At 38.5% G+C, this 72089-nt stretch overlaps 5 protein-coding genes and 4 non-coding genes across 9 annotated transcripts in view; 6 read left to right on the forward strand and 3 right to left on the reverse strand.

The window, feature by feature from the left end:
* Positions 1-2286: 2286 nt before the first annotated feature.
* Positions 2287-15957, forward strand: LOC126823337 (aspartate aminotransferase, cytoplasmic). The gene is made up of 9 exons (XM_050552119.2): positions 2287-2547; positions 6187-6368; positions 7408-7516; positions 9145-9257; positions 9597-9701; positions 10281-10431; positions 11265-11430; positions 12778-12920; positions 15731-15957. Exons 1-9 carry the CDS (start codon positions 2439-2441, stop codon positions 15865-15867), a joined length of 1215 nt encoding a protein of 404 aa, XP_050408076.1. The 5' UTR covers positions 2287-2438; the 3' UTR covers positions 15868-15957.
* Positions 14928-14999, reverse strand: Trnad-guc (transfer RNA aspartic acid (anticodon GUC)). Its single transcript has one exon. It is a non-coding gene; the product is annotated as a tRNA-Asp (tRNA).
* A 6715-nt stretch (positions 15958-22672) lies between the features above and the next one.
* Positions 22673-35306, forward strand: LOC130010401 (aspartate aminotransferase, cytoplasmic-like). The gene is made up of 9 exons (XM_050552115.2): positions 22673-22889; positions 26644-26825; positions 27777-27885; positions 28761-28873; positions 29164-29268; positions 29671-29821; positions 30656-30821; positions 32169-32311; positions 35087-35306. Exons 1-9 carry the CDS (start codon positions 22781-22783, stop codon positions 35221-35223), a joined length of 1215 nt encoding a protein of 404 aa, XP_050408072.1. The 5' UTR covers positions 22673-22780; the 3' UTR covers positions 35224-35306.
* On the reverse strand, positions 34284-34355 carry Trnad-guc (transfer RNA aspartic acid (anticodon GUC)). The gene has a single exon. It is a non-coding gene; the product is annotated as a tRNA-Asp (tRNA).
* A 16215-nt stretch (positions 35307-51521) lies between the features above and the next one.
* Trnad-guc (transfer RNA aspartic acid (anticodon GUC)) lies at positions 51522-51593 on the forward strand. The gene has a single exon. It is a non-coding gene; the product is annotated as a tRNA-Asp (tRNA).
* Positions 51594-55187: 3594 nt separating this feature from the next.
* On the forward strand, positions 55188-55259 carry Trnad-guc (transfer RNA aspartic acid (anticodon GUC)). Its single transcript has one exon. It is a non-coding gene; the product is annotated as a tRNA-Asp (tRNA).
* Positions 55260-56831: 1572 nt separating this feature from the next.
* On the forward strand, positions 56832-59647 carry LOC126824476 (uncharacterized). The gene is made up of 4 exons (XM_050553710.1): positions 56832-56920; positions 58130-58274; positions 58544-58689; positions 59366-59647. Exons 1-4 carry the CDS (start codon positions 56875-56877, stop codon positions 59467-59469), a joined length of 441 nt encoding a protein of 146 aa, XP_050409667.1. The 5' UTR covers positions 56832-56874; the 3' UTR covers positions 59470-59647.
* A 688-nt stretch (positions 59648-60335) lies between these two features.
* On the reverse strand, positions 60336-62690 carry LOC130013156 (tripartite motif-containing protein 2-like). The gene has a single exon (XM_056101796.1). The coding sequence runs from the start codon at positions 62688-62690 to the stop codon at positions 61434-61436; it is 1257 nt and encodes a 418-aa protein (XP_055957771.1). The 3' UTR covers positions 60336-61433.
* A 7603-nt stretch (positions 62691-70293) lies between these two features.
* LOC126823338 (uncharacterized) overlaps positions 70294-72089 on the forward strand; it is a 4384-nt gene continuing 2588 nt past the window's right edge. Inside the window, exons 1-2 of the mRNA XM_050552126.2 lie at positions 70294-70368; positions 71052-72089. The exon at positions 71052-72089 is cut by the window's right edge and continues 2588 nt beyond it. Of these exons, the coding sequence (XP_050408083.1) occupies positions 70351-70368; positions 71052-72089 (1056 nt within the window). The 5' untranslated portion in view covers positions 70294-70350. The remainder of the gene's footprint in view (positions 70369-71051) is intronic.

Below are 72089 nucleotides of genomic sequence, written 5' to 3' on the forward strand. Positions count from 1 at the left end.
TGCACCGTTTCTCATTGAGAAATGAAAGGACATTTTGAACAGACAGCAACGCTACTGCCTGCTCTAATTTCGAATTCCAACCATCAAAGGTTCTTTTACGTGCACCTCGGTTTTTGGTCCCATTCCAAAGACTATATACGTTGTCCTCTGTAATACTATCTTTAACTAATTCTTGGATTCACAGATTGTAGATAAGTCATATCTCATGCACTCAAATTGAATGAGTGATAGGTTTATATATAAAAACGCTGACAGTTTGGTAAAAACACTGGTTATGTTCTTTACATTGTCAAAATATCCATCAAATACTATCTTGTTTATGAAATGTGTTTGGTAGACCAAATAAGGTAATGTTCTCCACCCGGTTTTCGGGCTATGGGGGGTGTTTATTCCATATTTGGGAAGGAAATTAACACGTCTACGGTGTAAAGGAATTAGGGGGTTATAGAATAGAGGGTGTTGGACGAAATTCATTAGAGCTCACCCGGTCTGTCAGTGCAGCCATCAAAAGCTATATACACTTTATTAAGAACGAGGTACATTAATGCCTAGCTGCTTACATAATAAATTTGTATATACTCTTCAAAAAAGTAGGGTATATTGAAATGCAAATACCTATGCAGGTTGTGATATGATAAATAGTCAAGAACACTTGACATGCTTTGAGAGTATGTTCACAGATAAAGAACTTATCGCTTACGGCCTCGATGTTTAAACCTGTTTTATATATTTATAACACGGCTTTTATGAGTTTTAAATATATAACTTAACCTGTAGTTAACCTGTAATTTCGATCACACCAAAGTAGACCAGTAGTACTACACCCTTTCCTGACTTTCCTTCTATATCACTGACAAGGGGGAACCACGCCGGAATATCCCGATGAACTTTCTACGCCAATACAGTAAATGAACACGGGCATTCTGAACGTCAGAGACACGCTACCTGCCATCTAACATTTAATTTTCTTACCTGAGTTACGTACGTTAACACGGGATTTCCAAATTAGCGAGCCAACGTCGTACTCATCGAGCCACCGTGGCTCGTCTGTAACACCGCATTTCTATTGTCAGTTTGTATCTCACGGTCAGTGCTAAATGATAAGGCCACCTCAATTTTTCATCATAGGTCACGAGATGTAAACAGGGCTAGCGCTACTCCTAACCCTAACCCTGGACCTAGTCCCAATGCTTATCCTAACCCTAAAAGATTATTTTTTTTTTGCAAGCCTCATTAAAAAAGTTCTTTTTATTATTATTATAAGCTACAATCTCGCCAACAATCACGTGCCCTAACCTTATTTTACATCTCAGCTGGCCTTAACAAATAGATTTAGCCGCGATAGGTGACCGAGTGGTTAACGCGTGCGTTTTAGATCATAAGGTCTGTCAAGGGGCATGGTTTCAAATTCCAGCTTGTACCTGACAGGCAGCAGACTCGCCTTTCCAACCTCGTGGCTTTTCTCCGGCCGGGTCCCCCCGGTTCCTGCTATCGCTAAAGAAATCGACGCGCAAAAGCATTAGTGAAATAGAAATGAACCATACGTTAGTCGCGAAAAAACATAGTTTCAATATCCTATTAACATATTACAGCACTATAAAAAAGACCCACCCACTACTTCCACTTTTCGGGCGATATCACTACTGTGGAAGCAGACGTTAAAGCACTATCTCCTACTACTTAGTCTACTACTACTAGTACTACTACTACTACTTAGTCTACTACTACTAGTACTACTACTACTACTACTTAGTCTAGTACTACTACTACTTAGTCTACTACTACTAGTACTACTACTACTACTTAGTCTACTACTACTAGTACTACTACTACTACTACTTAGTCTAGTACTACTACTACTTAGTCTACTACTACTAGTACTACTACTACTACTACTTAGTCTAGTACTACTACTACTACTACTACTACTACTACTAGTACTACTACTACTTAGTCTACTACTACTAGTACTACTACTACTAGTACTACTACTACTATTACTTAGTCTACTACTACTAGTACTACTACTACTATTACTTAGTCTACTACTACTAGTACTACTACTACGTATACTCGCTCCACAAGAAGATCCCTTGGCAGTTGGAATTCGATATAAGAGTAGACCATGGTGCCGCTGCCCGGGCAAAATTTCCCTCATAGCACATTGTATGTCGTATGTCCGTCTTCATTATCTCAGTCGGAGCAGAACAGCAGGACGTTAAACACCATTTCATTTCATTGTATTTCCCTCCACAAGACATTGGTTTTCACCATACCCCTTTTTCTAAATCCTGTTTTCGCCTCTCAGTAAGCCCCCTCTGGACTCTTTTTTTCCAAATTTGGCTGTATCCGCCCCAACTGATAGCTGATATCTATTGGCGTAGCTATAACCCAACATTAATACATCAACCGTTCACGTGTAAACAGTTTATAACACGATGTCTTTATTTCAAGGATTAGGTTTTGCACCAGTTATAGAAGTCTTCGATTTAAATCGTCGATTTTACGCCGATGAATCCCCGGACAAAGTCAACCTCGGATTAGGGGGTAAGTAAAAACTTTATAATCACAAGAATCTCTCTCATTAAGCGCCAGTCGAGGAGAACGTTGTTTTTACCGTGAACTTTTTATGTGCAGGCTATAAAACATGTATATGACAAAAAGTGTAAAATATGTAAGCACCTGTGACGGAACTGAAACTCTCTGCATATTATACTATTCAAAAAAAGTAGGGGATATTTGATTTTTAAGTGTTATTAAAGTCACCTAATGAAACTGACGAAGAAACAAATGACAAAATGAAATGAAGTTCACATTCATCGATTTATTCCAAATGATCGTTAGACTAAGTAAGGCACAGACTGACCATTATAAGGGTAAAATGATACCCGGGGTCAAACAGCAAAGTTACCACAGCATCACAACCAAGTCAGTAACGGGTAAATCCTCCTCTGTTTGCCAAACAAGCATTGATCCGACGTGGCATACTCCTTATGAGACGTCTAAGGTCATTTTGGTCCAGATTGTCCCATTCCTGTTGCAACGCAGCAGCAAGTTCTTGGACATTGGCAGGACGTTGTTGACGTTGACGTAACCTCTGTCCAAGCATGTCCCAGACATGCTCGATGGGGGAGAGGTCGGGACTCAGTGCTGGCCAAGGTAATGTGGTGATGTTCTGTTGTTGGAGGTAACCTGTAACGATCCTGGCCCTGTGACATCTTGCGTTGTCATCCTGGAAGATGAAACGGCGGCCATGACGTCGTGCGAACGGCACAACATGGACTGCCAAGATGTTGTCCCGGTAGTACTGGCCTGTAACACGCCCTGCAACAACATGTAAAGCCGTTCTTCCAGCAACAGTGATGCCTCCCAACACCATAACAGAACCACCCCCAAATCGATCATGTCTGATGACGTTAACGTCTTGGAAGCGCTCGTTTCGACGACGCCACACCCTCCTACGTCTGTCCAAAAAATCAACAGTGAACCTTGACTCATCTGAAAACATCACATTTCTCCAGCGTCGATTATCCCAGTGTTGACGATCCCTACACCAACGACGTCTTGCCTGAATGTGATGATCTCTCAAACAAGGGATCACGCGAGGACGTCGGGCGCGAAGGTGACCCCTATGCAGTCGATTCCGAATCGTCTGGCCACTCACTCTCACACCAGTGTCTGTTTGAAGACGAGCGCTGATCTGATTTGCTGTGATGACACGATTTCTCAAGGCCAAGGTACGGATAAATCGATCCTGGGCTTGAGTTGTCGCCCTTGGTCGACCTGAGCGTGGTCTGTCCTGTACAGATTGTGTATCACGGTATCTGGACCAAAGCCTGCTTATGACAGACTGAGAAACATTCATCGTCCGCGCCACAACCGCCTGTGTTGTGCCGATCTGTAGCATGCCAAGGGCACGTAACCTTTCATTTTGGGTAAGCCGACGCATATCAAAATTTGTTTTCTGGTCACTAAAACAATTAAACTGATGTTTCCACCCTGGAATTCAATGCCACAATGACTGTAACATTCAAAGTCAGAGTCGTGCAAATCTTGGGTTGGACCCCCATGATGATCCCAAGCATCACCTGCATTCCATGCGGTAGCTATTGGTGCGTTTGGGCGTCACATGTAACTGGAAATGTTTCTTCTGTTAGGTTCTATAGTGACTTTTTTCGTAGTCATTTGCATATTTTAGTATTATGCCCCCAAAATCAAATATCCCCTACTTTTTTTGAATAGTATATATATATCTCAATGACAATGGGCCTCCTTTTGTCGCCAATGCACTAATTCGGCTTAAAATGAATTGCACAATAAACAAACATGATCGTAGATTTAAATTTTTATCACACCGACCTACATTTTTTATTTCTGCTTAGCTGTTCAAACACGTAAAAGTACAAGCGTATTATATTTCTTATATGGGTGTTAAAGACACAGTTAAACATACATTATGCAAGAGATAAATCTGCCTATTGCAGCTAGGTCTTTCTTTAGGCCTGAAATTTTATGTAAATTATAAATTAGACATTAATTAACTACTCCAGACCATAATCAACTCTCGATGTCACTAGTCTGCGATATTTACTGGATTTATCTAATCTCCCATAATATATCTTTAAATGAAATGTGTTAAACGTCCCAGTGACGGGGCACCCTGCACGTTTCAAGTCAGTAGCTTGAAGCGTATATATGGTATTAGTGTCAGTGGCTTGTGGCACGAAGTAACAGTATATTGTCGCATACATAATATATTATGTCAACGCTTGGGCGACATAATATATTGTGTTGACGCTCCAAGCGTGTTAGCATATTAGACCTGTAGACTCAGTGGAATGTACGCGTCATCAGAGCGGATCCAGGGGTTGGACCATGGGGACCGGTCCACCCCCTTAACAATAGAAAGTGTCCCTGTAAATAAAAGAGGGCATCCTTATCAGAAAAAGGGCACCTGTGATGTCAGAATTTCAAAAAAGGGCACTTTTCTTTCGGATTAGGGTTAGGGTTAGGACACAGAAAAGAGAGAAAAAACAGAAAAGAAAAAAACAATCGAAACTTACCGATTCCATGATGGAAAATACCGCCAAAATATGTCTCCAAAGCATTGTGTGGTTATCAAAGCGCCAATTAAATCTATCGTTGCAAGTTCATGCCTAGTCACCTCCATCCTAGTTCCAAGCGTTGACATAATATATTATATCGCCCAAGCGTTGACATAATATATTATGTATGCGACAATATACTGTTACTTCGTGCCACAGGCCACTGACACTAATACCATATATACGCTTCAAGCTACTGACTTGAAACGTATCGCCTGCTTTCATGTGCACGTCAATGTGTGTTTTATAATTATCAAAATGTCTACAATGATACGCTATCTCAGCGATGACATGACATTTTTATGCGCCCACAATTCAGTGTGGGTATTTTATCACTCGCCTCGGCAAACTTCAGCAGATTCCAGTAGCCTACATGTAGCCTCCGTCATTGGAGCTACTTTCATGTTCCCGAATTACCAACGGCATCGCCCCTGACGACGCCTTTGAAGAATGTTTTATCATACAAAGCTATCAAAGTCCGAAGTTGTTTTTCTTTCAAGTTTATCCGATTTTCTTTAAACAAGGACATCTTTGCACTGACAATTCTACATACTTTCTAAAAGGGACAAGTTTTCCTAATAAGTCAATCGGTGACGCATCGCAATTATAGGTGTAGGTACATTTCACTTACCGTCATACAGCCGAGGCTAGAGGTAGAGTACCGGAATCTGCCGAGATTTGCCAAGTGGGCATTGTATGTAATCACCCCATCATTTGGCCCGTCGGACAACACGCGATACAGGCTGCATTCAGCGCGTGCGCTATAGATCACCATGTCTGTCATTGAGTCAAGTGGCATGATTTCGAGTCCCCGCTTGTACGTGGCAAGGAGTATGATTGCCTATTCAAACTCGTGGGTTTTCTCCCGGTCCTCCCACTACTAATGATACCTAGGCGAATTATTTAAATAAAACTGGACGATATATTAGTCTCGAAATGACCTACCTTGTGGGCGTTACCCCTCCCCCCCCCTGCCTCTCTCTCTTACATGTATGTAGCGAGACTAGTATGTAGCTTACATGTTTATAGCTTATGTGTGAACATAGCTTATGTGTTTATATTTTCTATCGTGTAAACATAGCTTATAGGAATGATGATGGTGAACCATGGGTATTACCAGTAGTACATAAAGCAGAGGAGTTGGTTGTTTCAAATCGTACCCTTAATCATGAATACCTTCCAATCTGTGGACTACCAGAGTTTAATGAAGCTGCTACCAGATTGGCCTTGGGTTCAGACAGCAGCGTGATAAAAGAAAATAGGGTTAGTCAAATTTATTTGTTGGCTGGCGCAAAACGTTAGTGCCCCTTCTGCGTTTCTGTACAAACAAAGCTAATGGATACCGGCATGAATATGCGACTTCCCTGTTAGTAAGTCGGTGGTTTCCTCTTTGAAGTGGCTAAGTGGGCAAGACGCTGACTCGCTAGCCTGGCGGTCATGTGTTCGATCCCTGCATTGGCCAAGAAAGTTCATCCAGATTTTCCGGCGTGGTTTCCTCCTTGTCAGTGATGCAGGACGGAGGGCCTGACAAGGAAGCTGTCTAGTCGTTCGGATGGGACGAAAAACTGGGGTCCCGTGTACATATTGGCGCTTGCCTCATCACTAATCAGAATCATACACCAGATGATCCAAATCAAAGAGGTGTAAGAGTATACTGATGTTATTATTATCATAAAAGGTTGATCATGTATTTCCCGTATTCAAATCTATTTTGTTGTCTGGGACACCCCTCCCTCCCGAACAATATCCCACTTTCCGCCACACCCTCTCCGATCATATCTGTTCAAACGATATAATCTCTACTGATAGTATCTTACTCTAACAATATCGTCTGATGATATTATCCTATTCCAACAATAGATATTCTATAATGGTTTTATCCTTTTCCAGCAATAGATATCCTCTAATAATATTATCCTATTCCAACAGCAGATATCTCCTAATGATACTATCCTATTTCAACAAAAGATATTCTATAATGATATTATCCTTTTCCAACAATAGATATCCTCTGATGATATTATCCTATTCCAACAATATAATTTTCAATAGATATTCTCGAATGATATTATCCTGTTCCAAAAACAGATATCGTCTGATGATATTATCATATTCCATCACTAGAAATTCTCCAAAGATATTATCCTTTTCCAGCAATAGATATCCTCTGATGATATTATCTATCCTATTCCAACAATATATTTTCAATAGCTATTCTCTAATCATATTATCCTGTTCCAACAATATATATTCTCTAATGCTATTATCTTGTTCCAACAATATATTATCAATGACATTGCAGGTACTGTCTATTCAAACGATTGGTGGAACTGGGTCATTACGTTTAGCTGCCGAGTTCCTGAAACAGAAACTGCACCAAGACACTGTTTTAATATCTACTTTAACATGGGGTAAGTCATATTAAACTTAGGCTGCCTGTCTACAGTTAGCTCGTTTGAGAACATACACTATGCTAGTTGACCGACATTTTAAGTCCTAAATGGACGATTTTTGTCGAAAACACTAAGTATACTTCAAGAATTTGAATTTTGTTATTTATTCAATCTGCTTCCATTTTATAAAAATGAAAAAGTTTATTTAGACTTTATAGAGCGGGAGCCCAGAGGGTTAACTTAGCTGAAAATTGTGTCAATTTTCTCCTATATGGTATCAATGAATGTATATCTGGTATCATCAGAATGTAAGTCTTCCGGGTTTCTGGTGGTGGGTGTGGTATTCCACGCCCAAAATGACATGCCCCCCAACTAGTCTAGATTAGCTCAAAAGTGTACCCCATGAAAATCGCACAGCAGTGTGCCGTACATCTTCATTACAAAAACACTCTGACAGTCATTTCAAGTGGTGATCAACCCCTGACAGAGTTATGTAATTGCCAGACATTTGTAGTGGGGGAGTATCCCTGACAAGAGTTATCTAATTTCCAGACCACAGCTAGACTAGATTAGCTGAAATCTGTACCACCTAAAACAGTTTGGATTTGTTCAGTACCACTTAAAGATTCATAAATGACCAGTGCCAGACGGTTTGTGCTGTGGGTTACCCCTAACAGGCACACCCAAAATGCCACGGCCCCCTATTAGGATAGGTTAGCCGGCACTGTTCACGTGATCCCAAAAATTAAAAATGGTGTCAGGATGCATAGAATACTTATACCTAGCAGTTTATCGCCTCTTGGGTTTACTTTGGCTCCCTCCAACAGGAATGACCCCGCGCGTGCGCTAAGATAACCAACATAAGACGACTTGTCTGTCATATCTGCACCTTCGGTCGAAGCGGCCGTTAAACACTAAGAACAACAACTACAACAGAGATGGTATTTTAATGAAATTCATTCTTTCGGACTGATTGAGTTAGACGGAGAAATGGCGGCTCCCATAAGAGCAATCTGATTACACTGATCCTATTTCATTTCGTTTTATAATAGTTCAAAATTTCGTTTTACTTGTCTTTACTACACTAGAATCTCGAAGAGTTATGTTACCGGCGTTTTTGTTGAAGTGGGGGACAAGCCAATGAAAGGGCCTGTTACGGCGACTTCGTGGCATGCCATGCACGGAACTGTGGGTAAACCACTAGAAACGTCAACGCTGATTGATTAATCAATGTCCGACGTCATAGGGTCAAAAGTCGCTCGTACGACCCCTTACACGACCTCCGTGTACAACTTGTGAGATCTTCATGTAGTGTAGGCCATCGAAAGTATAAAAAGAAACGAAACGAAATATAGATCTGTATTTTAATCAGATTGACTAAAAGGAAGGTCATGGCTTCGAATACGTGTTGAGAGAGAAGGTTTCACCTTGCCAATGGTACAGAACGAGAGGGGCTAGCTAACCTAAGATTCTTTTCTTTCGGATGGAACGATAATTCTGAATTTTAATTCAGTAGTAATACGTGTCCGACACAAGGCATTTGGTTAGAACATTTGGTATGTCGTAGCTAACATATTTTTGCTTGCACTTTTTACATAAAAGCTTGTTGAATTTCTAATTGATTATGTTGCTACTCTACTTAATAGATAATCATAGTGGGATAGTCAAGGCTACCGGCTACAGTCAAGTGAACGAATATAGATACTGGAACCCCGGGACTAAAGGTCTGGATCTGGATGGACTGCTAGCAGATTTGCAGGTAATATCTCTAATAGTCTTGGCCACCAAGATGTTTGTTCTACAGCATACTAAAGTCTTGAAGAGAGAGAGAGAGAGAGAGAGAGAGAGAGAGAGAGAGGGCTCTTTTACGTAAAAGGACCCTGGACAGTTGCAATTCCCTTCATAGTAAACTGCATTGCGGATGCCCGTCTTCATTAGCCGTGTCGGTGCAGAACCGTATAAAACCTTATATCATTCATTAATTGAGATAGTAACTCCTGGGTATAAACTGGCACGTTTATCTGCAAAAGTCAACTGTAGTTTTGTGAGTGGTTATGAATATTTATAGATAACAAATTGATTTAAAGAATTATTTCAGAATGCTAGAGAGAAGACTGTGGTTGTTCTGCACACCTGTGCTCACAATACAACAGCCACCGATCCTTCACCTCAACAGTGGAAACAGATTGTCGCAGTCCTGAAGGTAGGTTTACAATGTAGATTGTCAATGTCCTTTGGGAGCCGCGATAGCTCAGTTATTTTAAGGTACTGGTTTACTAACTGGGATGTCATGGGTTCAATCTCGGTGTTGGCCGAGGAAGTTCCTCGGGATTGTTCAGATTGTCGCAGTCCTTAAGGTAGGTTTACAATGTAGATTGTCAGTGTCCTTTGTGAGTCGCGATGACTCAGTTAGTTTAAGGTGCTGGTTCACTAACTGGGGTGTCATGAGTTCGATCTCGGTGTTGGTCGAGGAAGTTCCTCGGGATTGTTCAGATTGTCGCAGTCCTGAAGGTAGGTTTACAATGTAGATTGTTAGTGTCCTTTGTGAGTCGCGATAGCTCAGTTAGTTTAAGGTGCTGGTTCTCTAACTGGGATGTCATGGGTTCGATCTCGGTGTTGGCCGAGGAAGTTCCTCGGGATTCTTCAGCCTGGTGCCACCTTCTCATTAGTCCTGGGCGGAGCGTCTGGCAAGAAACAGCGTCTGCTCGTTCGGTTGGAATGTAAACCCGAATTCATTGTTTATAGAAATATTTATCGACCATGTGGATTGATTTTGTTATAGGAGAGAAAGTTAATACCAGTGATGGACTGCACCTATCAAGGTTTTGCTAGCGGTGATGTTGATGAAGATGCCTATCCTCTACGACTTCTGGCTAGCGAGGGTGTAGAGTTTCTTATAGCACAGTCTTTCTCTAAAAACTTTGGACTTTATAGTAAGTGCTCCCTCCCCCCATGTATACAGTATCAAAGATGCCCGTTTGAACCCACCCCATCCGACCCATTTCCCTCCAGGACCCAAATTGGGCTTGCAACGCTGGCAGCCACGCCTACACCCATCCATCCACCAGCTTTCCTCACACACATACAAACCTGGTTCCGACGGAACACTCCGGCTATTCCATTAAAATCTGGACAAAAATTGCACAGAATGAGACTAAAATATTTTCTTGGAATCCTGCCACCGAACCCTCCTCAAAGCCCCGAACTTTCAAAAAGCACGAGGATTCACTTAACCCTACTTCACAGAGGTTAGATACGAGCTGGATGGTAGAATGGGCCTAAAATGTTTTCTGGGAATCATTCCACCGAAATCTCCTCAAAGCCCCGAACTTTTAAAAAGCACGAGGATCCATTCAACCCTACTTCGCGGAGGTTAGATGCGAGCTGGATTCCCGGGTTATAAAGCAAAGATTTATGACTAACAAGGAAAAGTATCCACATGGCCCACCTCTGATTATTTCTTCTCCCCGATGGCTCAGTGGGTAAAGTGCTAAGTCGCTAAATCAGGAGGTCCAGGGTTCGATCCCTGTGTTGGCTGCGACAAAGTTGCTCGGGATTTACAGTTGTGGTTTCGTGTAAAAGAACACGTAAAAGATCAATTTGCCTCATAGTTGTCAGACTTCGTTACCTCGATTGGTGAAAACATGTTGGATTTTATTTCATCAATGGCGTGTCATTTTCCATTCACTTCCATAAAACAAATTCTTTCTGACTTGTAATCATTACCTTAAAAAAGATAATAGGAAACATTTTTTTGTTTTATCAGATGAAAGATTGGGAAACCTATCTATTATAACTAAAGATTCTTCCACCATTGATGAAATGAGGTCCCAGTGTGAGATGATCATCAGAAGAATCTGGGCGAATCCTCCACATCATGGTGCTAGGGTAGTAGCTACAATACTCAACGACAAATCTCTATATCAGGAATGGTGAGTATATTGAGTGAATGAACGATATTTTGTCGGTCACTGCACCAGTCAGTAGCACCACGCCTGAACTATAAGCAACAACACCTAAACAGACAAGATGGTTCATGTTGTGGCAGCGAGGAGAGAGAATGTGACTAGGTAAGGGAGACAACTCCTGTTTATGGTTCGCTTACAACACAAAAAGCGTGCAGCATGCCAACTGTTCCCGGTGCATACTGGTTTATAACCCCATCTCTAACGAAAACCGTAAAGAGTTAGCAAATATTATGGAGAGACGAGCGAGGGCTTAACGACCATTCGACACAAACTGTCATTTTGGGACTAATGGTTCAATTTTATTTCTATGGTTCGCCTGCGCGTAGCCCTGGGACCGATTGCTCAAAACTCAAGTTATTTTAACGATCCGTTAAATTCTAACGGATCGATATCTTGCTAACGTGTCGTTTGTTAACGGTCCGTTAAATTTCTATTGCTGGAAAGTCAATTTCATTATTTGTTAGCTGACGAACTGATTAAAGTTAATCCAAGAGAAGACTTTCATTGACTGAATTTTAAATTTCAAAATTCAATGTAGCCTTCATGTATAACAACTTCATAGAAGAAAGTGGGACACCTCCGCAATCTGTTCTTAAAACTTGATTAAAAACAAAAAGATAACTGTAGAATTTACTACAGAAAACACTATAAAAAATCTATAGAAAACTATAGTATTTTCCTATAGAAATTTTAGCACAAATCTGTAGGAACAATTATACAATTTGCACAACAGAAACCGAAAAATATTTGGAGTCTGTTATTTCCTGTAGTATGTAGAATACTATAGAGTTTCGTGCTATAGAAAATATGATAGCCCCCCTCCCACCCTCTAGAATGTAATATATAATTCTATAGAAAGCTACACTGGTAATCTATAGGAATTTTTGCTAAGAGTATACTTTGACTGACAGCCGACTATTGCCATCATTAAACAGATAACGGAGCCCAACACCTTCGTTAAATATAACGGCAATTTAACTCCATGTTAAGATAACGGATCTTCCAGCAACAGAATTTCTCTCCGTTATAGATAACGATACGTTAACTCCATGTTAACGAGTGGTTATAAGTTAACGGAGCTTTGAACAACCGGCCTTGGTCTTTAGCAGTGGGATGAAACCGGAGGACCGGAAGAACAGGCAACCGCACTCTATGTCAATTCAATTGACATGCAGACCTTATGATCTTAAGCGCACGTGTTGGACCCAGCCCCTCTGAATTTCAAGCAGGCCCAAGTAAAGATGTGTCGGATACAAGCCTAATTAAATTTCAAGAAAATGCATAGGCCTATATATTATGATAATATTTCAGGAAGGATCAGGTTAGAACAATGTCTGATAGAATTAAACTGATGAGAAAGATGTTACATGAGAGACTGGTTAATCTGAAAACACCGGGTGACTGGAATCACGTATTAACCCAGACTGGGATGTTTTTCTACACGGGCATGACAAGTAAGTTGTTTAGTTTTGTTGTTCGTCTTCTTGGGCGACGATCTTAAAACAATGTTATTTACGGTTTAACAAGTGAGACATAACATGTTCCCCGCTACCGTAAGTATACCCCCTTTGAACTGTGGCATTTTCAGCCAGTGGCCTTATGCAAGCTTAATCCGGTCCTGTTTCTACTTTGTGTCTTTTCGTGGAGCCACGGTGGCTCAGTGAGTAGGACGTTGGGTCGTTAACCAGGAGATTCTGTGTTCGATCGCTGCGTTGACCGATAAAGTTCGTGATTTTGCTGTGTGGTTCCCCCTTGTCAGTGGTGTGGGACGGTGAACCTAGCAAGGGACAACGTATAGTCGTTCGGATGGGACGGAGGGCCTGACATGGACAGCTGTCTAGTCGTTCAGATGGGACGAAAAACCGGGGTATCGTGTACACATTGGCGTGCGCGTAAAAGATCCCATGACAGTTGGAACTCGATATAAGAGTAGGCGATAGTGCCGCTGTCCGGGCAAATTTCCCTAATAGCATGGTGTATGCTCGTCTTCATTATCCCAGTTCGGAGCAGAACTGTAGGACGTTAAACCCCATTTATTTCATTTTGTGTCTTTTCTCATTTTATGTGAAATGAAATGGGGTTTAACGTCCTACTGTTCTGCTCCGAACTAGGCTAATGAAGACGGGCATACGCCATGCAGTGTGCTTCACTGACAAGGGGAAACCACGCCGGAAAATCTGGATGAACATTCTCGGCCAATGCAGGAAACGAACACACGACCTCCAGGCTAGCGAGCCAGCGTCTTACCCACTTAGTCATTTTATCTGAATGAAGTTGTCAAAAAAAATAAGCCTGATTAAGGTTTAAAGAGACATTATGTAAGATTTAGATAGAGAGCTGTTCCTTCTTCCTATAACAGAAGCGGAGGGCCTGACAAGGACAGCTGTCTAGTCATTCGGATGAGACGAAAAACCGAGGTCCCGTGTACACATTGGCGTGCACGTAAAAGATCCCTTGACAGTTGGAATTCTGTATAAGAGTAGGCCGTAGTGCCGCTGTCCGGGCAAAATTTCCCTCATAGCACACTGTATGGCGTATGTCCGTCTTCATTAGCCCAGTTCGGAGCAAAACAGTAGAACGTTAAACCCCATTTCATTTCATTTCATTTCCCATAACACAATTTATGGAAACATTAGGTGACCATCCTTACTATAATAATTCAGAAATAGATACTGAAACATGAATATATTCAAAATTTCAGTCAAATTACTTTAAAATTTCAGTCAAATTACTTTAAAATTTCAGTCAAATTACTTAATCTTTCTGTTAAATTACTTTAAAATTTCTTTATAATTTCAGTCAGATTACATTAACTTTCTGTTAAATTACCCTAAGCTAGAAAAACACCTGCAATAGTCCGATTTATATCTTGCATATTGTATCTTTAAAGGCTCAATACCACTCTTGTTATAACTGAATAATATGTCCCAATCTTTATTCTGGTCAACAAATTGCACTATTTTACAATATTCCAATTAATTGATGATACAAATTTCATTTAACACAGCTAATTTAACATTTTTGAAAAATTCAACATAATGGTTTGAAACGTCTAACGTAAACCTTTTCAAATGAAACTTCGATTTAAAATATTTTCGAACCCTCTGTACAAGTAAAATATGATGCAATGGATAATTTACACAACAGGTAGGACACTTAAACATCTAGTACTTAGATAGAGATATTATTTATTTTCTTGAGCTTTCAAGCCAGCAAGAGTGTTATTGTCCTTTTAACATATACAGCATCTAAAGTAACTAAGCATACTGACAAAAATGTTGTTTGCCCTCAGGGTATTCAATATTTCATCTTACAACTGCCTTATTTGGATTCTCTATCAAATATTAACAACTGGGACATTTCGTCTCCTGTGATCTGTTTCGGACCAAAAAATATTAATTTTAGTTAACGGTAATAGTTCTTGTTAATACAATAAATCGATAGATTGATAAAAATGTAATCTCCCCGACGGGGAATTGAACCCCGGTCTCCCGCGTGACAGGCGGGGATACTTACCACTATACTATCGAGGATTACATATACGTCTGGTAAATAAAAGGTAAAATAAGTTGATGAGCTTGTCTTTTGTCACGGTATTTGATTGGGAAATCTATAGTCATGTTAGCTGCAGGACGGACGGGTGGAGGGGGCAGATATTTCAATATATGAAGCCCACGACGCTGGATCTGGATGGCTTAGTGCCAGAAAAATATGAAAATAATTGAACGCTGTAGATTCCATATCCGACCATTTCGTGTCCCGAATCTTTGGACAATTGCGCTTCGCTTATTCAAAATAAAATTCGATTCTCGTAATTATCTGATATCCACTCACTGACTAATGCAGAGTATGATATCGGCGTCCGCTACGGTACTAGGCTATTGATAACTATTAACGTGTTTCAAAAAAATAAGAGTCTTACTGGACAACTCGTAAGTTAGAGAAATGAAATGAAATGAAATGGGGTTTAACGTCCTACTGTTCTGCTCCTAACCTGGGCTAATGAAGACGGGCATACGCCATACAGTGTGCTATGAGGGAAATTTTGCCCGGACAGCGGCACTACGGCCTACTCTTATATCGAATTCCAACTGCCAAGGGATCTTTTACGTGCACGCCAATGTGTAGGAATTAAGAATTACGCATTTGGAATTTGGAATTTTGGAATGAGCCTTCTGGGCTTTCGTACAATCTTATCGTAACGCATCGCACGGCAGTGGGAACCTGGCTTAAACATCGTCACCTAGATTTTAATGTTTTTCAGGTCCACAAGTAGAATATGTAACCTCCAAGTTCCATATTTACCTCACCAAGATGGGCAGAATTAACATGTGTGCCATGACAACCAAAAATGTAGACTATGTTTCTAAGGCTATCCACGAGGCTGTTACCACACAATAGTTGGCTGCAAGACGTTTATGAGTTGTTATGACTTTTGTGTAATCATTTTGTGTTGTACAATGTAATGTAGGTGGAATAAAACAAGTTTAAACCAATGATATTTAAAGTAGCAATATTATTATTAATTTATAAAGTAAAAGTAGCAATATTAATTAATAAAGTATATGTAACAATACTATTTTTAATTTATAAAGTAAAAGTAACAATATTAATTTATAAAGTAAAAGTAGCAATATTGTTATTAATTTATATAGTAAAAGTAGCAATACTGTTATTAATTTATAAAAAAAACCTGAGAGCGAAATAGGGTTTAACGTCCACTCGACACAAACTAGGTCATTTCGGGACTAACATATGGTTCAATTTTATTTCCATAATTCGCTTACGCGTAGGGGTCTTTAGCAGTGGGAAAAAACCGGAGGACCCGGAGAAAACCCACGAGGTTGGACAGGCGACCCTACTCCTTGTCATGTACAACCGGGGAATCGAAACCACGCTAGTTGACTCAATGACAGACTTTATGATACAGCGCGCACGTGCTAACCATTCAGCCATTCAACAACCCTCTTTACATAAGAGTTAAGCATATATTATATAACGGGCGACCACGTAATACGCTCACACTAAAATGTGGGCGTAAAATGACAATGGCTAATGCCCCCCTTTAACAACCGTTATCCTATTTTTATTATACACTATTTCAGCTTGTAGAGAACATTTTTCAATATTTCGTGATACATTTACACAATGAAATAACAATGAATAAGGAACAGTGATTCAGAATAAAAATCAAATATATACCGATATGCTTTCACTGGTAATTAAAGGGGGAATCAGCAGGGCCTATTTTAACGTGCCTACAGACACGGACGTGCCTCGAGATGAAAAATCCGTGCTTCGAGAATCTAAAATTCATGCTTTGAAAAGATGGTATCATGGTATGTTATGTATCCTTGTGAATCTGAAAAGATTGCATGAGGAAATTTAGCAAGTGTGTCATTAACAATCACTGTGATCATCAATCACTGCGTTTGGTTTCGATTCAATTTCGTGGATTGTATGAAAATGTCGAAAAATAAAGCTGTTGTTGACGCAAGTAGTCAGCTGCATGTTACAGTAAAGGTTCGTCTGCTTTTGGGCGTTTCTTTGGACTGCCAATGATACCGATACGTAGCTATAGATACAAATGTCAATATTATGCAAATTTTAATTTAGGCCTCAATTTTGGCCCGTTTTAGATGTTGAGGATCAAAAGATCTTGGTTGAATTCGATTTTGGTGCATCTGCTTGGATTATGGCCTTACATACAAACAGCGTAACAAAGATTGTGAGCTTTATATTGTGATGAATTGAGAACACGGGAGCAAGAATCATATCGATAATCAGCATTCCGCGACCTTCTGTTCCAGAGTTAAGCCCCCTCGAAAACCTTGTGGAAGCGACAGGGGCTTGCGTTTTAACCGTGTTTTATTTTTTCACATTTGATGTGAAGCATTGGGGTCATGAGACGACAAACCCCATCGAGTTACCAAACTTTGCCAAAAACCTTGTGAACGCGATATAGGCTACAGTTTCATATTCGATGTGAAGCATTGGGACAATGAGAGGTTGAGCCCTATCGATTTTCCCTGTTCTCTATCCATATCTTACAGAATCTCGGCGTATCGTGTATGCCAACCGCTTGTTTTGTTATAAAACTGTAAGCGTGGTGATAATTCAGGAAGTTTTTATTTCACTTCTGATGGGCCTTTGTTTTGGTCAAAACTAATTGGTCACGATTTTAGAAGGTTTATTCCAACACATTAAAGCTAATAACGGCGATGGAAGAAGCTAAATTGAGCTACCAAGTTCTGTGTGGAAAATCGTGAGTCACGTTTTGGAAATTTTGTCGGAACCCAAAGGGGGGGGGGGAGGGGGCAATCAAAACACTTCCATCTCCGGAAACCGTGCTTCGTCAATAAAACCTTAAAATAGGCCCTGGGAATCAGCCAGAATACAATAGAGTTTAACATCGCATTTTTGACACGGAATGGGGTAATCAAGACGGGCTTACGCCATGCAGTGTGCTATTGGGAAAACTTTACCTGGGCAGCGGCGCTACGGACTTCAAACTCTTTTTCTACGTTTACGCCAATGTGTACTCGGGACCTCGATTTTTCGTCCCACGCGAATAACTATACGCCATCCGACACCTCTGACAAGAGGAAACTACGCCGGAAATACCCGAGGAACCAATCTGATTAAAATACAGATCTATATTTCGTTTCGTTTTTTATACTTTCGATGGCCTACACTACATGAAGATCTGACAAGTTTCAGCCATAGGTCACGTCAGGGGTCAAAAGACCGACTTATGACCTATGGCGTCAGACATTTGATTAACCAATCAGCATTGATGTTACTAGTGGATTACCCACAGTTCCGTACAAAACATGCCTAAAGCTCGACGTAACAGACCGTTTCATTGGCTTATCCCTGACACCATTCAGAACACGAGTTAAATAACAACTCTTCCAGATCCAAGTGTAGTAAAGACAAGTAAAACGAAATTTTGAACTATAAAAACGAAACGAAATAGGATCTGTGTTTTAACCAGATTGCCCGAGGAACCTACTCGGCCAACATAGAAATTTAACCGGATGATACAAGCTGTATTGTCTTTTAGTACATACCTTACTAATAGTTAAGAACCATGCCATGTAGATCATATTCTCCGCGTGTAAATGAAACAAAAACATTCGATATTAAACAAGAAATGAAACCCAGTATATATTATTTAAATTGGATAACTGCCAATCGTATGTAACTGTACAAGATAACGGGGAAATAATTGGACCCGCGTGATGATTTTCTAGAAATTTAGGTGCGGCATAGTGTACGTTCTGGATGACTTAACCGAAACATAATGCCTATTATTGTTTGCACGTCCGTAGTTACATGTTAAATAAACAAATCTTGAAATCGCTGAAATAGGGTAAACCCAAAATCAAAGCGGCATACTAGTTACTTTGCGTACAGAAGTCTTAAGTGTTGTAAATGAAATGAAATGAAATGGAGTCAAACGTCCTACTGTTCTGCTCCTATACTGGGCTAATGAAGACGGGCATACGTCATACAGTGTGCTATGAGGGAAATTTTGCCCGGGCAGCGTCACTATCGCCTACTCTCATATCGCATTCCAACTGCCAAGGGATCTTTTATGTGCATTCCAATGTATACACGGGACCTCGGTTTTTCGTATCATCCGAAGGACTAGACAGCTGTCATTGTCAGGCCCTCCTTTCTGCACCACTGACAAGGGGAAACCACGCCGGAAAATCCCGATGAACTTTCTCGGCCAATGCAGAGATCGAACACCCGACCTCCAGGCTAGTGAGCCAGCGTCTTAACCACCTAGCCACCGTGGCTCCCCTTAGGTTTTGTTAAAATGGTCTCAATTTTATTGTAATCCCAAGGGGAGCCAGAGAGTAAGGTGCTGGCTCACTAACTAGGATGTGCAGGTGTTTGGCGAGAACGTCATTTCCCGGGATTCATCAGCGTCATTTCCCCCTGTTAGTGGTGCAGGACGGATGATCTGGCAACAACTAGTGTCCAGTCGTTCGGATGGGAAGAAAAACACAGGCACATTGACGAGCACGTAAAAGGTCCACTGACAGATTTCGGAATAAGAGCTAGCTCCCTTTATAGCACACTGCTTGGCGTATGCAAGACTTCATTAGCCCGAGGTACTGTTTTGGCAATCATCGGGATCTGTCACCTGAACCCCAGGCCAGTAACGACCGTGGCTCAATGTTCCGCATACCTTAATGCTTTTTTTGTTGCGTATTTACCTGTCGAATTAAGAAGGGGTTTTTCTGTAGCTACAAATAGAAATTAGTCATTAATATCAAGAAATACCCACAGTCAGGTTAATTTGTGTTTTAATTTTAGTATGCATTTTAGGAGTTGATTGTAGCAAGGTGAAGTTTCACAGGCTGTCCGTTTGCACGAATCAAACGATTAATAATGGAGTAAAATTAGCCCTTTATTTTAAGAGATTTCAGAAATTCGAGTTCTATAAGTGATTTGATAATCGTAACGGCCGGTTACAACTTTTGTTTCGATAAATTAACCGACACAGTTTTCCAGAGGATCAACGTTTGTATTTCTATAAAACAGTACCACGGAGTTCAAGATCTTTAAACAATTCACATTGGGTTAATGAAGACGGAAATACGCCATGTTGTGTGAGTTGAGGGGAATCTAGTTTAAACAGACGTCGTGTTAAAAAGAAAAATCAGTGTCTGATATAACTTGGAAGAGGCCCTAACTTTTAGCCTGGAGACCCATTGTCGTTGTTAAGAAGTTCTTATACCAGAAGCTATCACGTACGTACCAAATTTTATCGGGTCCCTGTGGATTGAAAGGGCCTACGTTGTAACTTGTTGTACTGGAATCCCCGATTTGAACCTTCCAGAATGTTGAAAGGTGTGAATCGAATAAACGCTAGAATTTCGGTCGACGAGGCGTGTGCAAATTGAATATGATATCAGCTCTACCAATCGCCGCAGTTGAAACGTTTGCTGACCTCACTGTGCTGATCACGCCACATCTGTTTCAGTGTCTCTCGATTGCAATTCCGTGTAATTCAGAGCAACCTGAACTGACAGTCGAGCACCCCGTAAATAATATATCCACCTGCACGCTGTGACGTCTATATACATATATAAATACTATGCAATAATCGACTCGCAACTTCAAATATTGACAAGTTTAAACGTGTTGTAATAGATTTATATACACTTACCTTGTATCCAAATGTTTATTTACTAGGTATATTGCATGCGGACTTATTGTGAAGCGATTGTGTTCAAGAATTTTAAATCCGTGTTCATTCAGTTACGTTGACAATTTTATTCTCGATTGTCAAGTACCATTCCTACGATATTAAAGGAAAGTCTCGATGTTTAGTCCTCTGTGAGTAGCATCCATATTATTGTTCAAAGAAAATACGTCAGAAATTGTCTAATAGTCTAATCCATTAAATAACTTAGCCATCCGATGTTTTAAAGAGTGTATAATGAGATTGCCATGTGAATAAATGTCTAAATAATAATTTATATAGCATTTGAAGCCAGAAAGAAAGATCTACAATAGGTAAATTTAACTCTTATTATTACCTGTTCAAACTATGTGGTTTGTTGTGTAATACATATATAGAGTATATATATCTTTACATATTGTATATACTACACCGATCGTCATCGACCTTGAACCTATCATAATGTTTATTCTTCTATTTATTGTGTGTTTAATGTGCTCATATTGTGAGGCCACGGTGATAGCTCTCTCGCCGGCATTAGGAGACGATAAAACTATTAAGATTTTGAATATCACTGATGGGAAGATCAACACCACGACGTTACACGGCAGGTTCAATACTCCCGGAATCTATCAATCTTTAGACTGGAATCCAGCCAATCAAAGGCTTTATTACATCAACGATACTCAAGTTGTGTCCAGTTTTCTGAATGGAACGAATTTAGAAATGTTGCATAACTTGACGAATGTGATGGCCTTCGGTCTGGATGTTGTGAATCAATGGTTGTTCTATGCTGAAGAGCATCACATCAAATATTATTCACTGGTTGACCATTCTACAAAGACGGTTGCCATGCAACTACCTACTATATCAATGGTTGTCGTTGATCCATTCAAAAAGTTGGTATTTTGGAGTTCCTTTTACGAGGGACTAGAACGAAGCAACTATGATGGTTCTGATAGAAAAGTTTTAATAAATCGCCTCTACTCTAAACCAGTTATTACGTTAGATACCTCACAAAAAATCATCTACTATAGACTGCTGAATTTTGATAAACTTGAAATCATCCCAGTATTAACACTGTTTACAATTTGTCAATCTCTAGATTTCTGTATAAAATTACAACATCCGACCCCCTTTATAAGTTTACCCGTTCTACAAACTACCAAATAAATAATATGACCATCGGAACAAAGGGATTTGGTTGGGGCTTTTGAGTAAGAGTCAGCCATGAACATTATTAATAATAATCATTATATGTTTCCCGGGGATGTATTTATTACCCTAAGAAAAGTTTTCTCTTCGCCACACTCGGCTGGTCATTATATAGTCTACTGTATATATATTGGGGAGGGGGTGGGGGTAGGTGACCGAGTGGTTAACGCGTGCGCTTTAGATCACAAGGTCTGTCAAGGGGCATGGTTTCAAATTCCATCTTGTACGTGACAGGCAGTAGGCTCGCCTTTCCAACCTCGTGGCTTTTTCTCCGGCCGGGCCCCCCGGTTCCTGCTATCGCTAAAGAACTCAACGCGCAAAAGCATTAGTGAAATAGAAATTAACCATACGTTAGTCCCGAAAAAACATAGTTTCAATATTCTATTAACATATGTACAGCACTATAAAAAAGACCCACCCACTACTTCCACTTTTCGGACGATATCACTACTGTGGAAGCAGACGTTAAAGCACCATCCCCTAATACTCAGTCTACTACTACTAGTACTACTACTACTACTACTACGTATACTCGCTCCACAAGAAGATCCCTTGGCAGTTGGAATTCGATATAAGAGTAGACCATGGTGCCGCTGCCCGGGCAAAATTTCCCTCATAGCACATTGTATGTCGTATGCCCGTCTTCATTATCTCAGTCGGAGCAGAACAGCAGGACGTTAAACACAATTTCATTTCATTGTATTTCCCTCCACAAGACATTGGTTTTCACCATACCCCTTTTTCTAAATCCTGTTTTCGCCTCTCAGTAAGCCCCCTCTGGACTCTTTTTTTCCAAATTTGGCTGTATCCGCCCCAACTGATAGCTGATATCTATTGGCGTAGCTATAACCCAACATTAATACATCAACCGTTCACGTGTAAACAGTTTATAACACGATGTCTTTATTTCAAGGATTAGGTTTTGCACCAGTTATAGAAGTCTTCGATTTAAATCGTCGATTTTACGCCGATGAATCCCCGGACAAAGTCAACCTCGGATTAGGGGGTAAGTAAAAACTTTATAATCACAAGAATCTCTCTCATTAAGCGCCAGTCGAGGAGAACGTTGTTTTTACCGTGAACTTTTTATGTGCAGGCTATTAAACATGTATATGACAAAAAGTGTAAAATATGTAAGCACCTGTGACGGAACTGAAACTCTCTGCATATTATATATATCTCAATGACAATGGACCTCCTTTTGTCGCCAATGCACTGATTCAGCTTAAAATGAATTGCCCAATAAACAAATATGATGTAGATTTATATTTTTATCACACCGACCTACATTTTTGTTTCTGCTTAGCTGTTGAAACACGTAAAAGTACATTCGTATTATATTTCTTATATGGGTGTTAAAGACACAGTTAAACATACATTATGCAAGAGACAAATCTGCCTATTGCAGCTAGGTCTTTCTTTAGGCCTGAAATTTTATGTAAATTATAAATTAGACATTAATTAACTACTCCAGACCATAATCAACTCTCGATGTCACTAGTCTGCGATATTTACTGGATTTATCTAATCTCCCATAATATATCTTTAAATGAAATGTGTTAAACGTCCTAGTGACGGGTATACGCTTGACATTGGTCTTTCTTTAGGCCTGAAATGGTATATAAATTATTAATTAGACATTAATTAACTTATACAGATCATAATCAACTCTCGATGTCATCGCTAGCCTGCGACATTTACTGAATTAGGATCCGATTTGCTGCTCAACTTTCATTCATGATTAAATCATGAAATAGATAATCGAAATGGCTAAATTATTCTCGGTTCAATTTAACTGAAATTATCTGCAAATACCCTCTACATTATCTAGTTTGTAACCATTATCACGAGAACTGCCAGCTCGTTATCGAATCTCTCATAATGTATCTTTAATTAAAATCATTGGTCGGCATTTGAGGGAATTTTTAATCCCTTGCACAACTACAATAGGGCCATAGTGAAAGTTGCATCTCTGATCGGAATATGAGTCTAAAAATAACCATGAGCGGCTTTAATAGACATGATGAGTGAGATATCAATTCGGATGTTGACCATAAATTGCAAATTTAACCAACATTTTATAATTATCAAAATGTCTACAATGATACGCTATCTCAGCGATGACATGACATTTTTATGCGCCCACAATTCAGTGTGGGTATTTTATCACTCGCCTCGGCAAACTTCAGCAGATTCCAGTAGCCTACATGTAGCCCAGCCATTGGAACTACACTGTAAATAATTTTTGTGTATTTTTACCGTAAATTTACTGGCAACTTTCTGCCAGTAAAATGATTGTATTTTAACATTGACTTGTAAATTTACACCTAAGCGGTAGATTTAGATTTACAAACACCATGTAAATTTACAGTGAGTGTAAAATAACTTCGATGTAAATTTACATAGTGCTTGTAAATTTACACTGTGGTTGTAAATTTACCTCAAAGTTATCTTACACCCACTGTAAATTTACACTGTGGTAGTAAATTTACCTCAGAGTTATTTTACACTCACTATAAATTTACGTGGTGTTTGTAAATATAAATCTACCGCTTAGGGGTACATTTACAAGCCAGTGTTAAAATACAGCGATTTTACTGGCAACTTTCTGCCAGTCATTTTACGGTTAAAATACAATTTAAAGTGTATATTTACTTGAAATATACTTTGAAAAGGTGACATTTTTATAGGAAATTCGTTTTTCCCCACTCGGCTAAGTAGCCCTAGGTTCGATCCTGGCAAACACTTATAGGTTTTGCGGACCTTTCAGCCGAGCATGCAAAACATCATTCGATAATGGAAAGAAATTAAATAAAATGACGTTTAACGTCCTACTGTTCTGCTTCTTACAATGGGAAGTGTAGGAGACATGACACGAAACAAAATGTTCCACACAACCCTATGTATGGCATATCACTGTGTTCATACGCCAGTTAGGTGCATTCAGATTTTAAATAACCTATTTCTCTAAAATAGGCTAATCTTACTGACATAATAGTAAATATTTCGCACAAAATTCGATATGTGGTCGAAGGGAAATAACTGATTTGAACACCATTTGACAGTAAATTTACAATTTGTTGTAAAAATACTATTTCAAATGACATTTCTTTTAATATACAGCTCACATAATGTAAACTGACATATGGTTGTATTTCTATATTACGTTTGATGTAATATTACATGTGGCCAAAGAGGGAATGCAGGGATCGAATACCCAACCTCCAGGCTAGCGAGCCAACGTCTTACCCACTTAGCCCTCGTGACCCCCTCATAAGTGGACTATAGACGAAAAGTAATAAAGCCCTTCAAAGGTCTATCAATGTTAAAGTTCTAAAGAGATGTACAATTATACGTTTCCTGTAAATTGTACACAAATATATCCCGTATTTAAACATGTTTGAATAGTAGAATTACTCCATAAACAGTTAAAATACAACATACATGTACTTTTAACCAACATAGCTGTATCAATACAGATACATGTAATAAAAATACAGTTCTAACTTGTAAAACTACACTTGTATTGTTAAATTACCATTTTCTTTTACAGTAATCCCATGTTACCTCACTAATACAGTAAATTTATAGTATAAAAACATGCAGTGGTGTTATTACAGATTACATGTAATAAAAATACAGTTCTAACTTGTAAAACTACAATTTTATTGTTAAATTACCAATTTTTTACGGTAATCCCATGTTACCACACTAATACAGGAAATTTAAAGTATAAAAACATGCAGTGGTATTTTAACCGCGTTATGTTAAATAAATTACATATTTTTCACTGTAATTTTACATTTATTTTTAACAGTGTACTTTCAAGTTCCCGAATTACCAACGGCATCGCCCCTGACGACGCCTTTGAAGAATGTTTTATCATACAAAGTTATCAAAGTCCGAAGTTGTTTTTCTTTCAAGTTTATCCGATTTTCTTTAAACAAGGACATCTTTGCACTGACAATTCTACATACTTTAAACGACGCAATTGTGAGAACTTTCTAAAAGCGACAAGTTTTCCTAATAAGTAAATCGGTGACGCATCGCAATTGTATAGGTGTAGGTACATTTCACTTACCGTCATACGAGTACCGGAATCTGCCGAGATTTGCCAAGTGGGCATTGTATGTAATCACCCTATCATTCGGCCCGTCGGACAACACGCGATACAGGCTGCATTCAGCGACTCACTGTACCATGGCGGCCTGCTCCTAGGGTCAGCTGCCAGTTAAATCTTCAACCTAGCCTAGGCAAGATCATAAATGGCAACGCGGGTCAGATTGCGCACGCTCGCCATTTTATTTTTAGTACCCGGATGATTATTTAGCTTGTACGCTACCCTGCTAAAGGTTTTGCGTCTTTATTAAGGAAACGAGATTGAATAGGCCTGTGCATATATTTTCAGTTGTGTGAATATAACTTCCTTATATGAAGCAAGGGGATTGAGTGGCCAAATGGTTAGCGCGTGCGCTATAGATCACAATGTCTGTCATTGAGTCAAGTGGCATGATTTCGAGTCCCCGCTTGTACGTCACAAGGAAGGTGATCGCCTCTTCAAACTCGGGTTTTCTCCCGTTCGTCCCACTACGAAATGACCATGCTTGTGGGAGTTACACCTCTCTCTCTCTCTCTCTCTCTCTCTCTCTCTCTCTCTCTCATACATGTATGTAGCGAAACTAGTATGTAGGTTACATGTTTAAAATTGCTTTTGTGTGAACATAGCTTACGTGTTTATATTTTCTATCGTGTGAACATAGCTTATAGGAATGATGATGGTGAACCATGGGTATTACCAGTAGTACATAAAGCAGAGGAGTTGGTTGTTTCAAATCGTACCCTAAATCATGAATACCTTCCAATCTGTGGACTACCAGAGTTTAGAGAAGCTGCTACCAGATTGGCCTTGGGTTCAGACAGCAGCGTAATACAAGAAAATAGGGTTAGTCAAATTTATTTGTTGGCTGGAGCAAAACGTCAGTGCCCCTTCTACGTTTCGTTTCTGTACAAACAAAGCTAATAAATACCGGCATGAATATGCGACCTCCCTGTTAGTAAGTCGGTGGTTTCCTCTTCGAAGTGGCTAAATGGGTAAGACGCTGACTCGCTAGCCTGGAGGTCATGTGTTCGATCCCTGCATTGGCCGAGAAAGTTCATCCAGATTTTCCGGCGTGGTTTCCTCCTGTCTAGTTTTTCGGATGGGACGAAAAACTGGGGTCCCGTGTACATATTGGCGCTTGCCTCATCACTATACACCAGATGATCCAAATTAAAGATGTGTAAGAGTATACTGATGTGATTATTATCAAAACAAAGGTTGATCATGTATTTCCCGTATTCAAATCTATTTTGTTGTCTGGGACACCCCTCCCTCCCGAACAATATCCCACCTTCCGCCACACCCACTCCGATCATATATGTTCAAAACGATATAATCTCTACTGATATTATCTTACTCTAACAATATCGTCTGATGATATTATCCTATTCCAACAATAGATATTCTATAATGGTTTTATCCTTTTCCAGCAATAGATATCCTCTAATGATATTATCCTATTTCAACATTAGATATCTCCTGATGATATTATCCTATTTCAACAAAAGATATTATATAATGGTTTTATCCTATTCCAACAATAGATATCCTCTGATGATATTATCCTATTTCAACATTAGATATCTCCTGATGATATTATCCTATTTCAACAAAAGATATTATATAATGGTTTTATCCTATTCCAACAATAGATATCCTCTGATGATATTATCTATCCTATTCCATCAATATATTTTCAATAGATATTCTCTTATGATATTATACTGTTCAAACAACAGCTATTCTATAATGATATTATCTTGTTCCAACAGTATATTATCAATGACATTGCAGGTGCTGTCTATTCAAACGATTGGTGGGACTGGATCATTACGTTTAGCAGCCGAGTTCCTGAAACAGAAACTTCACCTAGACACAGTTTTAATATCTACTTTAACATGGGGTAAGTCATACTAAAACTAGGCTGACTGAGAACAGACGCTAAGCTAGTCGACCGACATTTTAAGTCCTAAATCGACGATTTTAGACAAAAACACTAAGTATACTTCTAGATTTGTGTCAAGTATTCAATCGGCTTCCATTTAATAAAACTGAAAAAGTTTATTTAGTCTTTGTTTTTATGACAGATGAGAAACGAAGTAGAACCGCGTTACAAAACATTTTTGGATATGGCGACCATTTGGGACATAGATCTATTCTCGAAGTATGAAGTAGATGGATCTCTGTGTGCAGAATGGGGGTAAGTCAGTGGTGGCTTGCGGTTGTGTGAGCGTAAGTGGCTTGGAGATAGAGGCGCCGTCTCAACCTCTTGAGTTTACTTCGGAATTCTCCCACAGGAATGATCCCTGCGCGTATGCTAAGATAATATAAATAAGACAATGTGTCTACGATATCACCTTCGGTGGAAGCGGACGTTAAACACTAAGAAGAAGAACAACAACAGTGGTGGTATTTTAATGAAATTCATTCTTGATGTTTGATTAATCGGACTGATTGAATTACACAGAGCAACGGTGGCTCACTAACAAGAAGGTCACGACTTCGAATACGTTGTTAGGAGAGTAAGTTCGTCGGGATTTTTAAGCCTAGTTTCCCCTTGCCAATGACACACACCAAAAGGGACTAGTCAATCTAAGATTATAGTCGTTCGGGTGGGACGACAATTCTGAATTTTAATTCAGTGGTGATACGTGTCCGACACAAGACATTTAATTAGAATATCTGATATCTCGTAGCTAATATATGTTTGCATGTGTAATTTTTACGACAGACTTGTATTGAATTTCTAATTGATTATGTTGCTACTCTACTTAATAGATAATCATAGTGGGATATTCAAGGCTACCGGCTACAGTCAAGTGAACGAATATAGATACTGGAACCCCGGGACTAAAGGTCTGGATCTGGATGGACTGCTAGCAGATTTGCAGGTAGTATCAATAATAGACTGGGCATTTGTACGTAAAAGAACCCTTGACAGTTGCAATTCAGTTTCTGTCGAAAGAAAATTCCCTTCATAGCACACTGCATTGCGGATGCCCGTCTTCATTAGCCATGTCGGTGCAGAAGAGTAGGACGTTAAACCTTATGTCATTCATTAATTGAGAAGATAGTTACTCTTGGGAATCAACTGGCACGTTCATCTGCAATAGTCAACTGTAGTTTTGTAAGTGGTTATGAATATTTATGGATAACAAATTGATTTTAAGAATTATTTCAGAATGCTAGAGAGAAGACTGTGGTTGTTCTGCACACATGTGCTCACAATACAACAGCCACCGACCCTTCACCTCAACAGTGGAAACAGATTGTCGCAGTCCTTAAGGTAGGTTTACAATGTAGATTGTCAGTGTCCTTTGTGAGTCGCGATGACTCAGTTAGTTTAAGGTGCTGGTTCACTAACTGAGGTTTCATGGTTTCGATCTCGGTGTTGGTCGAGGAAGTTCCTCTGGATTGTTCAGATTGTCGCAGTCCTGAAGGTAGGTTTACAATGTAGATTGTCAGTGTCCTTTGGGAGCCGCGATAGCTCAGCTAGTTTAAAGTGCTGGTTCACTAACTGGGATGTCATGGGTTCGATCTCGGTGTTGGCCGAGGAAGTTCCTCGGGATTCTTCAGCCTGGTGCCACCTTCTGGCAAGAAACAGCGTCTACTCGTTCGGTTGGAATGTAAACCCGAATTCATTGTTTATAGAAATATGTATCGACCATGTGGATTGGTTTTGTTATAGGAGAGAAAGTTAATACCAGTGATGGACTGCACCTATCAAGGTTTGGCTAGCGGTGATGTTGATGAAGATGCCTATCCTCTACGACTTCTGGCTAGCGAGGGTGTAGAGTTTCTTATAGCACAGTCTTTCTCTAAAAACTTTGGACTTTATAGTAAGTGCCCCCCCCCCCCCATGTATAAAGTATCAAAGATGCCCGTTTGAACCCACCCCATCCGACCCATTTCCCCCCAGGACCCAATTTGGGCTTGCAACGCTGGCAGCCACGCCTACACCCATCCATCCACCAGCTTTCCTCACACACATACAAACCTGGTTCCGACGGAACACTCCGGCTATTCCATTAAAATCTGGACAAAAATTGCACAGAATGAGACTAAAATATTTTCTTGGAATCCTGCCACCGAACCCTCCTCAAAGCCCCGAACTTTAAAAAAGCACGAGGATTCACTTAACCCTACTTCACAGAGGTTAGATACGAGCTGGATGGTAGAATGAGCCTAAAATGTTTTCTGGGAATCATTCCACCGAAATCTCCTCAAAGCCCCGAACTTTTAAAAAGCACGAGGATCCATTCAACCCTACTTCGCGGAGGTTAGATGCGAGCTGGATTCCCGGGTTATAAAGCAAAGATTTATGACTAACAAGGAAAAGTATCCACATGGCCTACCTCTGACTATTTCTTCTCCCCGGTGGCTCAGTGGGTAAAGTTCTCAGTCGCTAAATCAGGAGGTCCAGGGTTCGATCCCTGTGTTGGCTGCGACAAAGTTGCTCGGGATTTACCGTTGTGGTTTCGTGTAAAAGAACACGTAAAAGATCAATTTGCCTCATAGTTGTCCGACTTCGTTACCTCGATTGGTGAAAACATGTTGGATTTTATTTCATCAATGGCGTGTCATTTTCCATTCACTTCCATAACACAAATTATTTCTGACTTGTCATCATTACCTTAAACAAAGGTAATAGGAAACATTTTTTGTTTTATCAGATGAAAGATTGGGAAACCTATCTATTATAACTAAAGATTCTTCCACCATTGATGAAATGAGGTCCCAGTGTGAGATGATCATCAGAAGAATCTGGTCGAATCCTCCACATCATGGTGCTAGGGTAGTAGCTACAATACTCAACGACAAATCTCTATATCAGGAATGGTGAGTATATTGAGTGAATGAATGATATTTCGTCGGTCACTGCACCAGTCAGTAGCACCACGCCTGAACTATTAGCAACAACACCTAAACAGACAAGATGGTTCGTGTTGTGGCAGCGAGGAGAGAGAATGTGACTAGGTAAGGGAGACAACTCCTGTTTATGGTTCGCTTACAACACAAAAAGCGTGCAGCATGCCAACTGTTCCCGGTGCATACTGGTTTATAACCCCATCTCTAACGAAAACCGTAACGAGTTAGCAAATATTATGGAGAGACGAGCGAGGGCTTAACGACCATTCGACACAAACTGTCATTTTGGGACTAATGGTTCAATTTTATTTCTATAGTTCACTTGCGCGTAGCCCTGTGGCCGATTGCTCAAAACTCAAGTTATTTAAACGCTCCGTTAAACTCTAACGGATCGATATCTTGCTAACGTGTCGTTTGTTAACGGTCCGTTAAATTTCTATTGCTGGAAAGTCATTTTCATTATTTGTTAGCTGACGGACTGATTAAAGTTAATCCAAGAGAAGACTTTCATTGACTGAATTTTAAATTTTAAAATTCAATGTAGCCTTCATATATAACAACTTCATAGAAGAAAGTGGGACACCTCCGCAATCTGTTCTTAAAACTTGATTAAAAACAAAAAGATAACTGTAGAATTTACCACAGAAAACACTATAAAAAATCTACAGAAAACTATAGTATTTTCCTATAGAAATTTTAGCACAAATCTGTAGGAACAATTATACGATTTGCACAACAGAAACCGAAAAATATTTGGAGTCTGTTATTTCCTGTAGTATGTAGAATACTATAGAGTTTCGTGCTATAGAAAATCTGATACCCCCCCTCCCACCCTCTAGAATGTAATATATAATTCTATAGAAAGCTACACTGGTAAACTATAGGAATTTTTGCTAAGAGTATACTTTGACTGACAGCCGACTTTTGCCATCATTAAACAGATAACGGAGCCCAACACCTTCGTTAAATATAACGGCAATTTAACTCCATGTTAAGTTAACGGATCTTCCAGCAACAGAATTTCTCTCCGTTATAGATAACGATACGTTAACTCCATGTTAACGAGTGGTTATAAGTTAACGGAGCTTTGAAAAACCGGCCTTGGTCTTTAGCAGTGGGATGAAACCGGAGGACCGTAAGAACAGGCAACCGCACTCTATGTCAATTCAATTGACATGCAGACCTTATGATCTTAAGCGCACGTGTTGGACCCAGCCCCTCTGAATTTCAAGCAGGCCCAAGTAAAGATGTGTCGGATACAAGCCTAATTAAATTTCAAGAAAATGCATAGGCCTATATATTATGATAATATTTCAGGAAGGATCAGGTTAGAATAATGTCTGATAGAATTAAACTGATGAGAAAGATGTTACATGAGAGACTGGTTAATCTGAAAACACCGGGTGACTGGAATCACGTATTAACCCAGACTGGGATGTTTGTCTACACGGGCATGACAAGTAAGTTGTTTAGTTTTGTTGTTCGTCTTCTTGGGCGACGATCTTAAAACAATGTTATTTACGGTTTAACAAGTGAGACATAACATGTTCCCCGCTACCGTAAGTATACCCCCTTTGAACTGTGGCATTTTCAGCCAGTGGCCTTATGCAAGCTTAATCCGGTCCTGTTTCTACTTTGTGTCTTTTCGTGGAGCCACGGTGGCTCAGTGAGTAGGACGTTGGGTCGTTAACCAGGAGATTCTGTGTTCGATCGCTGCGTTGACCGATAAAGTTCGTGATTTTGCTGTGTGGTTCCCCCTTGTCAGTGGTGTGGGACGGTGAACCTAGCAAGGGACAACGTATAGTCGTTCGGATGGGACGGAGGGCCTGACAAGGACAGCTGTCTAGTCGTTCAGATGGGACGAAAAACCGGGGTATCGTGTACACATTGGCGTGCGCGTAAAAGATCCCTTGACAGTTGGAATTCGATATAAGAGTAGGCGATAGTGCCGCTGTCCGGGCAAATTTCCCTAATAGCATGGTGTATGCTCGTCTTCATTATCCCAGTTTGGAGCAGAACTGTAGGACGTTAAACCCCATTTATTTCATTTTGTGTCTTTTCTCATTTTATGTGAAATGAAATGGGGTTTAACGTCCTACTGTTCTGCTCCGAACTAGGCTAATGAAGACGGGCATACGCCATGCAGTGTGCTTCACTGACAAGGGGAAACCACGCCTGAAAATCTGGATGAACATTCTCGGCCAATGCAGGAAACGAACACACGACCTCCAGGCTAGCGAGCCAGCGTCTTACCCACTTAGTCATTTTATCTGAATGAAGTTGTCAAAAAAAATAAGCCTGATTAAGGTTTAAAGAGACATTATGTAAGATTTAGATAGAGAGCTGTTCCTTCTTCCTATAACAGAAGCGGAGGGCCTGACAAGGACAGCTGTCTATTCATTCGGATGAGACGAAAAACCGAGGTCCCGTGTACACATTGGCGTGCACGTAAAAGATCCCTTGACAGTTGGAATTCTGTCCGGGCAAAATTTCCCTCATAGCACACTGTATGGCGTATGTCCGTCTTCATTAGCCCAGTTCGGAGCAAAACAGTAGAACGTTAAACCCCATTTCATTTCATTTCATTTCCCATAACACAATTTATGGAAACATTAGGTGACCATCCTTACTATAATAATTCAGAAATAGATACTGAAACATGAAAATATTCAAAATTTCAGTCAAATTACTTTAAAATTTCAGTCAAATTACTTTAAAATTTCAGTCAAATTACTTAATCTTTCTGTTAAATTACTTTAAAATTTCTTTATAATTTCAGTCAGATTACATTAACTTTCTGTTAAATTACCCTAAGCTAGAAAAACACCTGCAATAGTCCGATTTATATCTTGCATATTGTATCTTTAAAGGCTCAATACCACTCTTGTTATAACTGAATAATATGTCCCAATCTTTATTCTGGTCAACAAATTGCACTATTTTACAATATTCCAATTAATTGATGATACAAATTTCATTTAACACAGCCAATTTAAAATTTTTGAAAAATTCAACATAATGGTTTGAAACGTCTAACGTAAACCTTTTCAAATGAAACTTCGATTTAAAATATTTTCGAACCCTCTGTACAAGTAAAATATGATGCAATGGATAATTTACACAACAGGTAGGACACTTAAACATCTAGTACTTAGATAGAGATATTATTTATTTTCTGGAGCTTTCAAGCCAGCAAGAGTGTTATTGTCCCTTTAACATATACAGCAACTAAGCATACTGACAAAAATGTTGTTTGCCCTCAGGGTATTCAATATTTCATCTTACAACTGGCTTATTTGGATTCTCTATAAAATATTAACAACTGGGACATTTCGTCTCCTGTGATCTGTTTCGGACCAAAAAATATTAATTTTAGTTAACGGTAATAGTTCTTGTTAATACAATAAATCGATTGATTGATAAAAATGTAATCTCCCCGACGGGGAATTGAACCCCGGTCTCCCGCGTGACAGGCGGGGATACTTACCACTATACTATCGAGGATTACATATACGTCTGGTAAATAAAACGTAAAATAAGTTGATGAGCTTGTCTTTTGTCACGGTATTTGATTGGGAAATCTATAGTCATGTTAGCTGCAGGACGGACGGGTGGAGGGGGCAGATATTTCAATATATGAAGCCCACGACGCTGGATCTGGATGGCTTAGTGCCAGAAAAATATGGAAATAATTGAACGCTGTAGATTCCATATCCGACCATTTCGTGTCCCGAATCTTTGGGCAATTGCGCTTCGCTTATTCAAAATAAAATTCGATTCTCGTAATTATCTGAAATCCATTCACTGACTAATGCAGAGTATGATATTGGCGTCCGCTACGGTACTAGGCTATTGATAACTATTAACGTGTTTCAAAAAAATAAGAGTCTTACTGGACAACTCGTAAGTTAGAGAAATGAAATGAAATGAAATGGGGTTTAACGTCCTACTGTTCTGCTCCTAACCTGGGCTAATGAAGACGGGCATACGCCATACAGTGTGCTATGAGGGGAATTTTGCCCGGACAGCGGCACTACGGCCTACTCTTATATCGAATTCAAACTGCCAAGGGATCTTTTACGTGCACGCCAATGTGTAGGAATTAGGAATTCCGCATTTGGAATTTGGAATTTTGGAATGAGCCTTCTGGGCTTTCGTACAATCTTATTGTAACGCATCGCACGGCAGTGGGAACCTGGCTTAAACATCGTCACCTAGATTTTAATGTTTTTCAGGTCCACAAGTAGAATATCTAACCTCCAAGTTCCATATTTACCTCACCAAGATGGGCAGAATTAACATGTGTGCCATGACAACCAAAAATGTAGACTATGTTTCTAACGCTATCCACGAGGCTGTTACCACACAATAGTTGGCTGCAAGACGTTTATGAGTTGTTATGACTTTTGTGTAATCATTTTGTGTTGTACAATGTAATGTCGGTGGAATAAAACAAGTTTAAACCAATGATATTTAAAGTAGCAATATTATTATTAATTTATAAAGTAAAAGTAGCAATATTAATTAATAAAGTATATGTAACAATACTATTTTTAATTTATAAAGTAAAAGTAACAATATTAATTTATAAAGTAAAAGTAACAATATTAATTTATAAAGTAAAAGTAGCAATATTGTTATTAATTTATATAGTAAAAGTAGCAATATTGTTATTAATTTATAAAAAAAAACCTGAGAGCGAAATAGGGTTTAACGTCCACTCGACACAAACTAGGTCATTTCGGGACTAACATATGGTTCAATTTTATTTCCATAATTCGCTTACGCGTAGGGGTCTTTAGCAGTGGGAAAAAACCGGAGGACCCGGAGAAAACCCACGAGGTTGGACAGGCGACCCTACTCCTTGTCAAGTACAACCGGGGAATCGAAACCACGCTAGTTGACTCAATGACAGACTTTATGATACAGCGCCCACGTGCTAACCATTCAGCCATTCAACAACCCTCTTTACATAAGAGTTAAACATATATTATATAACGGGCGACCACGTAATACGCTCACACTAAAATGTGGGCGTAAAATGACAATGGCTAATGCCCCCCTTTAACAACCGTTATCCTATTTTTATTATACACTATTTCAGCTTGTAGAGAACATTTTTCAATATTTCGTGATACATTTACACAATGAAATAACAATGAATAAGGAACAGTGATTCAGAATAAAATTCAAATATATACCGATATGCTTTCACTGGTAATTAAAGGGGGAATCAGCAGGGCCTATTTTAACGTGCCTACAGACACGGACGTGCCTCGAGATGAAAAATCCGTGCTTCGAGAATCTAAAATTCATGCTTTGAAAAGATGGTATCATGGTATGTTATGTATCCTTGTGAATCTGAAAAGATTGCATGAGGAAATTTAGCAAGTGTGTCATTAACAATCACTGTGATCATCAATCACTGCGTTTGGTTTCGATTCAATTTCGTGGATTGTATGAAAATGTCGAAAAATAAAGCAAATAAAGCTGTTGTTGACGCAAGTAGTCAGCTGCATGTTACAGTAAAGGTTCGTCTGCTTTTGGGCGTTTCTTTGGACTGCCAATGATACCGATACGTAGCTATAGATACAAATGTCAATATTGTGCAAATTTTAATTTAGACCTCAATTTTGGCCCGTTTTAGATGTTGAGGATCAAAAGATCTTGGTTGAATTCGATTTTGGTGCATCTGCTTGGATTATGGCCTTACATACAAACAGCGTAACAAAGTTTGTGAGCTTTATATTGTGATGAATTGAGAACACGGGAGCAAGAATCATATCGATAATCAGCATTCCGCGACCTTCTGTTCCAGAGTTAAGCCCCCTCGAAAACCTTGTGGAAGCGACAGGGGCTTGCGTTTTAACCGTGTTTTATTTTTTCACATTTGATGTGAAGCATTGGGGTCATGAGACGACAAACCCCATCGAGTTACCAAACTTTGCCAAAAACCTTGTGAACGCGATATAGGCTACAGTTTCATATTCGATGTGAAGCATTGGGACAATGAGAGGTTGAGCCCTATCGATTTTCCCTGTTCTCTATCCATATCTTACAGAATCTCGGCGTATCGTGTATGCCAACCGCTTGTTTTGTTATAAAACTGTAAGCGTGGTGATAATTCAGGAAGTTTTTATTTCACTTCTGATGGGCCTTTGTTTTGGTCAAAACTAATTGGTCACGATTTCAGAAGGTTTATTCCAACACATTAAAGCTAATAACGGCGATGGAAGAAGCTAAATTGAGCTACCAAGTTCTGTGTGGAAAATCGTGAGTCACGTTTTGGAAATTTTGTCGGAACCCAAAGGGGGGGGGGGGGCAATCAAAACACTTCCATCTCCGGAAACCGTGCTTCGTCAATAAAACCTTAAAATAGGCCCTGGGAATCAGCCAGAATACAATACAGTTTAACATCGCATTTTTGACACGGAATGGGGTAATCGAGACGGGCTTACGCCATGCAGTGTGCTATTGGGAAAACTTTACCTGGGCAGCGGCGCTACGGACTACAAACTCTTTTTCTAATTCCAACTGTCAAGGGTTCGTCTACGTTTACGCCAATGTGTACTCGGGACCTCGATTTTTCGTCCCACGCGAACAACTATACGCCATCCGACACCTCTGGCTAGAGGAAACTACGCCGGAAATACCCGAGGAACCAATCTGATTAAAATACAGATCTATATTTCGTTTCGTTTTTTATACTTTCGATGACCTACACTACATGAAGATCTGACAAGTTTTAGCCATAGGTCACGTCAGGGGTCAAAAGACCGACTTATGACCTATGGCGCCAGACATTTGATTAACCAATCAGCATTGATGTTACTAGTGGATTACCCACAGTTCCGTACAAAACATGCCTAAAGCTCGACGTAACAGACCGTTTCATTGGCTTATCCCTGACACCATTCAGAACACGAGTTAAATAACAACTCTTCCAGATCCAAGTGTAGTAAAGACAAATAAAACGAAATTTTGAACTATAAAAACGAAACGAAATAGGATCTGTGTTTTAACCAGATTGCCCGAGGAACCTACTCGGCCAACACAGAAATTTAACCGGGTGATACAAGCTGTATTGTCTTTTAGTACATACCTTACTAATAGTTAAGAACCATGCCATGTAGATCATATTCTCCGCGTGTAAATGAAACAAAAACATTCGATATTAAACAAGAAATGAAACCCAGTATATATTATTTAAATTGGATAACTGCCAATCGTATGTAACTGTACAAGATAACGGGGAAATAATTGGACCCGCGTGATGATTTTCTAGAAATTTAGGTGCGGCATAGTGTACGTTCTGGATGACTTAACCGAAACATAATGCCTATTATTGTTTGCACGTCCGTAGTTACATGTTAAATAAACAAATCTTGAAATCGCTGAAATAGGGTAAACCCAATCTCAAAGCGGCATACTAGTTACTTTGCGTACAGAAGTCTTAAGTGTTGTATATGAAATGAAATGAAATGGAGTCAAACGTCCTACTGTTCTGCTCCTATACTGGGCTAATGAAGACGGGCATACGTCATACAGTGTGCTATGAGGGAAATTTTGCCCGGGCAGCGGCACTATCGCCTACTCTCATATCGCATTCCAACTGCCAAGGGATCTTTTATGTGCATTCCAATGTATACACGGGACCTCGGTTTTTCGTATCATCCGAAGGACTAGACAGCTGTCATTGTCAGGCCCTCCTTTCTGCACCACTGACAAGGGGAAACCACGCCGGAAAATCCCGACCTCCAGGCTAGTGAGCCAGCGTCTTAACCACCTAGCCACCGTGACTCCCCTTAAGTGTTGTTAAAATGGTCTCAATTTTATTGTAATCGCAAGGGGAGCCAGAGAGTAAGGTGCTGGCTCACTAACTAGGATGTGCAGGTGTTTGTCGAGAACGTCATTTCCCGGGATTCATCAGCGTCATTTCCCCCTGTTAGTGGTGCAGGACGGATGATCTGGCAACAACTAGTGTCCAGTCGTTCGGATGGGAAGAAAAAAACAGACACATTGACGAGCACGTAAAAGATCCACTGACAGATTTCGGAATAAGAGCTAGCGCCCTTTATATTACACTGCTTGGCGTATGCAAGACTTCATTAGCCCGGGGTACTGTTTTGGCAATCATCGGGATCTGTCACCTGACCCCCAGGCCAGTAACGACCGTGGCTCAATGTTCCGCATACCTTAATGCTTTTTTTGTTGCGTATTTACCTGTCGAATTAAGAAGGGGTTTTTCTGTAGCTACAAATAGAAATTAGTCATTAATATCAAGAAATACCCACAGTCAGGTTAATTTGTGTTTTAATTTTAGTATGCATTTTAGGAGTTGATTGTAGCAAGGCGAAGTTTCACAGGCTGTCCGTTTGCACGAATCAAACGATTAATAATGGAGTAAAATTAGCCCTTTATTTTAAGAGATTTCAGAAATTCGAGTTTTATAAGTGATTTGATAATCGTAACGGCCGGTTACAACTTTTGTTTCGATAAATTAACCGACACAGTTTTCCAGAGGATCAATGTTTGTATTTCTATAAAACAGTACCAAGGAGTTCAAGATCTTAAAACAATTCACATTGGGTTATGAAGACGGAAATACGCCATGTTGTGTGAGTTGAGGGGAATCTAGTTTAAACAGACGTCGTGTTAAAAAGAAAAATCAGTGTCTGATATAACTTGGAAGAGGCCCTAACTTTTAGCCTGGAGACCCATTGTCGTTGTCAAGAAGTTCTTATACCAGAAGCTATCACGTACGTACCAAATTTTATCGGGTCCCTGTGGATTGAAAGGGCCTACGTTGTAACTTGTTGTACTGGGAATCCCCGATTTGAACCTTCCAGAATGTTGAAAGGTGTGAATCGAATAAACGCTAGAATTTCGGTCGACGAGGCGTGTGCAAATTGAATATGATATCACCTCTACCAATCGCCGCAGCTGAAACGTTTGCTGACGTCACTGTGCTGATCACGCCACATCTGTTTCAGTGTCTCTCAATTGCAATTCCGTGTAATTCAGAGCAACCCGGACTGACAGTCGAGCACCCCGTAAATAATATATCCACCTGCACGCTGTGACGTCTATATACATATATAAATACTATGCAATAATCGACTCGCAACTTCAAATATTGACAAGTTTAAACGTGTTGTAATAGATTTATATACACTTACCTTGTATCCAAATGTTTATTTACTAGGTATATTGCATGCGGACTTATTGTGAAGCGATTGTGTTCAAGAATTTTAAATCCGTGTTCAAGCGAGATCTAATCTCTAATGATCTATTGATGTACTGTTTAAACTGTGCTGTGTATTGTACTTACCGTTAGTTGACTTCTTCATTTTAAAGACGCATTATGTAAGATTTCGATAAAGAGCTACCAGTTTTTATCTTGCTATAGTTTAAAACTAGATATTTACATGTAAAAAGAAATATAATGAAACTTCATTGACAGTTTATATTCTCGATTGTCAAGTGCCATTCCCACGATATTAAAGGAAGTCTCGATGTTTCGTCCTCTGTGAGTAGCATCTATAATATCCGGTATCCATATAACGAAACTTCATTCAGTTACGTTGACAATTTTATTCTCGATTGTCAAGTACCATTCCTACGATATTAAAGGAAAGTCTCGATGTTTAGTCCTCTGTGAGTAGCATCCATATTATTGTTCAAAGAAAATACGTCAGAAATTGTCTAATAGTCTAATCCATTAAATAACTTAGCCATCCGATGTTTTAAAGAGTGTATAATGAGATTGCCATGTGAATAAATGTCTAAATAATAATTTATATAGCATTTGAAGCCAGAAAGAAAGATCTACAATAGGTAAATTTAACTCTTATTATTACCTGTTCAAACTATGTGGTTTGTTGTGTAATACATATATAGAGTATATATATCTTTACATATTGTATATACTACACCGATCGTCATCGACCTTGAACCTATCATAATGTTTATTCTTCTATTTATTGTGTGTTTAATGTGCTCATATTGTGAGGCCACGGTAATAGCTCTCTCACCGGCTTTAGGAGACGATAAAACTATTAAGATTTTGAATATCACTGATGGGAAGATCAACACCACGACGTTACACGGCAGGTTCAATACTCCCGGAATCTATCAATCTTTAGACTGGAATCCAGCCAATCAAAGGCTTTATTACATCAACGATACTCAAGTTGTGTCCAGTTTTCTGAATGGAACGAATTTAGAAATGTTGCATAACTTGACGAATGTGATGGCCTTCGGTCTGGATGTTGTGAATCAATGGTTGTTCTATGCTGAAGAGCATCACATCAAATATTATTCACTGGTTGACCATTCTACAAAGACGGTTGCCATGCAACTACCTACTATATCAATGGTTGTCGTTGATCCATTCAAAAAGTTGGTATTTTGGAGTTCCTTTTACGAGGGACTAGAACGAAGCAACTATGATGGTTCTGATAGAAAAGTTTTAATAAGTCGCCCCTACTCTAAACCAGTTATTACGTTAGATACCTCACAAAAAATCATCTACTATAGACTGCTGAATCGTGATAAACTTCGTTCTATGAGTTATGATGGATCACATGATAAAACTTACGACGAGAGCACATATTTTGCTATGGCGGTGTGTGACAGCCACCTTTTCCTATCACAGAAAAACCAAATTCTGTTGGTCGGATTTGAAAATGGCGATATATCATCCAGAGAAATTATGTACACAGACGGCGACAATAGGATCGATATTTCTGGATTAACGGTTATTTCATTCAGTAAAAGATTTCGAACCACAATTCCACAATCAACGTCATCAACGTATGTGTCCACGTCATCAGCAACTACGTCTGACTCAAGTATGCGGAGTAGTCTTATGACGACAACATCATCACACTCAAAAGTGTCAGAACTTAACGTAATCGTTATTGCATGTGTAACAGTTGCCGTAATTGGCACAATTGTTATAGTTGTCATGGTAACTTATATCTGCTTGAAGAAACGAAGGGCTAGGAGGTATGCCATTGTAATATAAAACACGTATCATACGTCACCGGGGGTAAATTTGTATTTGCTTTTACTAGAATAGTTTCCCTTTAAGTTGAAGTCACAAGTGAACAATATGTTGTACCGTTACATTTAATAATAAAAAAATAATATATTATATATTTCTGTCTCCTTTATTACCCAAGTGTAGTAGTATATGGTCTTTAAGAAAGCAAATTGTCAAAGCGACAAACGCCCCATTAGCAAAAATGTAATGCATCCCCTCACAATATTTTTAAGTATTTTTGTGAACACAATGACATTTAAGCTGCATGGAATCTTCGTTTATTGGAAGTGGGGGTGGGTTGGGGTGGATGGCTGAATGGTTAACACGTGCGCACTTTATAATAAGGTCGGTCATTGAGTCAACTGGCGTGGTTTCGATTCCCCGGTTGTACGTGACAAGGAGTAGGGTCGCCTGTCCAACCGCCCACAGCTAAAACCCCCCACGCGCAAGCGAATTATTGAAATAAATTTCAACCATGTGTTAGTCACGAAATGGCCTCGTTTGTGTCAAGTGGACGTTAAACCCCATTTCTCTCTCGCTCGCTAAGCGAATAAGACGTTGGCTCTAGCTGTCAACCCGCCATGCGTGCTACTAAGGGCAGTCTACGGCGAAACTTTTAGTATGTATTTATGTTGACAGCTCGCAGACTGGCCGTAGAAACTACTGGTCCTGCACATTCATAATTTTCTTGCGGCTGGTCATGGGCGTCACACATGGAGGGGGGAGGGGGTCCGCCCCCCCCCCCCCAAATTGGTCCCACCCACCCCCAATTGTTTTTCTGTGGGGGTTCTGAATATACTTGGACCCCCCCCCCCAAAAAAAAGGTTCATTGTCATTTACAGCGTGGTCGTCACTTTTTATACCAATGTGTACACGGAACAAGTTTTTCGTCCCACCCGAACGACTATGACGCTATTCCTAGCCAGACCTCCTCACCATCCCACCCCCTGATCCCTGCCATGCACTATGTCAATTTTTATAAATTAATTATTTCCACGAGACCTCTTTAGTCCATTAAATACGGACAGGGCTAGCGTTAATCACAACCCTGGGTCACATCATCCTAGGTCAGTGTTTATGTGGAGACTTAACCTCTCCCTCAAATTCTTAAACCTAACCCTGGACCTAGCCCCAATGCTTACCCTAACCCTAACCCACAATCACGTGCCCTAACCTTATTTACATCTCAGCGACCTTGACAAAAATTGAGCTGGCCTTAAATACATTTAGCCTGTGGTCTAGGGTTGTTATTTTTTATGTTGGTATAATCGAGTTAGCTCCCTTCCTAATATTAATAAAACGGTATTTATTGCAGAGCTGAGTGTGGACTGTTCTCATTAAAGAAGTCACTGTTATCTTATTTCATTTGTCACTAGCAAAATAACTTGTATGGTCCATGTTCTGCGTTAGGCCATCCAGATCCCGCGTCGTGGGCTCCGTAATTTGTTACTATATGACTCTTCAATGAAGATCTGGAAATTCTGACCCCACCATCCGCCCCAACTAACATGACTACAAATTTCCCAATTAAACACGGTGATCAAAGACAATTTCATAACTTATTTTACCTTTTATTTACCAGACGTATATGTAATCCTCGATAGTATAGTGGTCAGTATCCCAGTGACTAAGAAACAAAACAATAAAGATGTAGGTAATATAGTTGTGTTAAATTATTTATCTCCAGAGAATTCTGCCTTAACAGGTTTACAATAGCCCTTTTCAGTGTTAAATTGTAAGAGCACTGGAAGAACAAGACTTCTATGATGTATAGTGTTAAAATAGAACTGGAAGGTAAAGGCTTGCATACCTGGCACAGTCTACAGTTAAGGTCATTAACTGGGACACAGCGTCGCGCAGACGGCAGAAATCTAGTCTGCTACTTATTGTGTAAAATCTTATCAGCACGTAAATAAAAGCTAAGCTTTGTAATTGTTAAAACACCATGAATCCACTTTTAAATATAAATGATTAGAAAAACGATAAAGTAACTAATTTTTGATTTTTAACTATGAATTGTAGTATTCGTATCGACTTAGGTTACCCTTACTGAATATCAGATTAGCAACAATAGCTTTAACATCATATGTACATACTATGTAAATTTGTGTAATTATATCTTGATTGAATTTTCAAAGTGAATAGCACAACCTTTTAATACATATTTTAATTAACCTAATATAAATATATTTATGAATTAATATATTGATCCATTGAATTATTGATTTATTATTTCATCAATGTGTTAATGTGTCAATGGTTCTGTATTTTGATTCAGAAATTTATTTCTTGTCTTTTCCTTTTTCTTGTTTTTAAAAATAAATAAATAAAATCAAATAAACAAAAATAATGCTTTTAATTAACTAAGAATGTTTTGTGCTGTTCCATGATTAAAATGTATGTACAGTGTATTATGATTATATATTTATTGAATAAACATATTTACAAGAAAAAAAAAAGTATCCCCGCCTGTCACGCGGGAGACCGGGGTTCAATTCCCCGTCGGGGAGATTACCATTTTACCAATCAATCGATTTCATTTATTCGTAAGAGCTGTTGCCGTTAACTAAAATTAAAAGATGTTTTGTATCAAACTGACCACAGAAGAGTACACAAGAATAGTTAATAGAGAATTCAAATGAGTAACATTTAACAGAGTATATGCGCCCTGATATATACCCGGAGGGCAAGTGGGTGTGCAAAATAACGCATGTATATGTATTATTCTCGGAGAGTTACGACTACTCACGCAGAACGGCGGAAATCGCTAACGTTGAAATTTACCTGTGGCAGTGTGGCAGGTAACACTGACATTCGGTGTCATTTTATATTTATGGAAAGGATATTTTGACATAATTACTTGCATTATTTAATTGATTTATGGAGCTTTTTCGGCGAGCTTTAATGTGAGAAATGTCTGTTATTATTTAAAGACCTTCGCCTATTTGATAGAAATAGGGGCGCTGGAACGTCCATGTGGCAGTGGGCAAGGGTGTGAAGGAGGGTTCGGGGGCCATCCCCCGAAATGTTTGAAAATTCGGTGCAGAAATGATGAAATCTGACGTCTTCTGACCGGCTACAAGTTAAAACCTATCTGATCATCGGGAGTCTCCGGTGTGGTTCCTCCATGTCAGTGGTGCAAGAGGAAGGGCCTGGCAAGGGTCAACGTATAGTCGTTTGGATGGGACGAAAAACTGGTGTCCCGTGTACACATTGGCGTGCACGTAAAAGATCCCTTTGCAGCTGTAATTTGATGCAAGAGTATGCTGTAGTGCCGCTGTCCGAGCAAATTTCTCTCACAGCACACTTCGAATGACCGTCTTCATTAGCCGATTCCGAACCGAACAGTATCATGGGTATTTTGTGACTGTGGCTTGTTACGTTTAGCTTAACGAAATCATCTATAATTATTGATATTTTTTGTTTGTCGTTTTTTTTTTAACCAGCTTCTTTTAGGTTCGGAACGAAACGCTAGTCAACGGAACTCTGTGGAAAGCCGGATCAGCGATATTCTGAGAATGGAAATGGGCGTGGACAACGGTATAACGCCTCTCTATAAATGGGCGTGGACAACGGTATAGCTCCTCCCTATAAATGAGAAACAGACAATGGGTCAATTCAAGTCCTGGGTTAAGGTGGTGTAGTGTTTAACACCAGTTAGATCAGTGTAGCACTGGTGTAACGCTGTGCTAACTCAACCTCAGACCCCCTCTATATTTGAAATCAATCCGAGTTAAGGTCTGTGGTGTTGAGGTTGTGTTAAACATGGATATATTTACACAACATGAACACCAGTGTCGTATCTGTGTTATCCAAACACTAACTTATACCTGAGCCCATAAGTTTGTCTATATTTTCAAAATCAGTTTCCCGATTTAAGAAACAAATTTAAATGAAAAAAATATAAAGACAAGGAGCTTTGTGCAATATTATTTCTAATTACATAAAAACATGTTAAATAATAATAACTTGATAAAAGTTATTATCTTGTTAAAAATAACTCTAACACTAACCCCTAGGGGTTAAAAAATATCTCAGTTCAAGTCATTTATTACAACACTGGTGCGAAACAACAGACGGCAAGAAGGGAATTTCTTTTAAAGGGCCAATCCCGATAATATTTTGGAGAATAAAACTGCTTAATTTTGTGTTAAAATCCCTTAAAATCCTCTACCAAAGGGCCGAGCAACTAACTCAATATTTGTGATACTTTTTCAAACAAGTCTTAAACCTATCAGTCTTCATCTGGAAATGGAGAACGGTGTCACAAACTGTATTATGCGGCTTATGGATAAACCAGATTTTTACTTATAAAAATAATGTGTAGGTGAAATTTATCTTTCGTTATCAAGTACAGCACATGGGTCATTCATTGTGGAGACCTCTAAAGGAATGGGGATCGATTATCAGGTCACCCAACGAAAAAATGACCAGAAATCTTAAAAGGGTTACGTGTCCGGATAAGCATTTATGATGTTCACGTCCAAACGACAAAATATTGTGAGCTGAATTTTTGAGACAAGGTAAACACATCATTCCTCTATATTTTGGCGCTTAAATTTCAAACGTACTCGGAGTTTTATTTTTGAGATTCTGTGCAAATCGGGATAGTCCCTTTAAGACTTTTAGATTTAGTTTTAAGGCTTAAAATGATATTTTTACCCATATATACCCAAAACGTAAGACAAAGATCGCAAGCCTGCTGATTTATGAGAAATTTCAGACAGGAAATTTCAACTGAATAATGATCAAATGAGACTACAAAAATTCTACATAGATCCTAGTTACTTAATTTCATGGAAGCGGTTATTTTCTTTTGTTGTTTTTTATAATCCCACATTTTCATGTGGATGTATTATGCCATTGCCCCTGGCCGTCCATCCATCCACAATTTGTTTGTGGAAACAGGTCACAATTTTTATCCGATTTTTACGAAACTTGGGATATAGGTCTGTCTCCCTAAGCTCTCGGTTCCATTCGATATTGGCATATATCAGACCATATCAGACCTGGAACATAGCTTCTGACAGTACGCAAAATCACGTTTTTAGCTTGTGGACTCTCTAGAGGTCACAATTTTTGTCCAATATTTAAAAAAAACCGTATAAATTGATCACCGTTACACCGTTTCGTGTAAATCGGACCAAAACTGTCGGATAAAATGGCCGCCCCTGGTATGCAAATAATGTAAGAAATATAGGATATCAAGGTTGTGAACCTTCTAGAGGCCACTATGTTTAGCCGATTTTGATGAAACTTTAAATGTATGTTTATATCACAAAGATCTTTGTTCCTGTTGATAATCGCGCATATCCGAATATAACTTTCTAGATTATGGCCACTGATTGTTCGTAAAATCACATGTTTAGCTTGTGGACCCCCCAAGAGTAGAAGTCACAATTTGTATTCAATTTTAAAAACCGTTTAAATGTATCCCTGTTACCAATCAATAAAGGTTGAGTTCGAACTTTGTAAAAATCTGATCGAAACTGACAGACAAAATGGCCGTTACTTGTACACAAGGTTGTGGACACTCTAGAAGTCACAATTTTTATCCGATTTTGATGAAATTTGAATTGTATGTTTATAATCTAAAGATAATGGTTCTTTATGATATTTTTGCATATCGGACGGTAAATTTCTGGATTATGGCCCCTGTTTGTACGAAAAACCACTTTTTAGCTTGTGGACTCTCTAGAAGTCACATTTTTTATTCATTTTTAAAAAAACTTATAAACTGATCACCATTACACTCTTATGAAGGTTGAGTTCAAATTTCGTGAAAATCGGATCAAAACAGCCTGACAAAATGGCGGTTCTTTGTACGCAAATTGTGTAAAAGTATGTAATACGAAGGTTGTAGACACTCTAGCGGTCACAATTTAATCCAATTTTGATGAAACTTAAAATATATGTTTATGTTCTCAGTCCCTGTCGATATTTGCGCATTTCAGACCATAACTCTCTTGATTATGACCCCTGATTGAACGAAAAGTGACTTTTGTTTTTAGCTTGTTCTCTATCCATCTCATGCAAAAGGTGGGCGAACGGGCATATCTTGCCTAGCAACCGCTGTTTTTTTTAGTTTGCCAGCTCATCCAAAGAACAGAAGACAAAAACACAGTGCAACATTTAAAAATAACACTAGTGTTATAGGTCTTTTTTATTTTCCACCAGTGTTAACACTGGTATTAAACTAGTTTAGACACTGGTGTAAACACTAGTGCTAAATCGAGAGGCTTACGTTAAGGCACTAAAAAGAACACCAGTTATACACCACTACAACACAACCTTAACACGAGTGTAACTCGGGACTTGAATTGACCCAATATATGGACTGCAGAGAAAACCTGAGAATGGGCGTGGACAACGGTATAGCTCCTCCCTATAAATGAGGAACAGACAATATATGGACTGCAGAGAAAACCTGAGAATGGGCGTGGACAACGGTATAGCTCCTCCCTATAAATGAGAAACAGACAATATAGTAGTGTCATAAAAGTAATAAAGGAGATAAAATGAAAATTAAATGATGTTTATTACTCTCATTGAATCTAACCATTTTAAAATGGTTTCCGCACACTGCTGATTGTATACAAATTACTAAAGGTATAGATATTCACAAGATCAAAAACAGGGTTTGAATTCTAATAGTAAGTGTAGGAGGATCGCACTACGCACGAAACAAAACCGATACATCCGCGGACAAGAAAATCTACATAGACATTGCAAGAAAGATCAAATTAAACATACATTATTTTCAGCAAGTTGCCTTTACATTATCTAGTTTTTAACTATTATAGTGAGAACTGCCAACTCGTTATCTAATCTCCCATAATGTATCTTTAAGTGAATAGGTCTGGTGGCAACAGTAAGCTATATTCGAAAGTACATGTACTGCTTTGCTAAATTGTCTATAGAATGTTGTTTAGAAGGATTTGGTTGTCCCGATGTAATCATCATTGTTTTCAGGTACATCTATTTTCTGATGTAATTGCTGTTGACATCCTAGTAGAGAGGTAGAAAACAGAATAAAAATACGAATACTTAAGAAGAATTGAATGTTGTCACTAGCATCGAACAAACGTGCAAAGGTAAAAAAAAAACAAAACAAAAAAACCCCCCAAAAACAAACGGTCATTTTAAATATACACTGAAACGCTCTTCTAGTGTGACACTATCCTATGTCGCGGTATACCAAACTAAAAGGTCGATGTAGCACCAAGGGGACAGATGTGACTATCTAATAGAACCTTCACGTTGTGCATAAACTATTTCAATGATGAATTAACTGCCCCTGGAACACTGTTTATGTTGTAACTAAGTTTATATATCGAATACAACATCCATAATACAAAGGTTACAATACAGCAAACTACTGCAACTATGGTAGAACTTTAGGAGTTATTATAATATTTAACTTTATAACTCAGACCTAACGGCTGAAACGTGGCAAGAGCCACATACTTTTTGATAGTTCTACATGTTCTTCCTAGGATCTCTGAAATGATGTCTTCACCCTAGCCTCTAAGCCGAGGGGGGCTACGATGTTCCCCTCTGGGACCGCTCTATGATGTCTGGCGTGAAATTAAACTCGCTCTTTCTTATATAGAAAGTATACATGCGTCAGCTATTAGTGCGGGACAATTACCATTTTTGGGTATGGACACCGTTTAACGTCAACATTATTCTATTTAATTGGACTAATCTGTGCACGGGATGGCTGGACGATAGTACCCCACTTCCAGCAATTGATGGCGACATAACTGTCTGTAACTTAGTCTAGGAAAGTTGAATCTTGAAAAATACCTACTTAGCCCGTTTCTAGTTGTCACCCATTTGTTTAACTACTTCAATATATTAAACAGGGCACCTTTCACAGAACTAAAATAACCCCTATAGTATTTCACTATACTATAGTATTACCCCCCCCCCTCCAAAAAAAAATAATATAAAAAAAGATAAATAAAATAATTACCATCTAGGTTGCATGGTGTCATTTAATTATTACATGCACCATCGTGCAATGTACAGCCACCTTGATTACAATTTTCACATGTCTGTAAACAGTAACCATTCAGTCCCCAATATCCATCTTTACAACCAATCAAACAAACACCATCTTACTGTTGACACGGTCCTTTACAAGTAGGGCATGTTCCATCACATTTATCGCCACACCAGTCGTCATTACAATCAACACACTTGCCGATCTTATCAAGACAAATATTGTTGCGCCATTGTCTTGGACACGGCATGTGGCAACCATGTCCATAGTATCCGACATCATAGGGAACTGGAAATGAAATGAAATGGGGTTTAATTTCCTACTGTTCTACTCCGACTGGGCTAATGAAGACGCATTTTCCTGAAGCAACGACTGCAAGTTTTACAACATCTGGTCGTTGCTTGTTTATTCACAATTCCCAAACTTATAGCTATGTTATCTACAGACACGTGAGAAGTAGCGTCCAATCAGAGGTTGTGACATCGCGTCCTCCACGGAAACCTTGACATTGAATGAATCTTGAACTTTGCAATTCGATTATCACAGGTACACATTTTAGCTTGAAAGAGCGAGACTTGGTATTCCCGACGATCGAGGAAACTGATAGGCTCACAAGTTGGGCTTGTATCCAATCGAAATTAGTTCCGAAATATGCAGGGCATTACGTGAAAGCCTTGATAACATGTACGTAGTTAAAGCGAGATCAAGCCTTCTATTGAAGATGATGAAGACGGGGATGCGCCATATGGTGTGTAATATTTCTCCACTACTCTTATATGCATTTCAAACTACCAAAGGTTCTGTTACGTGCACAAGGGATCCCGTTTTTTTTATTGTTTTCGGAAAAAAAGGGAAATTATCAGAGATGTTACTGTTATATGTAACGATGCCATTTTATAATAGAGACAACAGCTGGTGTCAATGAATACCACGACATTTCCTCAAACGTGACTGGTGGACGTGTCTGTTTAATCCAGGTAACTTAGTAACGTGTGCAATTGTAATTATAACGAAATGAAATGGGTTTTAACGTCCTACTTTTCTGCTCCGACTAGGCTAACGAAGACGGGCATACGGCATGTGGTGTGCGTTACAGCCTACTCTTATATCGAATTCCAACCGTCAAGAACTCTTTTAAGTAAGTGCACTCCAATGTGTACACGGGACCTCGATTTTCCATCCCATCCGAGCGACTATTCCGTTGTCCCTTGGCACCCATTAAATTCCTATCCAAACGTTGTATAAATGCTCATTGGACGAATGATGAATAGTTTGGCGAATGTCTTGACTGAGTCCGATGGTGGACATTGTCTTATGAGGCTAAGCAAAGATAAGCAATCTCTTTGATCGATACTGGATGAGGGGGGGGGGTGTTACATAATTTAAATTCTACAGAACACATTTTATAAATAATCCCACACAGCAGTTTTGTCTCGATAAAAATATGATTGCCAAATAGAGCAACTTATCTGTAAGAAAACCTCGGATGTTGACCAAGTTTGAAAAGAATATTACGTCTTGAAGAAAATTTCCGTTATAAACTGTAGCATCTATCGCTTGATCAAAGACCATGTTGTAACTTATTTTACCTTTTATTTACCAGTTGTATATGTAATCCTCGATAGTATAGTGGTCAGTATCCCCGCCTGTCACGCGGGAGACCGGGGTTCAATTCCCCGTCGGGGAGATTACGTTTTTTGTTAATCAATCGATTTATTGTATTAACAAGAACTATTACCATTAACTGAAATTAACATTTATTTTGTATGGAACTAACCACAGCGGAAGGGGCCCCAGGTTGTTTTAACAATATGTAATAGACAATCCAAATAAGCCAAGTATAAGGTAGAATATTAAATACCCTCAGGGCAAAATATGACATGTACATGTTTGTAAGTATGCCTAGTTATTTTATATGGTGTATATATGTTTAATATATATTATGCCTATTTTCTGGCCTAAATAAATCTGATTGAAATATTAAAATAATTTGACTGAAATTGTAAGTAATTTGACTAAAATTTTAAGTATAGGACTGAAATTTTAAGTAATTTGACTGAAATTTTAAAGTAATTTGACTGAAATTTTGATGTAATTTGACTGGAATTTTCAATATATTCATGTGTTTCAATGTCTATTTCTAAACTATTATAGCACGAACGGGTAGCTCTTTATCTAAATCTTACATATTATGCATCTTTAAACAGGTATCAGACTCCCTATTGTACTGAGAGCTTAATGTAGAGAATGTCACACAAAACACAAGGCCGTATTAAGCTTGTCTGTGGCACCTAACTAAAAATATCACTTGGGCTCTTTTATCAACAGTGAAAAGGGGGCATATTCTGGCCATTGTCCGTCATACACAGAGACAATTTGTATGTTGTATGTCAGCAAGGTATAAGAGCGATTTGCCACGACCCCCCACCCACCCAACAAATAAATAAAAAATAAAACATAAATAGATAAATAAAATGAACAAATTATAAATTATATGCTTTACATAAAAATGCAGAGATAACACAAACGTCTGTAAGTGGTCCTATTTCCACTGTGATCTCTATATTTATTCCGCAAAAAATGTGTTTTTAGATAGCTAAAACCCAATTGTCTGTGATATCAACCTAGGGGAAAGTGGACGTTAAAGCCAAGTCAGCAGAAACTATGAAACTTTGATGACCTCGAACAAGTTTACCGGACTTCTTTTTACTTTAACGATTGTATAGAAATAACCCAACCAGACCCAGTCCAGCTTCAGACACACAGGACCCTTGACCCTCTTAATTCAAACAGCAACATCCCCCCCATCCATTTCCAAAACTGAAACAGGTTCTATTTACCAAAATAGATGTAGAGTTTCTCTTTAAAGCTTGACGAAGCCATTGATTGGAATTTAAACCAAGAGTATATTATAATATCTATATAAATAAAATTTAAGATATCTGTGTGTATGTATGTATGTATGTATGTATGTTCGCCCATCACGCTTCATCGCCGCGCTCCACTCCCACATACACGTATGTGGTAACAAATAAACAAGCATGACTCTGTGAATGTTTTAAGCCATCGAATTTGGACCCTGGTCGAATTTGGGCCATTGGCGAATTTGGGTCCCGTGTGACTTGGGCCTGGTTCCCGGGCGAATCACGCTTCGTCGCCGCGTCCCACCCCCACATATTTGGTATCAAATTAACCAGCATCAATGTTTTAGGCCATTGAATTTGGGCCCAGTGCGAATTTGAATATGTGGCGAATTAGGCCCCTGGCGAATCTGGGCCCCGTTCGAACAAAACCGGGTATTCTGCTAGTATATATATATAATTGGTCTATGGACATTTATTTCATCTCATAACTCCTTTATATATAGTATTATTGTCAAACTATGCAAATTAATGTCATATTATGTATTATATACTTTATAACCCTTTGTTATACGTTAACTAATATTATTTATAATCCACCCATTGTCATGGAAATCTATTATTATACGAATGTATATATGTATGATCAAATTTTAATATTTTGTATAGATTATCTATATCTGAAGACGTATATAGAGGGCAGACAGCTAGCTTATATGATTTAGTGTATGTCAGTGAGAAGTAAAGTGGAGAGTTTTTTGCATGGACATATGTTTTACTTATTTGTGTATTTATCTAGTATAAACATAGAAGTACTTGTACTTTATCAACTTTAATATATGTGTTTGGACTTTACAAGACCGCTCTATTGACACACGTATTAAACAGAAAAACATAATATGGAACACAATTACTATTGCAATTAAAGCGAGGGAGAGAGAGAGAGAGAGAGAGAGAGGACTAGGTCATTTCGGGATTAACATATTGTTTAATTTTATTTCAATAATTGACCTGTGTGTAGGGGTCTTTAGCAGTGGGAAGAAACCGGAAGATCCGAAAAAAAACCACGAGGTTAAACAGGCGACGCTACTCCGTGTTGCATGCAAATGTTGATGCATGTAATTTACAGACTTTAATTAGTTGTTATTTGTTTTTGCATATAAACCTGTTTGCATGCGAGGCGTTACTGAATGCCATCCTGTTCGTTTGTCCTTTGCATTCTGTGTGAATGACAGAGTAGTTCATCAGTTTATATGGATCTCCCCTTGTCAGTGGTGCAGGAAAGAGGGTCTGACAAGGACAGCTGTCTAGTCGTTCGGACTCGTGTATACATTGGCGTGCAGGTAAAAGATCCCTTGGCAGCTGGGATTTGATATAAGAGTAGACCATAGTGCCACTGCCCGGGAAGATTTCCCTCATAGCCCACTGTATGGCGTATATGCCCGTCTTCGTTCAACCCCATTAATTTATTTACATTTCATGTGAATGACAGAAAAAGAAATCGTTAGAGGATAATCCAAGAATTGACTTGGACTTCGATATTTATGGTAAATGGAAAGTGAGTAACGAAATACTGTACTACCTAAAGAAATGGACCCTCCCACCAAACACACCGCGCGGAAAAAAACGAGACTGTTTAAAATAGAATTTAGCAAACTGCGGTAGTTTTCTTTCGATTTTAGAGGGATTTAAAGCAAACTTTTGATGTATAAATTAGTTTGAATATGTGTTTACTCAAAATATATATCTTCCAATTACCCAGTCTGCACATGGGCAGACACCTTTAATGCGTTGATCAAAATTATAATTGAGATTCCATTTCAGAAAGGAAAATAATAGAAATATAGGACAACCTATAGAAGAATGAGGACGTCCTGTTATAATTTTAAGAAACGAGATAGCTAGCATGACATGTCAATGTTGTCACGATGATAAAGGGCTGTCTGTAGTTGAAAATAAAATGAAGTGCTTAAAGAGGCAATATCGCTTTTCTGATAGTTACAGGTCAGTAAAACAATCATTTCTTTTTATCGTGATTCGATGTCCGGAGATTCGATTTTTCGGACGAGAAGTGAATGTGATCTTTTTTTTTATTGAAATAATGGAGTTACCCCCCTTTCGTCTAAGATTTGTTCTTGACAAAATGGAGTTGCTTCCCTTTGTGTATTATAAATATAGCTTACATATGCATCGTGTATTGTTTTAAACAAGATGGTCTATAACTTATATCAATTTAGTATTATCTTATCTCATTAATTTCTGTTTTGATTAAATCAAGTATTGTCCTTTAGATTTACTATATATAACCAGGATATTTTTGGCTAAATAATCACCGTAGAGATCGATCCCTAACGACGTGACTTCCAATTCCCCAAGTCTTATAACTTATTTTACGTTTTATTTACCAGGCTTATATGTAATCCTCGATAGTATAGTGGTAAGTATCCCCGCCTGTCACGCGGGAGACCGGGGTTCAATTCCCCGTCGGGGAGATTACACTTTTATCAATCAATCGATCAATTTTATTAACAAGAACTATTACCGTTAACTGAAATTAACATTAATTTTGTGTCAAACTGACCACAGAAGAAGAGGGCCCGGGTTGTTTTAGCAAAATAATATAATGGAGCCTCCAAATAAGCCAAGCATAGGTTATAATACTGAATACCCTGAGGGCAAATGATATGTACAATAACGCATGTATATGTGTATATATTATAGGTTCGTATATTCATATACAACAGCTAAGTAACTCGGCGTTGCGCAGTTGACCTCGGAGTGTTTCTGAACCTCTGTAGGCTAGGTCTTTTGTCTGGCTTCAAATCTTACATAAATTATTATTTAGACATTTGTGCACATGACAAACCTATAATCAACTTTCTAGACCAACCGGTGAGCGAGATCTAAATGGATTAGAACACAGGGGAGAATTTTAAAATTTAACGATAAGCAGTGGGAGAAAACCGGAGGACCCGAAGAAAACCCACGAGGTTCGTGCCCACGCGCCACATCCCCTACCACCGCCATAAGGGGATACCGCACTAGGCTAGTGAACCAGCGTCTTATTCACTGAGTCACCGCCATAAAGGACAATCTTGGTGTCAGCCCTTCAGACAAAAGCTCGATGTGGCGATCCAAGGAGACTCATTATTTCTAACAGGGCGCGTAAAATCGCGGTACAAATTAGATGAAATTACTTCAACCAGTCTCCTGGACCTACAGACTCAGTAACTACACGATGTCGATACGAACAAACAAGACCCCAACACGCTCTCAACACCAAAGACCTTAGCACGACCGAACGCGATTCCGATGCGATGTAAGACAAGGAGATGCTCACTCTTGAATATCCACTAGATAACGACAAAAAATAGAAAAAGTCCGTGCATTACCATGTTTATATGAAAGATACATTATGGGAGATTCGATAACGAGTTGGCAGTTCTCACTATAATAGTTATAAACTAGATAATGTAAAGGGAATATGCTGAAAATTTCAGTCAAATTGATCCACTATGAACCGAGAACTAAGCGGTTGAAATTTCCGGCTAGCGTTGATCATCATTACTAAAGTCAGTACGATAAACAGCATAGTCTTGATTATCCATTTAATCGTTAAATCGTAGGGAAAGTTATGCAGTAAATCGGCTCATAATCCACTTAAGATCGCAGGCTAGCGACGCCATCTAGAGATGATTATGGTCTGGATAGATTAATTAATGTCTAATTAATAATTTAGATAACATTTCAGGCCGAAAGAAAAACCTGCAATAGACAGATTTAGCTCTTGCATAATGTACGTTTAAGTATATCTAGAATAAGTTAAAACAAGGGAATGCACAGACTATTTTTCTCGTTTTGTCTTATCTAGTGACATTCAATTGTTTTTTTGAATTATCAGATATTCTCTTACAGTCTCATGTAACAACTTTTTGTCTTCGAGGGAATTATCGGTTTTTTTTAAAGACGGCTGACTGTTCCCATGCACTGTTATCTGCGTTACGTTATCTTAACATCCTGTTTGTTTGTAATATAAATATACATAATCATCCGATTACTTTTATACAAAAATAAAGTTGACATTACTTCAGACACTGTTTAGCTGAAATGAAGTTTTTCGTGATTGGTCTGATTTGGGTTCTGCCTGCAATTGGTGAGTAATTGTGACGATTTGGGGCTATTTGTATGCACGTCCAAGCAATTTGTAGTTTTAAAAGGCCTGTCGCCAATGTATAAGATCATGTGACATTTAAGCTTGCGCTACTGGGGAAAAATAGAGAAATGGTTTGCTGTTGTATATAATACAAGGGTGTACAATTGCAGGACGACAAACAACTTGTCGCAGCTAAAATTCACTTAAAAATTGTGTCAGCAAATTTGGACGAAAACGAAGCCTTGGTACCCAGATTTTCAAATAGGAGTAAGACATAGTTCCACTGTTAGGGTAAAATGTTCCTCATAGCACACAAAGTCTGTCATTGAATCAACTGGCATGGTTTCGATTCCCCGGTTGTAGGTGTCAAGGAGTAAGGTCGCCTGTCCAACCTCCTCGTGGGTTTTCTCCGGGTCCTCTGGTTTTCTTCCACTGCTAAAGACCCCTATGCGCAAGCGAATTATTGAAATAAAATTGAACCATGTGTTCGTCTCGAAATGATCTAGTTTGTGTCGAGTGGACGTTAAACTCTTTCTCTCTCGTTATACTCTCTCTCTCTCTCACCTCTCTCTCTATCTCTCTCTCACACACTCTCTCTCTCTCTCTATCACACACTCTCGCTATCTCTCCCCTCTCTCTCTCACCTCTCTCTCTCTCACCTCTCTCTCTCTCACACACTCTCTCTCTATCTCTCTCTCACACACTCTCTCTCTCCCCCTCTCTCTCTCACCTCTCTCTCTCTCTCTCTCACCTCTCTCTCTCTCACACACTCTCTCTCTATCTCTCTCTCACACACTCTCTCTCTCCCCCTCTCTCTCTCACCTCTCTCTCTCTCTCTCTCTGGGAATTTGGTGGCCAAATGGTTTAACTCGTGCGTGTTAGATCTTCAGGTCTGTCATTAAGTCAAGTAGCGTGGTTTCGATTCCGCGCTTGTACGTGACAAGGTGTAGGGTCACCTGTCCAACATTCTTTTTTTCTTCTGGCCTTCCGGTTTCCTCTTACTGCTGAAGACCCTGAAATGATCTGGGTTGTGTCGAGGGGACGATAAATCCCCACCAGGTCTTCCAGTTCCCTCCCACTGCTAACGACGCTACGCGCGAGCGAACCTTTGAAAAAAAAATGAACCATATGTTAGTCCCGAAATGACCTTGTTTGTGTCGAGTGGACGTTAAAATCCATTTTTTGCTATCTTTTTTTTTTCATCTTCAGTGTTATCGTTTAACTGTAAAGGAAATGTGGACGGTGTTTTTGATATTGGGTGTAAAGTATTTGTGCAGTGTATAAACGGTACGGAGAATGTTGTAGAATGTCCAGTTGGCACTGTCTTCAACAAGAATACCAAACTATGTGATCTGTAAGTAAAACATACTCTGTGACTTGATTCATTGCGTTGGGGAATGGGAGGGGCTGGTTTCGTAGTAGCGACTGTAGGATGTTTGGTTGGGTGGGGGTGGGGTTGGCGGGGGGGGGGGGGGCTCTCGGGTTCGATGGGACGAAAAACCGAGGTCCGTGTATACATTGGCGAACACGTAAAATATCATGTCATGCACAATAGAGCCCGGGTGGTGCTGACGTGTCATTAGACCCCATTTCACTCATTCATTGCATAATATCTGTTTTCAGACCCATAAGGGTACCGTCACCATGTGGTGACATTATGGATTGCTCTAACAGAAATGATAGCCGATATGCAGATCTCTCGAAAGATTGTACTTCTTACTATACCTGTAATGGCGGAATTTATTTTGGTCACAACTTTTGTCCTGGAGGTAAGAAACTATGCCAACCACAATCAAGACCTGGTATAAACCAATCAATTGGTCGTTACTGTATTTCAAAGGAAGTGCACTTAACGATATCTGCCCTTACTTTATCTTTAAGGAAATATGTATGTGACGATATCTAACCTTATTTTATTTTAACAGATATGTAATTAAGGACATTTGCAGTTTTTACTTAATTTCAAAGGATATACCTATTCAACGAAATCTGTCCTTACTTTATTTTTAAGGAGATGTACTAAGCGATATCTGTCCTTACTTTATTTTAAAGGAAATGTACTCAACGATATCGGTCCTTACTTTACCTTAAAGGAAATGTAGCGATACCCGTCCTTCTTTTATTTTAAAGGAAACGTATTTAACGATATCGGTCCTTGTTTTATTTTTAGGGAAATGTACTCAACGATATCTTTCCTTACTTTACCTGAAAGGAAACGTACTGAACGATATCTGTCCTTTTTTTATTTTAAAAGAAACGCATTTAACGATATCGGCCCTTGCTTTATTTTTAGGGAAATGTAGTTAACGATATCTGTGCATATTTTATCTTTAAAGACATGTATTTAACGATGTCGGCCCTTGCTTTATTTTTAGGGAAATGTTCTTAACGATAGCTATGCATACTTTATCTTTAAGGACATGTCCTAAAGAAATGTATTTAAAGATATCTCTCTTCTTTTTTGTAAAGGAAATGTATTTAACGAGAAGATTCAAACTTGCGACTGGAAATACCACACCGATCCACCCTGTGGTACCAAAAATACATAAACATGTCAAAGAAAACCACTAATATTGTGTTAATTATTTTGTTAATTCATTTCTATAATTACTTGCATAGCATAAGAACAGATGGTGAAATGTGTCGAAGTATTCAATTACATCTCGCTTTACTTTTATGGAGCATCTTTTTTTGTAGTGAATTTGCAATAAATTGTTTTTGACATAACTACCATTCATGTTTTCTACTCTTCGCCTCGTCAGATCGCGAAAGTCGGAGTTTTAACATAAATGCCAAAATAAATTGAACATTATAGAGTATCCCCTACGATTAATAAGGGAACATAACCAAGGTTGATATAAATCCTGAATACCCCGAGATTAAAGAGACCCCCCTCCACCCACAGCAACCCCGTTTACAAATTTGGTGATATATCTGGACTAACACGTATTCAAACCAATCTGACTAAACATTTTAATCGCAAGGAGCTACCCCAAGCCATAAAAATCACTTTGAATTAGCTGCGCATTACTCGATACCAAGCTCGCTCCTCGATACCAGTGCACAAAACATCAGACAACAACTCGACAGCCTGTTAGTTTGGGACACCCTTTTATTTTGTCCTGTGCTCTCCCCATGTGTGCTTTTCTGGGAATCCAGTATTTTGCTAGAAAATATGCCTTGATTTCATTGTAAATACGGAGCCACGTTATCCCAGTGAGTAAGAGATAGAGAAATAGGGTTTAACGTCCACTCGAAACAAACTAGGTCATTTCGGGACTAACATATGGTTTAATTTTATTTCGCTTGCGCGTAGGGGTCTTTAAAACATGGCTTTTATATCAAATATATAATAATTATGACAACTTTCTTACACAAATATAAACCACACTTTAATATATAATTATGACAACTTTTTTACACAAATATAAAATAGAATGATGAACCCTTGCATATAAAACAGTAAAACTTGGTACAATGCTGAACATTGATACAATGCTGAACATTGATACATATTCCCCGGTAATAAATATTGTATTGTGATTGTCTCTCAAACACTTTTATGTCTAATTTTATTCAATCTAATTAAAACACAGATCCTATTTCGTTTTGTTTTTTATAGTTCAAAATTTCGTTTGACTTGTCTTCACAGCACTAGGATCTGGAAGAGTTGTTATAGATCTGTATTTTAATCAGAATGAATTTTATTTCAAATTCTAACTTGCAACACATGTACACAGGTTCACGTTTTTCTGTCCAATCTGAACGAATCTACACTGTCCATTGTCAGTCCTCCATTCTGCACCACTGACAGGGAAAAAACGCGCTGGAAATCCTGTCTATATGTCTGGTTAACCTGATATTAACGTTTGTTTTTCGGGGGTCAGTTTAGATTGTTGTATATTACACCAGAATTCACTGGTGCTGCTTCAGATGTTCTCACAGATCTTCAGAATAAAATAGGTAAAATCGTTGATTCTTATTTAATTAAAAATTAAATATCTATGTTTTATAATATTCAAGCTTGGATTCAGTCTGGTAAAAATGAGGCCCATCAAAAGATTTTACGCAACACTTATTAATTGTGATGGTGTGTTTGTTTGGTCTGCTTTGCACACACAACTTTTGGACAGACAACGATTGCACACACGACCTTTGGACACAGAACCACTGCGCACACGTCCTTTAAACACACAGCCACTGTACACACATTCTTTGATGCATAACTTATTCTGTTTGTAAGTGTAGGAGGACCGCACTACATGCAAAACAAAACGGACAAGACAAACCTGTGGACAAGATAAACTACATCGACCTTGCAAGAAATAAACAACAAATATCAAATCAAGTGAATGGATCCGGGAACCAGTTGAAGTTAAACATTAAAATATATTTGACATGCAAGTAACCAAGTTCCATTTGTTTGTGATTGAACTAACATATTTTAGAGTAGAGATATTTCTATGTATTATGCTGACATCGATCTATCGTAATATGTTCTGTAATATAAATGTTAGTGGCGTTCTATTTTGTTTATTTTAACAAAAGCCTGCACACTAAATGTCTTATTCTTGTTAATAAACCCTCTCTCCGCATCCTCTAGTTTATTCCACTTTATGAGTTTACTACATCCTTTACCACAATCAGGTCTAAATGTACATGTAGATGTATATTGTTTTACTTTAGATTCACTTACATTGTTTATATTTAATAGTTTTAGTGTATAACTAGCTGTAACGGTTTTAACTGTTTCATCTTCCACTCTCCTTAACCACAAATAACATCCTAATCCTGATGTATCTGTTTCATGTATAACATCTACACACCATGACATTCCTTGTATCATTACATCATCACCAGAGTAACCCACATCTGTCTCCAAAATCTCATTCAAACTAAAACTAGACGTCCAGGTTGGTGACTCCATTTTTTTTAGTAATTCACGTAAAGTTGTAACACCTATATCTACCATAGTATAATTGATATGTCTTACTGTGGGTATATCAAAACTGGTTGATCTGCTATCTTCAGTCAGTGTTTGTCCAATGGTTAAAGCATCTACAACTGGAACAGTAGATTTACCATTCAGCGAATCATTTATATATTTAACACTGGTTTGTAGCGAACTTTTGAATTGGATCATATCTCCATGTAATGTCTGTAACTTGTTACTTTCTTCGTCACAAATTTTATTCCTTTCACATTTTATATCACTACCATGTTTTCTGACCCTTTCACAAACTGTCTGAACTTCTTGATCAACATTGTCACAGGCTATTTTAGCTTGGTTCTTGATATCAGATATTTGACCGGTTAAAGATTCACAGTGTTTGTTGACTTCATCAATCTTTCCTTCTAACTCCCGCTTTATAATGTTTAACTTTCCTCTGAGTTGTTGGTCTACATCAGTAAGATCTGTATATGAGTGAGTTGTATGATCCAATATAACACAACTCCAACAAACAGCAACAAAACAATCGCGACAAAAAAATTCTATTTCTTTTGTCTTGTGTCTTGGACATAAATGATTTTGTGTTTCACCTTTTGGTTGGATGTAAAAGTTTGTTGAAAACCCACTTGCACCACCATCAGGTACTTGTATCTCTGTTCTACAATTAGGACAATTAAACTTGTTGAGATGTGAATGTGTTTTGATATGTTCGTCTATACAATGTTCACAAAACGTGTGAAAACATGGCAGTATTTTAGGTTTAGTAAAATCCTCTAAACAGATACTACAGCAATGTGTATCAATGCCTGCTTCTGCCATCTTTACCGTACAACACAGTTAGACACAGTCCATGTAAGAACTGCAACAATTATATTCAGTAGTTATAGATTATATTTATATGGTCGTTTTATACAACAGTTGAGATTACAGACACTTGTCCTCGATTTCACAGTTTCTATTACAGCTATATTCATTATGTTATACATACAACAGTTGAGATTACGGAAGTGACTACTTGTCTTAGATGTATGGGTTATAACACATCATTACAAATATATATATATATATATATATATATATATATATATATATATATATATATATATATATATATATGTGTATCACAGCCTTTGAAGAGGTCAAGACCTTGAGGTCAAGACCTTGAAGTGAGAACTGTCAGCTCTTTATCTAATCTCCCATAATGTCTAATTGATAATTTATGACATTTAAGGCCCTGTAGAAAGACCTGCAATAGGCAGATTTAGCTCTTACATAATGCCTGTTTAATGTAAACAATATTGGTATACATGTAACTGATGGTAAATAATTCAAATATAGATATTGAAATAAACAGGTTTCTGGAAAGGTTTTTCTCCCTGACTCCTTCATTTGGGTCTATATATCACCATGGTAACTAAAAGGCTTTAGCCCGCAGTCGTTAATTACAATTTATTAGATAAATTAAACATACATTATGCTAGAGGTAAATCTGCCTATTGCAGGTCTTTCTTTAGGCCTGAAATGTTATCTAAATTATTAATTGGACATTAATTAACTTTTCCAGACCATAAGCAACCCTCAATGACATCGCTAGCCTGCGATATTTACTGGATTAGGTTCCGATTTGCTGCTCAACTTTCATTCATGATTAAATCATGAAATGGATCATCGAGACCACGTTTTTTATCATACCGACTTTAGTAATGATGATCGAGGCTAGGCCGAAAATTCAATCGATAATTTTTCGGTTCAGAGTGGATCAATTTGACTGAAATTTTCAGCAAATTCTCTTTACGTTATCTAGTTTTTAACTAGTAAAGTGAGAACTGCCAGCTCTTTATCCAATCTCGTATAATGTATGTTTAATGGTGTAAAACAAAGACAGGTGATTAGGGAAATATGATATAGATATAAATGGAGGGGGGGGGGGAATTGTTGATTAAGATTCATTAAAATATAGCTGACTGAACTAAGTAACACTGTGTGGATTAGTACGACGTATTAAACATTTACTATTGGGCTGTAATTATCAGTTGTAAGAATAATGCATATTTATAAATGAATTTCACATTACTACCGAGTTCTTGGTGTGAAATTTTCCACGGAAATATTTATTTATGGCTAGGGATATGATATCATATCTTTCCTATCTAAATTACATCCTGCTTATTGTTGATATATATATGACGTAATTTAGATAGGAAAGATATATCATATCCCTAGCCATAAATAAATATTTCCGTGTAAATTTCCACATCAAGAACTCGTTGATGACAGGGAATATAAGTAATATTGTTATAATACATTATAGAAGTGTCAAGATAACCCGCTGTATAGAGATGTATGGTGTAATTTGAAAATGAAATGAAATGGGGTATAACATCCTACTTTTCTGCTCCGACTGTGCTAATAAAGACGGGCATACGTTGTACAGTGTGCTATGAGGGAAATTTTTTGCCTGGACAGCGGCGCTACACACGGCCTACTCTTGTATGGAATTCCAACAGCCAAGTGTTTTTTTACGTGCACACCAATGTGTATACAGGACCTCGGTTTTTCGTACCATCCAAATGACTATACGCTATCCCTTGCCAAGCCATCCATCCTGAACTTCTAACGTGAACCCCAGGTTAGCGGGCTAACATCGTACACACTGAGTCACTGCGACTCGTGTAATTTCAATGGAGACAAATATATTCGTAGCCATTATCTTGTAAATAGATTAAATAATTTCTTGAAAGTTCTAACCCAGGATTAACGTGTTCGCTTTAGTTCATATAATCTGTCATTGTTTCGACGATTCCCGGCTTGTAGGTGACAAGGATTAGGGTTGTCTGTCCAATCTCCTGGGGTTTTCCTGGGTCCTCTGGCTTGCTCCCAATGTTAAAGAATTATTGAAATAAAACTGAATAATGTTTTAATATGGACGTGACCAAGTTTGTGTCGAATGAAGGTTAAATTCTCTCTGTGATGTATATTTTTTATACGTGAACATTCTACAGAGTATCTGATCAATTTCAAATTTAGGCCTATATATAATTTTAACATTAGTAAGACGAAGAAGCCTATTTAATTTCAAGAATTTCCTTTAATTACTACTAGAGTTATGGTCCTTGTTTCGTTTTTTTTATTCGCTCAGATTTTCATGTGGACGTATTATGCCGTCGCCCCTGTCCGTCCGTCTGTCCATCCGCAATTTGTTTGTGGACAGTCTACAGGTCACAATTTTATCAGATTTTGATTTGTGGTTCCTCTGGAGGTGACAATTTTTGTCTGATTTTAAAAACCTTTCAAATATATCACCATTACACCCTAATGATTAGGACTGTCAAACAATATTGCTATATAGATATATTACAATACGACTTTCCGCGATACACTGTATTGATCCATTTTTGTTGTATCGATATTTTACTACTTTTACTTTATATTCAAATTTTAGCTAGACTGTTTATAAAGATTTCATAATCAGTCATAGTTTTTAGGCTTTGCACTGCAGTAAACAATAAGCCTACAAAGACAAGACCAAAGTTGTAAAAGCAAATAAAATATGGAAGACCAAACGGCTCTTTCTTCAATATTTTTAATTCTTAGATCTTAATTCATAGTCCTTAATTCTTATTTCTTCATTTGTTGTTGTATTTCGACATTTGTACACTAAAATTAACATTTAAAATCAAGATTTGTTAACAAATCAGACATTTGTCATATCAGATTTGTAAAATGTATTTTTGTTTAATTCAATGGTATTTTAATATCGTGTATTTCGTGTTATGGCCCGTATTTTGACGTTAAATTACCCCCCCCCCCCTCCTCATTTACGTGCTAGTTAGTCTTTTTCTTTTTTCAAGATATGTAAATATAAATACTTTCCGACAGTATATGAATAGATATCGAAAATGTCTTATTAAGATTATTTTTTTTTTAAATTTAAATACGCCTCCCCTCCCATCCCCTCCCTTCACTTAATAAATGAAATGAAATGAAATGAAATGGAGTTTAACGTCTCACTTTTCTGCTCCGAACTGAGCTAATGAAGACGGGAATCAGAATCTGAGTTACATAATAATAATAAGAAGTCGCCAAGAATCCATTTTAATTGTAATTGTGTAAAAAAGTTTATACTTTAGTTATATAGTACTGATTATTGTTGGGTTGTTATCTCAATCAATTTACTCAATGACTTCTATTTCAAGTACTTGATCGTATGACTTTGGAAGCAGTGAAATGAAATGAAATGGGGTTTAACGCCCTACTGTTCTGCTCCGCTAATGAAGACGGGCATACGCCATACAGTGTGCCATGGGGGAAATTTTGCCCGGGCTGCGGCACTATGGCCTATTCTTATATCGAGTTCCAACTGCCAAGGGATCTTTTACGTACACCTCGGTTTTTTCGTCCCATCCGAACGACTAGACATCTGTCCTTGTCGGGCCCTCCGTTCTGCACCACTGACAAGCGGAAACCACGCCTGAAAATCCCGATGAACTTTCTCGGCCAAGGCAGGGATCGAACACGCGACTTTCAGGTTACCCACTTAGTCTCCGTGGCTCCGACTTTGCATATGTCAAAGTTTGTGCTCTGCGTAAGTCGTACGTAGAAATGTAAAATGTAATGAGAGAAATGTAAAATGTAGACACGTCAAAAAACAGCCCTTTCCAATACAAAATTTGTCATTTGACACATAACATTTAATTTGACGTTTTGGCCTAGGCGGTATTTTGACTTAATCATTACCGGTTTTACCTATAATCAGTGGAAATTACATTTTAGCATAGCATTTAATATTGGCAGCGATACCCTTCCACAATGCCCGTCTTCATTAACCCGGTTAAGGTAGAAACGTAGGACGGCACACATCATAAACGATTATTGAACCGTCTACCATCTTTCATCTCTAGAAACGTGGGCTTTTGAGGATGCAGTATGATGGCTCGTATTGGAGGCATGATTGCACCTTTTATTTTTAATTTAGTAAGTATTATTATAACCGTGTTATGATAACTCTAATAGACTTTTCAGTTGAAACTTTAAGATACAAGGGGGGGGGGGGTGGCCGAATGGTTAACGCGTGCGCGCTGAATCATAAGGTTTGTCATTGATTCCCCCGTTGTACACGATTAGGTGTAGAATCACCTGTCCAACATCGTGGGTTTTCTCCGGGTCCTCCGGTTTCCTCCCTCTGCTAAAGACCTCTACGCGCATACAAATTATTGAAATAAAATAGAACCATATGTTAGTCCCGAATGACCTGGTTTGTGTCGAGTGGACGTTAAACCCCATCTCTCTCTCTCTCTCTCTCTCTATCTCCCTCTCTCTCTCTCTCCTCGCAGCTTTTGGTGTGAATAGACCCAACCCGACGCACGCTTTCTCCCTAGTCATTGCTTTTAGGAGTTATCCAAATTGCATATTATGAAAGTATTTAGAAATACGTACAGATTGCTATTGTGCTTCATACAGAGATTGGAACCATCGCAGAACCTACCACAGCCTTATTTTGGCTAAAAGTACATCAAGTATTGTTTAAATGTGTTTCAGAGTAGTAACAGAATGGTACCTTACATTATAATGGGTGTTACGATCACAATAAGCGGTATTTGTGCTTTACTATTGAATGAAACAAAGGATTCGGCTTTACAGGACTTAATAGGAGACATCGATAGAAATGAAACACAGCAGAAATCAGATGTACCAACCAAAGATATGGAAAGATCACACGAAGGGGAGACAAATCCAAATGGTGAATTAACCGAGGACGTCCAGAGCAAAGAAGCAGAATGTACCAGTGTGTAGCGATATCATAGTATACGCATCGCTTCTAAATGCAATAAATAAACGTGGTGTGTTGCTTAACTAATTAGTTACTTTATTTGTCGGGTGCGGGGAAAGCGGGTGGTATTAATGTCTTTTCAAATTCGTTTTTACGGCACATTTCGCCTCTATAACTGCATTTGGTTTGAAGAATTTTGTAAAAAAAAAAAAATAGTTATTCTCCCACCACTAAAACATACTGGTTACGAGATATCATTCTCCGAAACTTCCTGAAGACCGCCATGAGTTAATTGCGTTATTTGGCCAAATTTGAGTGAGATGTTGTCTGATACATTATTGAGAGAGAGAGAGAGAGAGAGAGAGAGAGAGAGAGAGAGAGAGATGGGGTTTAACGTCCACTCGACACAAACTAGGTCATTTCTGAACTAACATATGGTTCAATTTTATTTCCATAATTTGCTTGCTCGTAGGGGTCTTTAGCAGTGAGAGAAAACCGGAGGACCCGGAGAAATCCCACGAAGTTGTTGGACAGGCGACCTACTCCTTGTCACGTACATCCGGGGAATCGAAACCACGCCAGTTGACTCAATGACAGACTTTATGATACAGCGCGCACGTGCTAACCAGTCAGACATTCAATCCCCGTAATATTTATAAGTTTAACCAGTTGTTTAATACTTCAAATATTATCACTTTGGAAAAACTATGTAAATTTATAAAATTAATAAATGTGAAAGTCAATCCTTCTAGATAATTAAGTTAATTTTGTTGTATTGTTCGCACATGCACGTAATTATATATGATATTATATTTCTATGGGGGGATCCCGGTGGGTAAGACGCTGGCTCGCTAGCCTGGAGGTCGGGTTTCGATCCCTGCATTGGCGGAGAAAGTTCATCCAGATTTTCCGGCGTGGTTGTCCCTTGTCAGTGATGCAGGACGTAGGGCCTGACAAGGACAGCTGTCTTGTCGTTCGGATGGGACGGAAATCCGAGGTCCCGTGTACAGATTGGTGTGCACGTAAAATATCCCCTGACAGTTGGAATTCGATATAAGGGTAGGTCGTAGTGCCGTTGTCCGGGCAAAATTTCGCTCATAGCATACGGTATAGCGTATGTCCGTCTTCATTAGCCCGGTTCGGAGCAGAATAGTAGGACGTTAAACCCCATTTCATTTATATTTTTATGTTTTCTCTGTATCTGTGTATTAAAGTTCATGAGAATAAAGTTCATTCAGCAACTATAGTTAGCAACTAGTTTATAGCAACCAATTTAGTTAAACACTAATAAAAGTTTATTGTTTGTAACTTAAAGATACATTATGTAAGATTAAGATAAAGAGCTAGCCATTCTTGCTATAATTGTTCGAATATAGATAATGTAAAATGAGTAATTTGAAAATTTCATTCAACTTACTCTATTGCGAGCGAAGATATTAGCCTTTGAAGGTTTTGACAAGACGTGTGCAATAATTTCAACCACCGTACTGGTTGTTCGAAGCTACGTCTCGCTCATCAAAATATGGCTGAATTTAATATCGAGATTTGATTATGGACTGGATAAGTTAATTAATGTCTAATTAATAATTAAGATAACATTTCAGGCCTAAAGAAAGACCCGCAATAGGCAGATTTAGCTCTTGCATAATGTATGTTTAATCTAAATCACCTTAAATATAATTAATTGAGTATACAGGTCACAATTCTATGGAATACAGTTACATAATGTATGTTTAATCTAAAGCACCTTAAATATAATTAATTGAGTATACAGGTCACAATTACTGCTTATTACTGAGCGACGTTTCGACTAGGCTTCTCTAGTCATTATCAATCAATGATAAAATATAAAATATAACCAGACTTTATATACATGTACACAGCAATACTTAGTGAATGCTGACCAACCATAAATCTCCCTTAATTACATGTACCTAAAGGGAATCTGATTTAATTAAGGATTATAAAGTTAAACGCTAATAACAAAATTCAATAATACCAATTTAACTAAAAATTGACTAATTGATTAATTGATAAGTTGTTGTGGAGTATATACAATGATTAGTAGGTTTTAATAATGACAAACGTTGAAAGAAAATGAAATTTGATAAAATGTTATCAACGACCCCTTTCAATGAAATAAACACAAATGATTAATGAATAGATTGTTGTGGAGTATTTACAGCGATTTGATGAGGTTGTAATAATGACAACATCCTAAGAAGATGAGATTTGATTCGTATTATAATGAAAAATAATTGATATGTGCATGTTGATGCGAGTGATTCTACTGATATACGAAAAAAAAACCCTAGAAAAATGAACAATAACTGCACAAATGATCAATAATCCCCTGAAGGCCGACAGGATTAGAACTATTGAGTGCATTAAATTACAATAACAGCAGGCCTGAAAAGCAAATAAAAAAACAAAACAAAAACCCCCCAAAATAATCCTTATAATCCTAATTAAATCAGATTCCCTTTAGGTACATGTAATATTTCTGGTTGCTCAACATTAACTAAGTATTGTTGTGTACATGTATATATTGTCCTGTCATATTTTCATTTTTTATCATAGCTAGGGAAGCCTAGTTGAAACGTGACTCAGTAATAAGCAGTAATTGTATTCCATAGAATTGTGACCTGTATACTCAATTAATTATATTTAAGGTGATTTAGATTTTTTGAAACGATCTCAAGAGACGGTATGACAACTCGATTGAAGGTAAGTTAAAATAAAAATAATTATTTCACGATACATGGGACACTGATTTCTATGCTCTGGACAAATATTAGCATACACCCGCATTTATTAAATGAAATGAAATGGGTTTTAACGTCCTACTGTTCTATTCCGACTGGATAAATGCAGCTGGGCATGTGCTATACATAGTGTGCTATGAGGGAAAGTTTGCCCGGACAGCGGCGCTAAGGTCTACTCTTATATCGAATTCCAACTTGCAAAGTATTCTTTTACATACACGTCAATATGTACGCGGGACCCCGGTTTTCCGTCCCACCCGAAGGACTAGACAGCTGCACTTTTCAGGTCCTCCGTCCTGCATCACTGACAAGCGGAAAAAACAACGCCGGAAAATCACGATGAACTTTCTCTGGGCGAATTACCCGCGACCGTGACTCCCTTGGTGTGAAGGATTAGAATTGTGAGAGGGTGTCAAATCTGCGAGGATGAACTCTATTGATTCTAGGACTTCCTGGTCCAGAGATATAATATCCTCCAACGCTTGTGGACACGATAGAAATTGCATTTCTTGAAGACATCCAAATTTTCCTTTCGGATAAGCCGCTGTGGCTATCTTGACACAGCTGCTGCGTGGACGTACATCTGTATATTCACGCTTTGCGTGACTATCTTCATTATATTTTAATATTATTATTTTTTTTCAGAATAAGATTAAGATATGTGCTTGGCTGCTTTTTTCTGCCAGTTGCTTGACTTTTGGTGTTTTCAATTTGTTGCCATGTACAGCAGTCTCGAATGACAGGACTCTAGTGTATACGTGCCGACAAGGGGTTGTATGTGGAGGCTGGGCCGACAGACAAAAGGGTTTAATAGCTGTTTATCTATTGGCTAATGCCACCCAATCCGGATTTAAAATAGAGATAGACAAACCGTGTGACGTAACATCATTTTTACAACCCAAATCGCGAGACTGGAGACTGGATAAAGAGAAGACAAAGAATCTGTGTACAGAAGAACGAAATTTTGTAGACAGCTACGGGAGAGAACTCCGTCAAAATATAAAAACCAACAACATTTCACGTTTCTTTAATAAGGATATTAATTATTTAACAATAAATAGTGAATTTAGTCATTATATTCGACAAAACAAACTTCACAGACACAATTTAAAATGGTTAGAAAAACTTAGCATGGGCCAAATATTTGCTACAATTTGGCAAGAAAATATGTCACTTACCGCAGACTTGGAACGAAGCTATCAAAACTTTATGAAAAGAACTAATGGCAGGAAACTGGTTTGCGCTCAGGTTCGAATGGGAGGTAACCCGTCTATGCCTAACGATTTACGCAATCGAAATGATATGGATCACGTGATTGATATTTTAGATTTTTTTCGAAAGTATGATGATCCTAAGCTGTTTAGAATATTTGTAACAACTGATGCTGAACAAGTCAGAGTAATAGTGAAGCAATCATTCCCAGACGTGGTCATGGATACAGAAGGTGTTATAGCACACGTGGACCAAGAAAAGGACCAACAGAAATCTTGTGAGGGATTTAAGAAAGTTATTTTAGATCAGCATATTTTAAGTACCTGTGATGTGTTGGTGATTAGTTATAGTGGTGTTGGGCGTCATGCTGCCTGGGTGCGAGGTACACCAACAGACTTGTTTTGCTTTATTGGTGGGAACGTTATTCCATGTAATTTCACTCATGATTTGTTTCAGCCTTCCGTCTGGTGA

This window comes from Patella vulgata, chromosome 6 (assembly GCF_932274485.2).
Source record: "Patella vulgata chromosome 6, xgPatVulg1.2, whole genome shotgun sequence".
In the NCBI taxonomy this organism is placed as follows: Eukaryota; Metazoa; Mollusca; class Gastropoda; family Patellidae; genus Patella; species Patella vulgata.

Excerpts from the sequence above, each read along its gene's own strand:
- LOC130010401 (XM_050552115.2), top strand. The coding sequence starts at position 22,781 with ATGTCTTTATTTCAAGGATTAGGTTTTGCACCAGTTATAGAAGTCTTC. Across the intron at positions 22,890-26,643 it reads AGTCAACCTCGGATTAGGGG|CTTATAGGAATGATGATGGT; the intron begins GTAAGTAAAAAC and ends GTGTGAACATAG. Across the intron at positions 32,312-35,086 it reads TGTCTACACGGGCATGACAA|GTCCACAAGTAGAATATCTA; the intron begins GTAAGTTGTTTA and ends AATGTTTTTCAG.
- LOC126824476 (XM_050553710.1), top strand. The coding sequence starts at position 56,875 with ATGAAGTTTTTCGTGATTGGTCTGATTTGGGTTCTGCCTGCAATTG. Across the intron at positions 58,275-58,543 it reads AATACCAAACTATGTGATCT|ACCCATAAGGGTACCGTCAC; the intron begins GTAAGTAAAACA and ends ATCTGTTTTCAG. Across the intron at positions 58,690-59,365 it reads TCACAACTTTTGTCCTGGAG|ATATCTCTCTTCTTTTTTGT; the intron begins GTAAGAAACTAT and ends ATGTATTTAAAG.
- LOC126823337 (XM_050552119.2), top strand. The coding sequence starts at position 2,439 with ATGTCTTTATTTCAAGGATTAGGTTTTGCACCAGTTATAGAAGTCTTC. Across the intron at positions 6,369-7,407 it reads GCGTGATAAAAGAAAATAGG|GTACTGTCTATTCAAACGAT; the intron begins GTTAGTCAAATT and ends ATGACATTGCAG. Across the intron at positions 10,432-11,264 it reads TAAAAACTTTGGACTTTATA|ATGAAAGATTGGGAAACCTA; the intron begins GTAAGTGCTCCC and ends TTGTTTTATCAG.
- LOC130013156 (XM_056101796.1), bottom strand. The coding sequence starts at position 62,690 with ATGGCAGAAGCAGGCATTGATACACATTGCTGTAGTATCTGTTTAGAG.